Source organism: Azolla caroliniana, unplaced genomic scaffold (assembly GCF_043228905.1).
Source record: "Azolla caroliniana isolate FFs.n. ecotype wild unplaced genomic scaffold, voAzoCaro1.0.p SCAF_2, whole genome shotgun sequence".
Lineage (NCBI taxonomy): Eukaryota > Viridiplantae > Streptophyta > Polypodiopsida > Salviniales > Salviniaceae > Azolla > Azolla caroliniana.
Window position 1 is genome coordinate 24,681,202 of NW_028230437.1, and position 52,750 is coordinate 24,733,951.

Genomic DNA, 52,750 nt, shown 5'->3' on the forward strand with positions numbered 1-52,750 from the left:
GAACATATCACATGAGCTCAACAAAGGGTGTTTTTGTTTAAATTCGTCCCTTTCCGTACATTATTTACTTGAGAAAACTTATACAAGTTATGTATTCGATGAAGGGGGGGGGGGGGGGTTATACACAAATTGTAAAAGCAAAAGGTTGCATTTTCTTTCGGAAAAAGTCCACAATAGGAGATTTGTTTTTAAATTGCCCTTGTGTGCATCATCTAGATTGAGGACACAAAGAGTGTGCCAATGATCCTCTTAGATATATATATATATATATAGGTCCTTTTAGTCGCATGCGCAAATGAAAATGCCTCCTTCTTGACATTGTTGTTGGTGTCTACTATTATACAATGACAGCTCCATGTTACAACTTGACATTACCCATTACCTACGTAGCACAAGGTGTTGTACAACATCTTTTTCAAAAACTTTAATTATACTATAAAGAGTTGTGAAGAATTTTTAACATGTAAATAAAGGTAATGCAAAAATATATATATTTCGAAGCATATTATGGTAACATTGTGACTCTTCAGACTAGCCTTCCCTAAGGTGCTACAATGCATCTTTCAAAAGACAATGCTAAATATATATTTCTAAGATTTGTGAGGAGGAAGAGTGTGAAGTATGATATATCTCTCATCATCAATCCATATCCATACCTTAAGGTTTACACTCAATAAATTTACCTAGGGAAGGGTTGATGAGAGTTTCTCTTGCTCAACAAGTCAAGGGTCTTTTCATTAACCATGATGGATGCTACGAAGAAATGTTTTGATGGGATTCTCCTCCGACATAATGTACATTATGCATAATTTATGACGCCGATAATGATTATTTGTGTGAGACATTTGACGTGATGTAAGGGCGCATCCTAGTTTATTGTCTCTTGAAACTTGCTCATTATGTTTTTGCATACATAAATACCCTTTTTCCTATAATGTGCTCTCAAAATTCTTGACATATAGAATTAAGGCAGTAGTTTAGGTCAAATACCTTTATCTCATCATTGCTTCAATGTGATGTTGATTGAGTCTTGACTCTCTAGGATCTACTATCTAGTCTATATTGTATACCTTACAATCCTAAACAATATTGTCCCCATTTGAAATTCATATTTCTACATCTCTCCAAACATGTATATATTTTTGCACGGTTATCCTGATTTTCACTAGTAGGCTAATGTACTCATGTTTGAGCCTCTCTCGAAGCAAGACATTGTTTTTACTTTCATAGTTTGGTGATTGGCTTTTTGAAAAGTTTGTAGTATAGTTTATTAAGTGTTAACTTAATTGAAGTTTTAATCTACAATGGCAAAGTGATATGCATAAAAGAAATTCAAAACTATACCTTTCGAGAGCAAGGATATTACTTTGTTGTTTGTATCATTTTATTTTAGGCAATGTTATTTTTACCTTTTACTCCAATGTTGTCCAACGAAGCACTTTCTCAAGGAAGGCTTTAGAGGTCGCAAAAGGTAAAATATGTAGAGGTTGCAAAAAAAATCACTATCCATATTGCCTTCATTCTTCAAAGGCTTAATATAGCCTTGAAGTTCAATTACATGGAGACATGTCATTGGCACTAATAGATCGATCCATGGATCAACTTCATGACCAAAAAGCCTCGACTTATTTCCAAAAATGTAATTCATGTATTTGATAGTGTGATGATACGATTACCACTATTGACCGCTTGTGAGTCAATATTGAGTATAATTGCCTAGATTCTTATTGCTTATGTCACAATATCAAGTATTATAGAGGACTACACAAGCCTTTATTGTTAGGACATATATATATATATATATATATATATTATATTAGGACCACAACAATATATAGTATTAAAAATGGGGGGACATCCAATGGACCTCATCTATAAGTTACAGTCTATGAAAAAAAAGCTCGTTACTATAAGCTTGAGGAAGGGTATTTAGGGTATGAACGGATAACTAGGTTTATATATGTGATGACATTTCGTAGCAATGTTTAACTTAACTATCAAAATTCAACCATGATGATAGAACAAACAACATGTTGGACATCATAGCCTACCCAAGACTTGACATTCAATAGATTGATTTATGAATGCTTTCAAGTGGTTGTACTCTTTCGTTGAATGTTCAATCCTCAATGTTGAATCATGAACCCCGACTCATTAGACTTTGTAAATCCCTCAAAATCTAGACGTTTTTGGCAAAGGCATGCAATCATTTCGAAAGTGTCATCAATTAGGAATGGAATTAGCCATAGACTAGCACAAACGATGTTACAAATTAGAAGCTCCAACTTCTCGTATGAATTCACTACAACTAACTACTTTTTGGTGAATACAACCAAAGTGAAGCTTGGATCATAAGAGATCATACAATTTTGAGATTGATACATTCGCTCATGTTTTTTAATGACCTAATAGCCCCAAATCTTTGTTTGTAGATTCAACCTTTCACAACATATATTGAAGTTTATTTTATAGGTATATTTTATAGACGGCGTTTTGATAAGGTGGCGTGGTTCTACTCAACACCAAAGTGTTTATTTAAGCCGATGGTTAGAATTTATCATGTATGTTTAGCCTTATGGCGTTTTCTAATACTAATGTAGTATCTTTTTTTGGGAAAAAAAAACATATATTGAAGTTTCAAATAATCCTAATACACCAAGTTTTCTTTTCTACATTTAAATGTCTTGCTGATCATTGTGCATTTAATGGTCTTGCCATTTGGTAATGGATATGATCAATCATCTTCTTCCATCCCAATATATGCATTGCAACTTTTCACGAAAAAAAAGCCATTATAGATAGCATTTTAAGGTCAATGTAAGTTAGTCAAGTTTTCTTTTGCATCTGTTTAGTTTGATGAATTGAGTTCTTGGCATGAAAGAAGAATACTCATTAATTTAGTTCTTTAAATGATGATGTCAAAATGTACTATATTTGTAAACGTATTTGATTAATTTAGTTCTTTGATTGATAATCTCTAAATGTACCATATTTGTAGACGTATTCATATTACTAAGTCCCTATCAGTGGGAGCATGGCAACGTGGGAACCTTAGCTCTCCTAATTGTGTAGAGTGCCCAAATGCAGTAGAATCAATACGACACGCTCTGTGGGATTGCCCAACGTCCCATCGAATATGGCAGGGGATTGCTTGCTTGTTGCAATTATGCCAGGTGCAAGGCTCAATCAAGTGGGGAAATATATGTTGGTTATCATGGCAGACCCCAGTTGGCAGATATGAGCATCAGGAGAAGGGGATGACTTTGGTGATAAAAGCACAAGAGGTTTTTTTCTCCACCAATGGCAATGTTCACTCAACTCCTCTTAATGACAAATCTCAAGTTGTGTTGGAATTGGTCAACCCAATAACTCTTTGGATTCTATGGAAACAACGGTGTAGACAGGTCTTCTCCAACCAAACCGCGCATCCAACAAGGTTACTGCAAGATATATGGAGTGAAATTGTAACCACTCTAAAGAGCCAATATGATGGCCTCATGGGCGGCTCCGATGGAGTTGAAAGACAACGAATAGCCTTCATCCAACAATGGTCGTCCTCTCCCTTTCTTGAGTCAGTGGGCATCCACATAAGATGGAACTATCGCGTCCCTACATGAATTTGTAAATAATCGTCTCATTTGTAAAATTTTATGACTAATGGAAGGAGTTTTTTTTGGATAAAAAAAAAACAAACCATCCCGAAACCTTTCAATGCCCAAGTAATGTAAAGTGATTTGTAAAGCCAAGATTGAATCGTGTTTAACTACAACAAACATACGATTCATACCCTTGGAAAGTAGCATTGTACCCAAGTTTTGAGATTGAACTCACAATCTTAGTTTGTAAAGTGCACCTACACAATTTTGTCCAATCAATGATATCGTTGGATCAATTTCAGGGGTAAGCATTCATGGAAAATCATTTAAGTCTAATGATGGTTTTTAATGATTACCAATATATTATAGTTTGTAATCACAAACAATTTGTTTCTTTTTTTCCAACACATGGTGTATTCCAACACTTTTTACAAAGTTTTGTGAGAGTAACTTTTTCTTATATTAAAGTTTCTTACTTCACATATAAAGCATCTTGTGGTGCATGTTTCAATTGTCTTTTCATACATTATGAAATGAAATGTTTGTCTTTTTTAACTAGTTCAACTTTGCTATAATAAGCTCTTTCATTTGTTGCGGGATCCTTTCATGGATCAACCTTCCTAAGTTTGTGCATGAAAATTGTTAATTCTTGCTTGTTTCTGTAATGAATCAAATATATGTATATGTGTACATAGATTGACACATACTAAGTGTATGTTGGTTGTGGAAAGCTTATCTTCTATACAAAAAACACAAATATGCAAAACAAATGCAAATCCTACATGAAATTGTCTCCATCATATGGACACCCACATACACACTTGTTTTTGCAAAGCACTATATTTTGGTGAAAATCAAAGTTCACGAAGAATATCTCCAAAATGTTAGAAAGCAAATATGCATTAAAAAATTGGCCATAAATTTGTCCTTTAATATTATGAGATGCATAACAAACACAATAAAAAGAAAACATGTAATTGATATAGATCATAAGTTCATGGCTCAAAATTTTGTTGAGAGTGAGCACTTGATATTGGTCACAATGCCTATATATTATGTTCATGCGAAAACCCGAGAAAAAGCGGCAATGGGCTCAAGATCTTGAGGTAAAAAGACAAAGTGCCATAAGAACTTTTGTCACTGATGAATAACTTTAACTGGTGGGTAATTGGCACAAGAAAGTGTTAAGGAGCAATGAATTCATCCACAACCCTTAACTCATAGTTACTTTGACCACCAAACCAATGACTTTTACACATGTCACACATTATTACAAAAAAGGCATCAAGAAATGGTTCAAGCTCCATTCCTCCATACACACCTTTTTGGCAATAGAGAGTTGGTTAACCCCTTTTTTGTTGGGAAATAGTTTAATGAAGCAAAGCAAATTTGAAAGAAATATAGTGTGTTGATAAACTCCCATTACTTTCTCTTATTTTCACATAATGTCCTTGTAATTCCATGCATGAAAAAGGAAATTGGGACGATAATAAATAAAGTTTTATCAAAACATTGCATATATCTCTCTCTTCAAACATGCACTCAAACACATATGCTCATACATGCGTATAAATATTCACGGAAACTCACAACAAATCATAACCCCTAGCCGGAAAACTCCTATAAGTTTCGAGTATTTCCACAATGTCCTAGACATTCCCTGCACACAAAGGAAACAAGACCCAAAAGTAAAGAAAGCATCACACACACACACACACACATAATATGTACATGCATGCGCAAAAATATCCACAAACATACACACAAAACAAACACGGTACTCCAAGAAATGTTTTCCTAGCCAGAAACTCCTATGAGTTTCGTGTATTTCCGCATAGTGTCTTTGATATTCCGTGTAGGAAAAAGAAAAAGGATCCAATATTAGAGAAATGTTTTCCGAACACTTCAAGCATGCCTCCTTTCGGGCATTCACTCACAGATACATAGACACATGCATGCACACAATCATACACACACAAATGCACACTCACGCATACAAATGAAAGACAACACGGTGCTCTAGGGGGTTGTTGCATTGGTCCAACAAAATTGAATGTGAAAATAAAAACACTTCGAAGTTATTGTGAAGGATTGATGGACCATTACACATACATATATGGTGGTCGATGGTAGTTAATTCGTAAATTGTAATGGAATTGGGGAAATCTTCCTAATTTAGAGGATTTAAAGAGATTTGTAATGAATGACACTCTTGTGCATTTTTTTTAATAGTTTGTTTAATCATTACGTGCATGTTTCAAAAGGATTAAAAAATCGGACAAATACGAATGTGTTTGTATGTGTTTGTTGGGAGGGTGGTGCTAATAGAAAGCAAACATATCACACAACAATTCGTTTTTTCTTGTTTTTCTAGAGTCTAGTGCCTCTTGCTCTCTCTCTCTCTCTCCCTCTCTCCCTCTCCACCTCACTTGGCCTTCTTGTGTCATCATCGTCATTATGATTATTTATTATTGCTCTTCTTAGTTAAAAGCATTTGAGTTTATATTAGAGGATACCCCCCCAAAAGACAAAATATCCCTTGGCATTTTGCAATTTGCTACATCGACAACAACCAAAGACCAAAGACCAACGAGTCGAGAGCAAGGCCAATGAACAAACTAGATCAAGCACTCTTTGATATTGTATCAATATACATGTACTTGTTAGCCAATAAGCTACCTCCCCCCCCCACCCCATCCACCCATAGGTAAATATTTACCAATCACCATTTATCACATGGCACCTAACACCATAGAGATATGGTTGGTTTGATGTTGTTGACAAGTTGTCACAAGAAACATGCTGAAAACATCTGGGCTTTGGTATTTGAAACTCTGACCAGCCACATCTTTGTTAAAAAACAACAATGTAAATGCTAGTAAACTCCCTGAGATAAAATAACAATGACTGTCACAACCACCAATGTAGAGCTCAATGACATTCTATTACAATTCCCATGAAACCAATATCCAGTTCATTAAATGTGTCTGCCATTAGAGACACGTGACACGTCAACAAAGAAAGATGTACGCACTTACGTGTGAAAGCACAAATTTACCAACCTCGTGATTTATGTACAATGAGCATGTATATGGTTGTTCTTAGTTAGTTCAATGTCCAAACAAAAGAAGATACTACGTGAATGAGATAGAAGAACATGGAAGAACTTAAGGATGTCCCTTTGTGGTTAAAATTGTGATCTCATAATGTAGAAATGACAAAGATAAATTCGACAAATATGGAATCGAGATAACATATACATCTTAGTGAAAGCATCAAAGTAACAATGGCAAGATGATCTTTTGAAATGTCAATTCAATGGCATCATGCAGAGTATTCTTGACATATCATAACTCCAACTCTATGAGATCGTATAGGTGTTCTTGACCTATCATTTCACACTACCAATGCAATTGGGATGTTAGTTTAAATAAGATAATTAGGTAATCATATAATGTGGCTATATTTTCTTGATTAGAAACAAATAACACATTACATAATAAGATACACATCTCCAACATTTTATATTAAGCATTAATGAAATGTATACATTTACGCACATATGATGATATGATGGTACATCATATGCAATAATACAACATTAAGGTTGCCTATTCACATCTAAATCATTTTCGTTCATGTCTTTGTTATATGAGACCATCCACAACTTAAACATTGTGATCAAGGGCAACATTAATAATAACAAGAGAATACGACTAGAATGTGAAAAAATGCTTTAAATATAATCATATAAGAGACATTAAACATTGCCACATTATAGTTTATAAATTTATAGATTCACCACGATAGCTTATTAAAAATTTGTAATCTATTATGGTTGCAAGTCTTAATTTGTAATCATTTTGAAAACTTTTTTAGAAGTGAATAAGAGGTTATTTCCCTTTGAAAGGTGAAATTTATAATTCGACGGATAAAACTCGAAAGCAATTGTTCAAATTCGAGGGACATTGTCTTAGTTTGAATGTGCACGCATATGAAAGAAAAGCTTCAACAATCATAGTTTAGTTTGATATTGACATTATGTTCACAACACCAAAGAGTGAAAATGATAACATTGTCCTTTTAAAAAGGCAGTGCCGATGATAAATCCAAACCCATCGAACTTGAAATGTCTAATCAGAATACCTCAAATGACCTAGTAATCTTGAGAAAGCATGTCTTCAAGGCATAAGAGGAAGACAACGACAACAAACTATTCAATAGACATAGATTCACAATCATAGGGCTCGGTAGGACTTCTCAATCACATAGTTATTAGTTACACGATGGTTTTTTCAAGATATTGATCACATCTCAAGCATCAAGAATTGATGTAAAAAACATTGTGCACAAGAGATATCAGGATTCGCATGGATTTGGATTTTGACGCCTTGAAATTGCATGGATAACAAACAGGGTAGATGACAAGTTACGATAAATGATAATAATAATAGAAAGGGAGTAGTAAATATCAAATTCTAGAGATGTGTACAGAAAGTATGGCATTTGTGTGAAGGGAAAGTAGATAAAAATGTGTAAGTTGAGACATTGTACTGCTATTGATGCAATGCTATACATGTTGGACACTATTCATGTTATTTGTCATAGAGCGGTCCGAATCGTGAATGTGTAAAAACTTCTTTTTACATTTTGCATTCAATTATGTGTGTATATAATTGAATGCATACTGCAAGTAAAACCAAAGATATCATGTGTTTCTATGAGTATGAATTGCACATCCATCAATGTGACCGTTATATAGCCTTTATCTGGCATCTAGATCTCTAAAACTAGGCATAGAATCGGTGTCTTTGGAAGGTTTGTATTTTACTACCTATTCATTGTCCATTCTAAACAAGACCTCAAAGAAAACCTTTTCCGCAACCAATATAAAAGCCAATGTCAATTCCCCTTGTTATTGTTAAATCTAGGTTGGTCCTCATATGTGAGACCTCTCCCTATGAGTATTTCAGGGGAAATTGCTTTTATCTATTCTCTTGAGCCAAAGAATTTTAAGTTTTAGTTAAGTTAGAAGTATGTAAATGTAGTGTAAATACATGCATGTCTGTATGTATGATACATACATACATATAAATAGAGTTATCCATATTTATTTATAAGATTATAAACATGCATATGTGAACATCTTTGTAAAATTTATAGCCACCAACAAAATAAGGGAAACTCAAAAATATTTGAGCATTTAAAAATGTCGTGGATTTCATTCATAATGCCAAAATTTCATCTATTTAGCCAATTTATGCAATTACGTTGTTCCTTCGTGAGCACCACATCTTAATGTCTTTACATTTTGCATAATAGTGATGATGCTTACATTTTAAACCACAACTTCATTAATATAGTGCCACGTACAATCATTGGGTTCACAACCTCGACATTTAGTAGAAGTTATGCTCATACATTTTTGTGTGGAACTCATGTTTTTACATGGTTGAAGCTTGGGAAATGTTTTTGTGATAAATCTATAGATTGGTGTGTCTAAGTAACCTCCATTCATTTTGTTTTAATGAAGGTGCACGTGTTAAGAATAAGTAAGATAGATATGAGAACTATGTACATATTTTGAGGAGATCTCGTGATCATGTTTAAGGCAATTAGCACATTTCAACATCGTGCCTCTCAAATAAGGCACATGCTCATTTGTATATGATAATAAAACAACATGGGAGTTTCAAAACATAACAATACATTATAATATGTGAAATGATTTTGAGAATTATAGTAGCTCCAACATGACAATCATGCATGTATATTTAGGCATAGGGTCAATGTATAGCTCACATCCATGTAGCCTAGGAATAATACTAGGGGCATGGGGGATGATTATAGATGGGATGGTTGAGAGAAGAGTACACTGTCATGTTGTGGTGGTGTAGTGTAAAATCATCATTGTGGTATCAGAGCAATTTTGTTTTTTGTTTTTTGGAGAACTAGAGTTCATTTAGGGGAAAAAAGAGCATTGCTCTTTTTGTTTTATTGTGCTCAACTATGCTAAACATGGGTTTTCTCCACTGATTTCTACTGCTATTATAAATGTAATAGTTTGAGAACATTTATATATATATCATAGATAAGCCCTAATAGAAATAAATGTTATTCTAGTTCTTGATCATGATCTACCAATACAAGCATCATATTCAAAAGATTAGGTTTGGCAAGCATCAAGTTATCACTGATGAGAAGGCCATTAATGACATAATAGTTCAAGAGTGTTGTTTACTAATATCTATGATCCGAGTTGAAGGAACTAGTTCATTCAACCATCACATGGATATGATTGATAGTGAGAAAAGGCCAAAAAGGTAATTTCTCACTATTAGTGCATAGGTATATAAGTCAATAGAAACGAGGGTTTTGTGTGCCCCCCAAAAACCCCAAAAAGTTGTTTTTGTCTTTTCTTCTTCTCTGTGTGTGCTGTCTTCTATGTGTGTGTTGTTCAACGTTTTTCTGCAGGGAAAACAACAGCTCGTCCGCTTCCATTACTCCTCTCCAACAGTGGTATCAGAGCGCAGGACTTCATGAAGACAGTGTGTGGCAGAAAGCATCCGACTTCCCTGTTTTTTACCCCTCTACGCAAGCTATTTTTCAGGAACTCGTCGACAGAGGCAATATACAGTACTTGCTTCTGTTGGAAATCTTTTTTTGTGCCTATTTTTGGGGGAAATAGACCTTTTTTGAAATGTATCTTTGCTTCTCTAAACCTAGAAACAGAGAGGACTCACTGTTTCTAGTATACAAAAGAGAGGATTTACACATGAAATACTTGCATTTGGTTTTTTAATGCTTGCTCACTTGATGTGAGATTGTGATGTTGGAAGTTGCGTCTTAGTTGCATTCCATTTGCCTTGGCTGATATAAGAGTGAGGTGTTGTTCTTAGGCGAACACACATACCTACCCTAGAACACAGTGATAGTTGTACTTGAGACCAGGTAGTGAGTAGCGTCTCAACTATCATTAGGTGCTTAGATTTGGAATCGACTAAGCTTACTTACTACCCAATGGCCTTTGAAATGTCTGCGGTTTCAACTACCTCACGCGGTGGTTCCTTTAATTCCCATAGAAATGACTCTATGAGTGGAAAAGACCACCTTGAGATCCGTAAATTTGACGGATCCAACTTTGCCTTGTGGAAGAATCAGATGAGAGATGTTCTGATTCAAAAAAGGCAATTAAGACCATTAAGTGGTGAAGCCAAGAGACCTGAGGGCATGACCAAGGACGATGGGAAGAGCTCGATCTCTTGGCAATGTCTACCATAAGATTGCACCTAGCTGACAACGTGTATTTCATGGTCTTGGACTGTGACTCAGCTGAAATGCTATGGACTAAACTATGCAATGCATACGAAAAAGAGACCACATCAAACAAAGTTTATCTAATGAGAAAACTTTGAAGAGGAAAACTTTATGATCTTCAAATGAAGGACAATGATAGTGTCGCCTCTCATTTGAATGATTTTGATGCATTATGGTCACAACACCGGGTCATTTGAAACAGGTAATATGTCGCATTCTCTTTTTCATATCTTAGTGAGATGTTAAAAAATGCCTTATTTAAGCAGAATTTCAACAAGGCACGACGCATGTGTATGTGGTTTATGAAAACATAGCGAAAAAAAGAACTAACTAATATCACGTCAACAAAATCATCCGATGTATATTCTATCTACCATGTTTTTGTCCAAATCTTAGACAGGGGTGTATTTGTCAACACAAGTATAATAGTAACACGGGTCCTTGTGCATATTCTAAAAAGCATGCCCCATTGAATAAGTGACTTCTTCTAATTATGTGTGTATATTTAAATATAATACATCTTAAAGCAAATTATGAACCTTGCAATTAAGAGATACTACTATGTCAAGAGAAAATTCCCATTGACATGTGATACATGACACTGTCAACGTATAAATAAACTAGTCTACAATAACATTCCAATCATACGAGTAAATGATAGAGTATAAACTTATCTCCGATATACCCCAAATGATAAAGGAGAGTTTAGATAACATGTACACATACAAGTATACTTAATTTCTAAGTTCAATGATTGTTACACGAAAATTATAAGTAAGCTCAACTTATATATTACGTCAAAATTTAACAATTCATATTGTTCAAAATTTACAATAAGCCATAACCATTCAATCGAATAATAAGTCTGGTAAAGCCGTCTACTCAGGATTAGCTCTTTCATCAGGATTGTCCTCATTGGCTTCGTCAGTACGCTAAGTTGAATTGTTAGTATGTTCAGACTCTGAAACTTCTTCTAATTCAACAAGTTGCCCTGCGTCTTCATCTATAGTTCCACAAGTTTTCTAAAAGTCATCTGGAACATCTAAGTTTTATTGATATGCTTTGCCCCAACTTCTTGGTCTTGATCAGGACAACCCCAGATACCTTGGATCCTCATTTTGATGACATTAATTGCTCAAGGTCCTTCTCTAATGCAACAGAGTTCCTGATAATCTTTAAGGCGTATGTTTTAGTAGTACATGACAGTAGAATGAAATTGCACAGGTAACATCAAACTGAAGAATAGAATATAACGTTAATCTAAATTGATGTAAGTTTTATATTATATACCTGTGTCAGAAAACTAATCTAAAACCCATTGAAAATTTGAAACAATAAAATTTGAAAAAATAAAAAATCTTGGATTTTTAATTGGAATCCAATGCGATGCACTAGATTTCAGTTGAAAATCCAAGTTTTTTTTTTTTTTTTGTAATTTTAAAATTTTTTTCCATTAAAAAATAAAAAATGGATTTTCAGCTAAAATACTATGCACTACATTATATTTTAGTATATATAGCTAGAATCTAATGCAATGCGTTGGATTAGAGTCGAAAATCCTTTTTTCTTTTTTCTTTTTCCAATGTTATTTATTTATTTATTTTCCATATAAAAAAATAATAAACGGCTTTTCAACTGAAATCCGATACACTACATCAGATCGTAGTCTATACAGCTAGACATTGATGCATTGCATCAGATTTTAGCTAGCAATCCTCTTTCTTTTCAATTGTTTTTCATTTTTTCAAAAAATAAATAAAAATATATTAAAAAAGTGGATTTCCAATTGAAATCTAATGCACTACATCGAATTTCAATTAAAAATCCAAATTTCTTTTAGGTTTTTCATAAAACAATGAGATAATAAAAAAATATTACATTTTCAACAAAATATGAACCATTTAGTCGGATTTCAATTGCAAATTAATGTTTTATGAAAAAACATAAGAAAAATATTGGACTTTCAACGGAAATCCGATGCACTACATCGGATTTCTGTTGAAACTTAGTGATTTTGAACGGAAATCCGATGCAGTGCATCGGATTTCCATTGAAAATCTTGTTGAAAATGATCTGTTTTCAACGGGAATCCGATGCACTGCATCGGATTCCCGTTGAAAACACATCATTTTAAATGGAGAAAATCACAATTTGTTTATTTTTAACACTTTTTTAGAGAAAAATATAAACAAATAAGAAAATTTGTAAACAAACAAGAAAAAGTGGACTTTCAATGGAAATCCGATGCAGTGCATCGGATTTCCGTTGAAAATCCATTTTTTTCAATTCCTATATATTTATTTATGATAAAAACAAAAACAATTCAAAACAAATGCAAAAACAAATTCAAAATATCTGAAAAATTGGAAACAAATAAGACAAAATGGATTTTCAATAGAAATCCGATGTAGTGCATCGGATTTCTGTTGAAAACCCATTTTTTGCAATTTTTATTTATTTATTTATGGGAAAAAATGAAAACAAATTTAAAAAATACAAAAAATATTTTAAAATATGAAAATTTGGTAACAAATAGCAAAAAGTGGACTTTCAATAGAAATCCGATGCAATGCATCGGATTTCCTTTGAAAATTCATTTTTTCAATTTCTATATAGTTATTTATGAGAAAATAGACAAACAAAATACCAAAACAATTCTAAAAAATATGAAAATTTGGATTGAAAATCTATTTTTTCAATATTTATTTATTTTTTATAGAAAAAATTCAAAAAAATTCAAAATTTTTTTAAAAAAAAGCAAATTTGGAAAAAAATACGTAAAAGTGGACTTTCAACCAAAATCCGATGCAGTGCATCGGATTTCCTTTGAAAATCCATTTTTTCAATATTTATTTATTTTTTTATGGGAAAAATTCAAAAAAATTCAAAAAAATTCAAAAAAAAAAAAAAGAAAATTTGGAAAAACATACGTAAAAGTGGACTTTCAACCAAAATCCGATGCAGTGCATCGGATTTCCGTTGAAAATCCATTTTTTCAATTTTTATTTATTTTTTTATGGGAAAAATAAAAACAAATTCAAAAACAATTCAAAAAATAAGAAAATTTTCAAAAAAATAAGAGAAATTGGATTTTCAATTGAATCTGATGCACGGAATTGGATTTCCATTGAAATCTAATTTTTCAATTTTTATTTATTTATTTACGAGTAAAATAAAAAATGTTTATTTATTTATTTATGGGAAAATGTTTTATTTTTTCAATTTGTATTTATTTATGTATTTTCGGGAAATCCATGCAATGTATCATATTTTAGTCTATGTAGCTAGAATTCAATGCAATGCATTAAAATGGAAGAGTATTTTTTTAATGGAAATTTTTTAAAAAATTCCAAGACTTACAGGAATCTGATGCATTATATCCAATTCTAGATGTATAGAGTAAAAGTCGACATGTTGCGTCAAATCTAGATGGAATGAATCGGATTTCTGTACGACATCAAAGGCTTACTATGAGAATCTAAGAAAAATGGAAAACATCTTTAAGACATTTTTTAGATTCTAATGATTTTGGTAGAAAGCTTCTCTCACATAATCTAATCTTGTAAATGGAAAGTACATAATGAAATATCATAACCAAAAAGTGAGGAGGAAAGATGCATCAAGCACATCTACTCTTACATTGGATAATGTTTATATATTAGTGTATGACTTATCTTTGACCAAAACAAGTTATTTGTGATAGACCACAATGAAGATACTAAAAGAGGATCTGGAATGTGGCTTCAGACACAACACAAAGACAAACAAGAAGGATGACTCATAAACTCGATGAGGTTGGATTGCAATTGGATCAACACAATGCATTAGTTGCCATTGATGATGAGGATGAGACCTCATAAACTCGTACTAGTTCATCTAATGGGTATGAAGATGATGACATAAACTTGAAAAATGATTGTCCTGATACGTTAACTATAAATATTGTATTGCACATCAAGATTTGGATTCAGAATTTCTATAAATATTGGGGTTAGTCATTTTGGACATTCATTTGTAAGTTTGGCATGTCCATTATTTAGGCATTTTTTTGAACACCTAAATTTCCGTACATGTTAAAAATCAATATATTTTTGGGTCATTTTTAAAATTCCTTTACGCATGCGGCACCCCTTTTTGTGAATCACCCTAATTTGTGTCATTTTTTGATGGAAAGTTCTCAAAATGCGACATATTACCTGTTTCAAATGTCCCGGTGTTTCACAATTACAGGCTCAGAAAATGATTATGGATGATGAGTTGAAATGTGTATTTTTGTTATGCACTTTGCCTAGCTCATGGGACACCTTTTGCATCGCTATTAGTGCTAGTGCACCAAATGGGAAATTAGTCTATAATGACATATGTGGAGCACTTTTGGGTGAAAAAATTTGTAGGAAATCTGTGATTGCATCACATAATGGAGATGCATATAATGTTTCTGATGTTGATCCTCGCAAGAACCAACACCGTGGTAGGAGCCAAACAAGAAATAGTAGTGGAAACGAACATCTTGGTCTTAGATGATGTTAGCACACATGTTGGGGTGAACACGGTCTTTTCTCCATCGCATACGTGGTTGTTGGACTCCGGTGCATCATTTCATGTGACTCCACATAGAGAGTGGTTCACATGTTATGAAGCCAAGTCACTTGGGAAAGTTAGAATTGGAGACTCACATCAGTGTGATGTGATTGGCATTGGAGATATCTCAATGCATTTTAGTGATGGTTCTCATCTCACCATTAAAGATGTACGCCATGTTCCTCAACTAACTCGTAGTTTGATTTCCGTTGGTCAGCGTGATGACAACGGATATAAGGTGATATTTGCTTCTCAATCCTTTCGTATAACGAAAGGAAATATGATTGTTGCAAAAGGGAACAAAGTTGGTTCCCTCTACCCTTTATTTGTTCATAAAAAAGAATACTTGTTGGCTGTCACAAACCTGCCAATGACGAGCATTTGGCATGGTCGTTTAGGCCACATGTCAAGAAATGGCATGTAAATCCTATCTCGTTATGGCCACTTACCTAAGTGGTCATTCTCTGATTTTGCTTTATGTGAACATTGTCAACATGGTAAGCAAACCAGAAGTGCACATAAGACCAGTGTTAACTCATCCACTAAACCATTGGATCTTGTCCACACGGATGTTTGTGGACCTATGCCCACAAGATCTTTGGGTGGTGCACTATATTTTGTTACCTTCATTGATGATGCCACTAGGAATGTTTGGGCTTATCCGATTAAGGGAAAGGATGATGTATACCCTACTTTCAAAAAATGGCTTAGTTCGATTGAGCTGGAAAAAGACATAAAGCTTAAGGCTTTATGTTTCGACAATGGAGGTGAGTATACCTCTCACGAATTTGGTGACTTTTGTAAGTCTAGAGGCATTCGGAGAGAGTTTACAACCCCTTACACCCCCGGCCAAAATGGTGTGGCTGAGAGGATGAATAGAACCATCTAGGACAGAGTTGTCTCGATGCTACACCATGCAAACCTCTCACAAGGTTTTTGGGCAAAAGCTGTTTTAACAGCAGTCCATGTGATTAATCTATCACCAAACACAACCATAGGTCTAAAAGTGGCACAAGAGTTGTGGACATGCAAGACAACTCATTATGCTCATCTTAGAGTTTTTGGATGCGAAGCATATGTACACATTCCAAAAACTTTAAGAAAGAAATTGGACTATAAATGTAGAAAATGTATATTCCTTGGTTACGGAATTGATGGGCAGTTTGGATATCTCTTATGGGACCTTCACATATGTATTGTGGTCAGAAGTAGAGATGTTGTTTTTGATGAGGAAAAAATGAAGTGAGAAAGGTTGCGTTTAAAGATATTACGTCTTCTGCTGATGTAAAACATAAAAATCTTTTTGATGTAGATGCTTCTACATGTGGGCAGTCACGAAAAACTGTTACTAGTCAGAATGATGATGCTCAGCACAATGATGTGCAAAATAATGATTTTCAGCAAGAATATGCTCAGAATGATGTTTCTCATGCACAACCTGAGGGTATTCAGGTTCATGAATCATTGAGGAGATCCACGCGTGTCTCCAAAGCACCTAGTAAGTTTGCTGATTATGTAACGCTAATAGATGCCAATGAGCTTTCATGTTACAATGAAGCCATATCTATTCATGATCATGCTAAATGGAAACAAGCGATGCAAAATGAGTTGGACAATATCCATAAGAATGGAACTTGGGATTTAGTGCCTTTGCCAAAAGGTAGGAAAACACTATCGTGTAAATGGGTGTATAAATACAAATACACATATGATAGTGTTCATCCCAAGTATAAAGCTCGCATTGTGGCAAAAGGTTTTAAACAAGAACAAAGAGTCGATTTTGTTGAAATCTTCTCTCCGGTAGTCAAGATGACTACATTACGCATGATGCTTGCATTGGTTGCCAAGAATGATCTTGATTTATTTCAAATGGATGTAAAAACTGCTTTTTTGCATGGAGATCTCAATGAAGAGATCTATATGGAGCAACCAAAGGGCTTTCAAGTTTATGGGAAAATGCCTTTGGTATGTAAACTTAAGAAAAGTTTATATGGTCTTAAGCAATCACCGCGAAAATGGTATAAAAAATTCGATGCTTTTATGAGGTCCCAAAGTTATGCTAGGAGTAATGAAGATTCATGCTTATACACGAAGAAATGTATAGATGACTCATATGTGATTTTGATACTCTATGTAGATGACATGCTCATTGCCGGTAAGAACAAGGATGAGTTGTCCAAACTAAAGAAAAATCTGAGTCAAACCTTCGATATGAAAGATTTGGGAAATGCTAAACACATCCTTGGAATGCGTATTACTCGGTATAGGAGTAATGGATGTATTTATTTGTCTCAATCTGAGTATGTATGCAAAATACTCAAGAGGTTTAATATGGAGAATGCAAAGCCTTTGAGCACTCCATTATCTATGCATGTTAAACTAAGTAAAGATGAATGCCCAAAATTTGATCATGAAAAGGAGTTCATGAGTAAAATTCCTTACCAATCAACTATTGGTAGTCTTATGTACGCTATGATAGCGACCGTGCTAGACATTGCTTTTGAAGTGGGAGCTGTGAGCAGATTTTTGTCAAATCCTGGTAAGAAACATTGGGAGGCAGTTAAACTGATATAAAGATATCTGTGTGGCACTAAGAATAGGTGTCTATGTTTAGGTGGCGGAAATGTATCCATCATTAGATATACAGACTTTGATTATGTTGGCTGTTTTGACAGCAGAAAATCCACTTCAGGGTACATTTTTCAGTTTATGGGAGGTGCCATATCTTGGAGATCTCGTCTCCAAGAATGTAATGCTCTGTCCACTACAGAAGTAGAGTATGTTGCACCTAGTGAAGCATGTAAGGAAGCCGTATGGCTCTCCAGATTAGCTAGTGACATGGGTGTGAATGTTAATGTGCGGAAGCATCAGACAGAACTGGCTCAGCCGGATAGCAACAGAAAATGAGATGAAGGTTTAATGGAAAAGCTTCAAACACAGAGGAGACAGAGAGAGCAGAACATAAAACTATATTAAAAAATTAACTCTAAAACTCTGTTCATACAACTTGCTAAACAACACTATTTATATAAGTCCATAAAGGACTGAGAGAAGTACTGACAGGTACTTCAATGCTCACACGTGCGACTGACACTAACTATGAGACAATGATTACCTAGTAGTCTAGGCTACTACTAGGCTTCCGGTTCCCGCTCGAATTCGGCTCTCCGATCCAGCTGATTGTTTCTGGATACCGATCTGGCTCATCCTTCCGGATGCCGATCCGGCTCAGGCTTATTTAGCCGATTCGGATCCGGTTGAGCTTGCTCGCTCAACACTCCCCCTCAAGCTCAACTTGAGGTCGGATCGTGGTGTTAGTGTCTGCGGTAGTCGGTTCTTCTACTCGGCTCCTTCTGGCGTTGCTCCACCTTGCTGGCGTTCCTCGTCCGGTTCGGTCTTGTTTGCCGCGACCCTTCTGGTTCTGCGCACCTCGACCTCCTCGGTTGGCTTGTCTGATCAACAGGCCCATTTTAGCTCCCTCGCTGCTGCGACTCCGACGCTTGTCGACCAGTCGGTTCCTTCGTGTCCGCTTGGCCTTTAGTTGATCCAGCTTCTTCGAATCTTGAACTGAATCGGTTTCCTTCGATTCATTCCAGCTCTTGTCCGAGTCGGTGTTCTCCAACTCGTCTTCCGGTTTCAAGCCCTTCACCACACTGGACCACGTCCGGGTCTTGGCCGTTTTCTTCCGGTCAGTCGGCTCGACTTCCTTTTTCCTCTTGTCTCCCCCTTTGTTGGTTCTTTCTTCCTCTCCGGCTCCTTGTCTGGTGCATTCTGTTCACTTTCCTTTTCTCCCCCTCAAGTGCGGCACGTTGAGATGCTGAACACCAAGCATTTCGGTGAAGTGTTGCAACTTCTCTGATCCGAGCGGTTTGGTGAAGATATCGACAATTTGCCGATCCGTCTGAACATACCGAAGTTCTACTTCACCGCTCAAAACCTACTCACGCACGAATTGATAGTGGACTTCTATGTGCTTCGTCCGAGCATGGAACACGGGGTTCTTGGCGAGCTAAATGTTGCTCATGTTGTCACAGTAGATCAGGATCGGGGTCAGTACCTCAATCCGTAGGTCTCGCAGCTATCGCCGAAGCCAGATGGCTTCACAGGTGGCATTGGTAGCACCCCGGTATTCAGCCTCAGTGCTCGACAGAGCCATTGTTGGCTGCTATTTGCTGCTCCATGCAACAACCGCGCTACCCAGAGAAAACATGTAACCAGAGGTGGATCGGCAATCTGATGCATCACCAGCCCAGTCGGCATCAGTATATCCGACTAGCTTCCCGGCTATATCATGTCGGTATAACAGTTCTCGGTCCTTTGTGCTGCTCACATACTGGAGTATCCGGTGTGCACACTGAAGGTGCTCGACGGGCAGCTTTTGCATGAACTGGCTGATCACTCCGACCGGGTAACTGAGGTCGGGTCGAGTGATTTTCAAGTATATTAGGCTTCTGACGATTTGTCGGAACCGTTTCTCATCGCAAGCCGGGCCGGAGTTGGGACAGAGCTTTTGGTTTTGGTCCAAGGGTGTGGAGACAGGTCGACACTTTGTCATACCGAACTTGTACAACATATTCAACACATAGTGTCATTATGAGAGCAATATGCCGTCGGGGGTTTGGATCACCTCGATCCCAAGAAAATAATGAAGGTCCCCCAAGTTCTTCATTTCAAATGCGTCCGACAGTTGGGACTTGGCTGATTTCATTGAGTCCGGCTCCGGTGATGACTAAATCATCAACATAAAGTAGGATGCAAACCAGACCAGATGAACAACAACGAATTGGATTTAGAGGTCACAAACCCCATCTTACGCAACCGGTGTGTGATCTTCGCATTCCAAGCTCGGGGGGCTTGTTTCAGACCATAAAGCAAGTTCTTGAGCCGGCACACCACCGACTTGTTCATCTCCGACTGAAAATCGGGAGGTTGGATCATATAGACCCGTTCTTCAAGGTCACCTTGAAGAAACACATTCTTCACATCCATTTGGTGAAGATGCCACCCCCTTGCCGCAACAACCGCCAGTACCACATGAATCGTTGTCATCTTCGTTACCGGGGTGAAGGTCTCGTCATAATTGATTCCTTGGGTTTGTGCGTATCCTTTCGCCACTAACCGGGCCTTGTACCGGTGAACCGAACTATCAACATTGTACTTTACCTTGTACACCCATTTGCAACCGATTGGTTTACAGTGTCATGGAGGGTCAACGAGGTCCCATGTGTCGTTGGCATCTAGTGCCCACATTTCTTCCTCCATAGCGGCACGCCAATTTGCGTCCTTTGTCGCTTCTGCGTAGCTCTTCGGCTCACGCACTTCCGCCACCTTAGTCATGAACGCATAATGATGCGCCATGTACTCATTGTACCCGTACCATGTAACGAGGTTCTTCAGGCGGGAAGACCGACGTAACTTGGTATTACCCGGTTTGGGGCCCTTCTTGGCCAGGTCGGACTTCATTCCCGAAGATCCGCCTTCATCCTTTCAAGAGTCGGATTCGCTCCGATCCGACTCAATGTTGCCGGTTTCGTATTCCGGCATCTTCTTCTTCCCCGTCTCTTTGCGTGTGAACCGTCTCCTCGATTCCTTGCGCGGGGAGAGCACGGTTCCTCATCCGACTGGTCATCCCGACTTAGCAGCTCATTCGGTCCACTTAGCCGGAATGAGATCAGACTGTCTTCTAGAGTGCCGAAGTCTTCATCTTCTACCTGGACTTCCTCGGGCTCACTAGCCTCATCTTCCGGAATTGGGTCTTCGTCGGGAGTTGGAGTCAGTAAGGAGTACTATGATGCCGTTGCATCAAACTCGACATCTCGGCTTACTCGGACCTGCTTAGTCCGGGGGTTATAACACTTATACCCCTTTTGCTCATGCGAGTAACCGACTAGAATGCTCTTCTCTGACTTCGGATCCAGCTTCCTCCACTTCTCATCTGGTACATGCACATATGCTATGCTACCGAATATCCGAAGGTGTCTCAAATTCGGCTTTCGCCCGAAATACAGCTCATGTGTTGACACCTTGTCACCGATCCGGTTTTGGATGTAGATGGTCGTCCGGACCGCCTTAGCCTAGTAGAAATGGGGCATGCTCTTCTCCTCCAGCATTGCCCTTGCCGCGTCGACAATCGACCGGTTCTTCCTTTCGGCCACACCGTTTTGCTCCGGTGTGTACCTGCAGTTGAATTCTCTCCGAATTCCGTTCTACTGCAGATAATTGTTGAATTGGCCGTAAAAGTATTCTTTCCCGCCATCCGACCGCAGGCACATGATCTCTTCCTCTCCGTTTCCCATTCAACCAAGCTTTGAAGGTTCCGGAAACACTCGAAGACTTCGCTCTTCCTCTCGATGAGGTAGATCCACGTGTGCCGATTGTAGTCGTCGATGAAGGAGACGAAATACCGACTCCCGCCAAGACTAACGTTTTGTGCTGGTCCCCATACATCCGAATGTATTAAATCGAGCTTGTTATGGCTCCGGTTTCGATCGGTGGGAAATGGAAGCCGGTGTTGCTTCCCGAGTTGGCAGGCTTCACAAATTTCGGCCTTCCGAACGCTAAATTTCGGCAAACCGAAAATGACTTGTTTCGATTGCAAGTCTTGAAGCCTCTTATAATTGACATGGCTGATCCGCTTGTGCCACAGGTCGATGTCCGATTTGACCTTCTGACCTTTCGCAAACATAGCGGTGCCGACATCATTAATGTTGAGGATGAACATTCTCCCGTCTCTACGCCCTTGCACAATTATCCGACCCTCTTCCTCGATGAAGCACCCTAGGTGTGTAAACCGCACCTGCATCCCTTGGTCGACAATTTATCCAACTGATACCGGGTTCTTTGTGATAGTCGGAACGTGTAGTACGTTCATCAGCTTCCCCTTTTGTCCAACATGGCATAAATGGACTTCTCCAACATGCACAATCGGGTGAGGGGTGTCGTCTCCGGTTTCGACAATCCCCGGTTGTTTCGGTTTCTCCAAAAAAGAGAACCACTCTTCATGGCTTGTCATGTGGTTGGACACTCCGGAATCAACGTACCATACTTCCTCCGATCCAGAAGTAGTCTTCTTCATCGAGTTAGCCTTGTGCTTCATCACGAAGGCTGGTCCTTTACCAGTTTTCCCGGTTTCGGATCCTTCTGATCCTTCCGCGTAGTGCGAGCTTTGTCGGTTCTCCCTGTTGGGAGACAGGTCCCTCCGGATGGGGAGGGAGAAGAACAGTGCCGACGAACAAACTCGGCCGAGGCCGAAACGGTATGAGGAGTACCCGGCTATGGAGAGCTGGATGGTGCAGGCCTGGTACGAACCGGATGAGGAGTACCCAGCTACGGAGAGCCGGATGGTGCAGGCCCGGTACGAACCGGATGAGGAGTACCCGGCTACGGAGAGCCGGATGGTGCAGGCCCGGTACGAACCGGATGAGGAGTACCCGGCTACGGAGAGCCGGATGGTGCAGACCCGGTATGAACCGGAGGAAGAGACATATTCGTAAATATGTTTCTGAGAGCCCATCGTGGCTATATTTGTAAATAGCCGAAAAGTCATATTAGTATAAATATGATTTAGGGCAAACTTTTAGTAGGTTGTTGTTATTTTTTTTTTCTCTTGTTGGTGCAAGAAGAAGAGAGAGTGCGTAACTGTACAGAGAGAGAGAGAGACGAGGTCGTTGCCTCTGTTATAACCGCCGCCTGTGGCGAAGATCGTGAGCACAAGGTTGTTGCCTCCGCGAACTCACTGTTTTGTACATTCTTACATAGTGACAGTTGTGGCCGAGCGTTGCGCATAAGGAACGTTGGATTTCCGTCAAGTGGTATCAAAGCGAAATCGACACAGAAAATGGACGAATCATTTGGCGGCATGTTCAAGCTCACCGGCTCCAACTATTCAGTATGGAAGTCGAAGATGAGGGACATGCTCGTTGTTAAAGACCTCTGGCTACCGGTTCAGTTCGGGGACAAGAGACCGAACAAAATCGACGCCGCGATATGGGAGGTGATGCACATGAAGACAACGGCGTACATACGGTGCTTCATCGACATGAGCCTGTACAACAACTTCAATGAAGAGAGCAAGGCTCATGAGCTCTGGGAGAAGATCGGCATAATGTTCCAAAACAAAAATGCTGTTAACCAGGTTTCGGTATCATGGAAGCTAGTAAGACTCCGGTACCAAGATGGCTCCAGCATGGCGGAGCATATGAATGCCTTCCAGGGGCTGATACACCAGGCAACGTCGTTGGAAGTACCTCTTGCCGATGAGGTACTAGCGCTACTCCTGCTTGGTTCCCTCCCGGATAGTTGGGAGACGTTGGTTGTCACTTTGGGCAACGCCGGGCCGGAAGGAAAACGGTTATCCCTAGCAAGAGTAAAGTCGAGCTTGCTAGATGAGGAGGCGCGTCGGAAAGACAAAGGTATGAGCTCCGACTCCAAAGCGCTCCTTACCGAATCGGAACGCGGAAGACATAGAAACCGTAGTCCCCAGAACCGGGAGAAGTCGGGGACACGATCAAAGTCAAGGGGTAGGCCTACTTGCTTCTATTGCGGCAAGCCGGGTCACTTCCAAAAGAACTGTCAGCATTTCCGTAAAGACAAGGAAATCGACGGTACCGATTCAAAGCAAACCCCTTGATGTGTGTTAAGTAGACACGAAGTCACATGCCGGAGCGCAGTACTTCGTGACGTTCATAGATGACCACAGCCGGAAGCTGTGGGCCACACCGTTGAAGACAAAGGATCAGGTGTTATCCGTCTTCAAAGAGCTCCACGCGAGAGTGGAAAGAGAAACCGGCCGGAAGCTGAAGGCGGTTCGAGCAGATAACGGAGGAGAGTACCGGGGGCAGTTCGAGGAGTACTACCGTTCGAAGGGAATCCGGCTTGAATTTACCGTGCCGAAGACGCTGGAACTAAACGGACTGGCCGAGAGGATGAACCAGACCATAATGGAGAGGGTCCGGAGTATGCTAGCGCATGCAAAACTACACAAGAAGTTTTGGGCTGAGGCACTGTTGATGGCGACATACGTGATAAATAGATCACCCTCAGTACCCTTGGACGGAGACACGCCACAGAGAGTGTGGACTGGTAAGGAAGTATCCTACCGGCATCTGAAGGTGTTCGGGTGTCTCGCGTACGTTGTCGAGGTATTCCTTGCGGATGCGTGGAACGAGGCGGGACCTCGGGGGTCTTGTACCGAAGAGCAAGAGAGAAAAGGAGAGGGGAAGAGACCCACAAGGTGCGAACGTAGATTCACAGGGACACGACCCTTCGACACAGAGACGCGAGTGCGACAGCGACACAGAGAGACACGAATGTATGTAAAATTATATAAACAAGACAAACAACAAGAAGCACGAAGTCGGTTACAACCGAACAGGCCGGCGAACAGATGCCGATGCCTGTTCGTAAACGCACAGAAAGGAAAGAGTAGGTTGGAGGTGCTGCCGGAAGCACTCGAGCATTCCTCAGAGCAACGCGAGCCTCCCGAAACCTACACAGAAAGGAGCTACAGAGTATGGAAGAGAGAGAAGCCTTCGGCCCGCAATCCGACAGCACTTCGTCCTCTCTATCCGCGATCCTTTCGCCGCTCCTCGTCTCCCTCCTTTTATAGGCAAGGAAGGAGCCGTTTCCCCTTTACTTCCTACCTACCGAATCTACCTGCCTAGGATCTCCTATGTACAACATAAGGCGCACGTGCATGAAGAGCCGGTTCTTATGCTCCGGCGCACTGATTCCGCTTGTGGACGGTTTTCTTCACGACATCTGCCCCCACCTAACCGCGCATCCACCGGCATGCGCCAAATTGAGTTGGGACGGAGAAAACCGGTCCAGCCTTCAATCCCCGCCCGTCGGTTCTTCCTCGGTTTCGGAACGTTCGTCGTTCCGGTCCAGGTTAACCGGATCCGGCTCGTCGTTGTGACGCTTCTTGAACGCTTTGATCCGCTTCCCAGCTACCGATATCGCCATTCTCGTGCCGTCGAGTTCCGCCAGATGGTACGTCCCGTTGTCGTTGGCGCTTTGTACCACGTAAGGCCCGAACCACCTTCTTGCGAACTTCCATGTTGCTCGGTGCTGGTTGTCGAGGCTGATGTCATAGACTAGCACCCAGTCGCCTTCCTCGATTTTCTTCGGTCGGAGCTGGTGCGTTCGGTCGAACCGGGCTTTGTTCCTTATCCTTGCTTCCCGAAGCTTTCCCGCAGCTTGCTCTACGTCCTCTGGTCTTCGCTCGAGCTGCCGTATGCGCGCCGCCAACAGTTCCTCCCGGCTCATCTCGTCTCTCCAGTCCACGGTTGCGCATGAGGAGATCGTACGTTCCATCGGCATGATCGGCTTCTGCCCAAACATGAGCTCTGCCGGCATGAATCCGGTTACCGAACTGTGCGTAGTTCGGTCCGCCCACAACGCGTAAGGCAACAGCCGCGGCCAGTTCCCGACTTGACCTCCGCATGCCCGAACTAACGCCTTGACGATCGGTCCGTGTCCGCGTTCCACCTTCCCATTCGCCTCCGGATTGTACGCAGTGGTAAGCGAGAGCTTGACTCCTAGCCGGTCGAACAGCTCCTCGGCCTCTTCGGCATCCAACTCCCCGCGATCAGCCACGATCTTCCCGACGCACCCGTACCGGCATATCACGTCCTCAATCAGGAACTGACATACGGCCGCGGTCGTTTTGTTCTGAAGGGCTCGACCTTCCACCTGGTTCGTCAGATCTTCCCGAGCCAGGACCAGATACCGCATCTGTCCTACTCCCATCGGCATCGTCACCAGGTCTACCATCCATTTGAAGTGGATGGTCGGAGGGTACGTAGGGTGAAGCTCGTCCCGGTGTCGGACTATGGAGTGCATCTGACAGCTCTCGCAAGTTGTCACGAACCGACGCACGTCCCGGTACAGTCCCGACCACCAGTACGTCCCCTTTATCTTCTCGAACGTGGCCCACGTTCCACGGTGTCCGGCCCAAGGGCTGTCGTGGTAGGCCGTCAGCAGCTCCTCCTGTTCTTCCTTCATCACCACCACCCGGAGCGGGACGCCGTTCCTCTTCTTCGGGTGCTTCCATAAGTATCCGTCCCGGAGAAAGAATTGGTAAGCTTTCTTCCGGATCCGATTGGCCTCGTCCTTCGTCCATGAAGCATCCGGCGTCATTGTCCTAAAAAATCCACCGATCTGGAGCCACTCGCCGTCGTACTTGCTCTCGTCGAAGTCGTTAAGTGCCGGAGTGCTCGTCCCATCGGTCGTCACGTACGCCGCCTCGAAGAAGTCCACGCCGACTTCTTCGTCCTCCGAAACCATGCCGCCCTCGTCATCAAACCTCGCCCTCGAAAGCATGTCGGCCATGGCGTTGTCCTTTCCGGAAATGTGCCGTATTTCCGGGTCCAGGGACTTGATGTACGCTATCCACCTGAGCATTGCCAGGTCCGGTGTCGCGCATCCGGAAACCATGCCGAGAATTGGCAGGCAATCCGTCTCGATAACTACTTCTGTCCCGATCAGGTAGTCCTTGTCGGCCTTTACTGCCGAAACGATACCCCAGAGTTCGCGCTTAACCTGGGCGTACCCTCGTTGTCGCTCACTGAGGACCTTCGCGCCGAATCGGATCGGGAACCGAATGCCGTCCTTGTCTTCTTGGTTGACGACCCATCCGATCCCGGTCGGGCTCGTATCCACCGTTATGTATACTGGGGTACCCTTCTCGTAGACAGCCTTCCGGAGCGCCGGTGCTGCCGCAAGAGCTTCCTTCAGCTTCCGGACCGACTCCGTGTGCTCGTCTCGCCACTCGAATTTCCGCCCCTTCTTCAGCAACCCATATAGCGGCTCCGCAACGTGGGCGTAATGCGGGATCCATATGTGGTAGAATGCGCATGCCCCCAAGAACCTCCGAACTTCCGTAACCGAGCTACAGTCAGTCTTCATCGCGGAGATGGCTTCTACTTTTGCCGGAGACGGCTTCTGGCCATACGGTCCACATAGGTGTCCGACCACCAGGATTTTTGATTGCCCGAAGGCCGATTTCTCCCCGGAGAAGGTGAGCCTCGCATCCTCTAGCCTTTGTAGCACCTTCTCGCAGTCGTCGATGTGTGCTGCCACGAATCGCCGGCATCCATCCGGTCCGAGTGTTGCGTCCTTCTCTCCCACCGGGCACCCCTTGATCGGGATGTCGTTTAGAAATGGCATGGTGATGTCCGGAATGCAATCCCTCAGTACCTTGTTCATTGCATTCACCATGTGGGCCACCGAGTTGGTCCCTCCTTGTGGCAGGGTACACATTCGCACTAGGCCGAGGGGAGTTCGCATCGTCGTAATGTCTCTGCTCTCCAACGCTAGCTGGAACTGGTCGTACCCCGAGTATAGATCACCGACCGAGTAAATCGACCTTCCGGCGAAGGCCTCCGCGAACTTGTCTACGGTCGGTCTGATTCCTGCGTTCCGAATGGTCACTCTGTTGACCGGCTGCAGGTCTTGAATGAAGCACATCTTTCCGTTTTTCTTTGGTACGGTAAACCATCGGTTCGAGTATGGGGCACTCGACGGTTCGAGAATGCCCATATCTACTTTCTGCCTCAATAGCTCCATCAACTTCGGGATGTGAGCTCTCGGTACCGGAATCGGCTTGAGATTCCACGGCACATGCAGTACCGTGAATATCACCATCGGCTCCACGATCGTCAGGTCTACGCACCCGATCTCTTCCGGTGAGAATGCGAAGGCTTTCCCGTGCCTTCCGAGCATTCTCCGAAACCGGTCTTCCTCCGCCGGCAGTAGGAACCCGCCCCCACCGATCTTGAGCTCCCGGAGCGTCCCGTTGGTGAAGGTGTGTCCTATGCAGACCAGATCTCATAAATTGGGGTCCGACGCCACCCCTCTGATTCGGGACTCGTTGCCCTCCGGTAAGGGTGCCGCGACCGGCCTTACCTTCCGGTCCACAGTCTTGTACTTCGTGCTAACTCGGGCCATCCGATCCGACTCGAGCCCCTGACTGAAGTCCGCGATGACTTCGTACATCTCTTCGGAACATACCGATATCGTCTGGTCTTCGTTAAGGTCTTCTCCGGCTACCTTCCTCAGCATCCCCAAGGTGTCGTCGAAGGAGACCGCCTCCACGGCTCCGCTGATTTCCTCGTCCGGGCCGAGAACTCCGCACGCTCGAAGTTGCTCCTCCGCCCTTGCCCTTTCTCGGCCAACGATGCCGACTATCATACATCCTCCGTCGTCGGAGAAGCAAATATTCCTGCCTATCGTACAAGGTTTCTTCGGTTTCGGTTCTATCGTACAGCTGTGGGGTCTTTCCCGAGTGTCCGGACAGTCTCGGCCCCACGCCTTGGCAGCCCTCTCTCAAAATCCTCCCGGTTCTCGCCACCGAGGGATTCGCGGTTTTGCTCGTGGTTCGGTCGCACCGTCAGAAATTGGACCGAATGGCGCCCGTCCTGGCTTTTGACCCTCGCGTAGGCTGAACCGTTGTCCGCGCCGCCGTGATGTATGGTTCCCCTAATATGACCGGGTGCGAGGACGTCTCCTGTACGAAGAAGTGCCGGTCAATCTCGACGTCGCCGATCTTGACTTGCACGTTCGGGCAGGCCCCATGCAGTTCCTCGGTGGCGCGCGTCGCCGCCCGTATCTTCCACCCGTGCTTGGTGTTGATCGGCCATTTTCCCTTCTTATAGAAGTCCATGGACATCAGGTTTATTTCCGAACCGTGGTCCACCAGTGCCACCACCGGTTCCTGAACATCTCCGATCTTTACCGGGGTCTCCGTGGTCGCTCGGGCCCAGTGTGGCCTCGAATAGTGGCTCTCCGCCCACTCATCTTCCAGCGCCATGTCGTCGATGTGCGTCGTCCGCACCTCCACCGGTCTTTCCAGTTCCGTCTCCGTCGAGAGCCTCTTTCGTTTCACCAAGTCCACAATGGAGTCGTGGAACTCCTTCTTGGCGATCCCTAGCACCTCCTGCAATGACAGCTCCACTTTGCTGTCGAGGATCCATTCTTCTAGGACCTTTCGTAGGTCCGTAGTCCTTTCTATTTCCGTCCCCAGTCGGTATCCGCCCTTCCTGGGGTTATCTTGTGAGCTGGGCCCACTGGCATCGTTCCGTCGTTGCCCGAATCGGGTCTCGTACCGTTGTGAGGGCCCGGCCGCTCCGGCTTTCCCCACTCGTTTGTCTTCTACCAGAGCCTCGTAGTTCCGGCAGGCGGCTTCTACGAAGCCCGTCTTCTCCTCGACCGGGTCGCTCCACCCGGTTACTTCCCGGACCCGTCTCTCGGCGCGGTCCGCTTCGTCTTTCCTCAACCGTGCGCCGGCGAGGCCTTCCAGCATTGCCGACCAGAATCCGTCTTTGCTCTCCTTTCGGGCCTTGCTGTCCCCGACCCGAATGCCGGCGTCGGGCCGTTGCCTCTTCCATCAGTCTCTTCATACCTCCTCGCCCGTCGTTTCGGTTTAGGGCCCTTCTGGTGTCGCCGACGTGCACCCGGCCTTCCCACAGGTACACCACCCGGTTCCTCAACGCCTCTGCGAAATCGCCGCAGTCCTTCTGAATGTGGCCGACCTCGTCGCACCACATGCACATGTTCCCTGCTGCCAGCCATCGGTCACGAGCCGGTTCGCCGCCTTCCCTTCGAGTTTGGGCGATCTGGAGATCCTTTATCGCCCGCGTCAACTCCTCCAGCGTTGCTCCTCCGGACGAGCCATTGACCATGCCGGTCAAAGCCGGACCGGTTTCGAGCCATTCCAAGGTTTCTTCCCTTTGCCCTTGCGGTGCCGGTTCAAGCCTCCTTGCTGTGACAGAGCCCGCACCGGCCGCCCCGTTGTCAGCCCATTCCCGCCGTTTGTCGAAACAGCCACAGACTCTCTTAAACGCAGCCCAATCGGTCGTCAGCCCGTCTTCGGTTTCCAGCAAGGAGCCGACTTGATCCCGGTCCTGCTCGTCCACCGACTTGACGAACAGTAGGACCCGACTCGTATCCAGAACGGTTCGGTCAAGCGCCGAAAGGCGCGCAAAGCGTTCTTCGAACTCCCGGAGGAGTGCCGATGCGTTTCTTCCCTTGCCGGGGGACTCCACCCATTCCATGAAGTCTCGTTTCGAAAGCCGGAGCGCGTTGTCCAGCCCGTATTTTTCTAGGAGTCGGCCTTCGAACTCCTCCCAGGTACGGCTCTCCACCCGCACCTCGAGCACCTCCGCATGGATGCTCGGCATCGCCACTCGAGGAAACCCGGCAAGACGCCTCTCTTCCGGAATGTCCCGCATCAGCATTTCTGCCCTGTAGGATGCCAAATACTTCGTGGCATCCTTTCCGCTGTACCGGCCGATCGTACTGACGACTGCCTCAATGGCTTTGTCGAGGGCGCCGGTGCCCTCGCGTGTACTCAATATCCGATCCACGGCCGAAGCCATGGCCTCTGCAAGATCCGACCCCTTCATCTTCTGCTCTTCTGCCGCCTCCTTCACGTCGGGTTCACCAAGATGTCGAGGTATTCCTCGCGGATGGGTGGAACGAGGCGGGACCTCGGGGGTCTTGTACCGAAGAGCAAGAGAGAAAAGGAGAGGGGAAGAGACCCACAAGGTGCGAACGTAGATTCCCAGGGACACGACCCTTCGACACAGAGACGCGAGTGCGATAGCGACACAGAGAGACACGAATGTATGTAAAATTATATAAACAAGACAAACAACAAGAAGCACGAAGTCGGTTACAACCGAACAGGCCGGCGAACAGATGCCGATGCCTGTTCGTAAACGCACAGAAAGGAAAGAGTAGGTTGGAGGTGCTGCCGGAAGCACTCGGGCATTCCTCAGAGCAGCGTGAGCCTCCCGAAACCTGCACAGAAAGGAGCTACAGAGTATGGAAGAGAGAGAAGCCTTCGGCCCGCAATCCGACAGCACTTCGTCCTCTCTATCCGCGATCCTTTCGCCGCTCCTCGTCTCCCTCCTTTTATAGGCAAGGAAGGAGCCGTTTCCCCTTTACTTCCTACCTACCGAATCTACCTGCCTAGGATCTCCTATGTACAACATAAGGCGCACGTGCATGAAGAGCCGGTTCTTATGCTACGGCGCACCGATTCCGCTTGTGGACGGTTTTCTTCACGACAACGTGCATGTAGCTAAGGACCGGAGAGGAAAGCTAGATCCAAAGACCCGACCATGCATATTCCTCGGTTACGGTGACGATGAGTTCGGCTACCGAGTGTGGGACCCGGTCGACAAGAAGGTATTCCGGAGTCGAGATATTATCTTCATGGAGGACAAGACGCTCGCCGACTGGGAGTCGGAGAAGAAGATAATGAACTCTGAGTCGACCGGTAAGGATAGACTCTACGATGAGCAGACCCAACCGGCAAGAGACCGGTTAGCACTCGAGGAACCAGCCGGTTACGGTGAGGATACCGAACCGGCAGAAGAAGAAGTAGAGGAAGCTGAGACCGGAACCGGCCAAGACCCCGAATCGGATTCGGATGAAGAGCAAATGGAGGAGCCGGTTACCGAAGCCCGAAGACGAAGATATCCTCTCAGAGAAAGAAGGCCCCCCCGGAGATTTCCGGATGCAAAGCATGTTATGCTGACCGATGAGGGGGAGCCGGAAAGCTTCGAAGAAGTGAAGGAAGACACCCACAGCCGAAGATGGTTAAGTGCCATGCAGGACGAGATGGATTCCCTGCATGAGAACCATACATACGAATTGGTGGAGTTGCCGAAAGGAAAGCAGGCACTCCGAAACAAGTGGGTGTACAAGTTGAAACCGAGACATGCCGGCAACCCCCCGAGATACAAAGCCAGGATCGTGGTGAAGGGGTTCCAGCAGAAGAAGGGCGTGGACTTCGACGAGATATTTGCCCCGGTAGTAAAGATGACCTCCATCCGGACAGTGCTGAGTATAGCAGCAAGCATGGACCTCGAGGTAGAGCAGCTGGACGTGAAGACGACATTCCGTCACGGCGACCTCGAAGAGGAGATCTACATGCAGCAACCGGAAGGATTTGTGGAGAAAGGGAAGGAGCACCTGGTATGCCGGTTGAAGAAGAGCCTGTACGGACTGAAGCAGGCTCCCCGGCAATGGTACCGGAAGTTCAACTCCTTCATGACCGATCAAGGGTACCACAAGACGCAGGCCGATCACTGCGTGTTTGTGAAGAAATTCGAAGGAGGGGACTTCCTGATACTCCTCCTGTACTTGGATGACATGTTGATCGTCGGTCGAGACCAAGTAAAAATACGGATGCTGAAGAAGGCTCTCAACCGGACCTTCTCAATGAAAGACTTGGGTCCGGCAAGACAGATGCTGGGGATGCACATCATCCGTAACCGGAAAGCGAAGCAATTATGGCTGTCACAGGAGAAGTACGTGACAAAGGTGCTTCACCGGTTCAACATGTCAGATGCAAAACCGGTCGGATCGACACTTCTGGCAAACTGCAAGCTATCCAGCAAGCAAAGCCCGAAGACGAAAGGAGAGAAGGCAAATATGATGAAGATTCCATATGCCTCTGCCGTCGGGAGCTTGATGTACGCAATGGTTTGTACCCGACCAGATATTGGATACGTAGTCGGAGTGGTGAGCCGGTTCATGAGTAATCCCGGCAAGGAGCACTGGAACGCAGTCAAATGGATACTGCGGTATATGAAGGGCACTTCAAATATGTGTCTCCGATTCGGCTCCCGAAAACCTCAACTGGACAGTTTCACCGATTCAGACATGTCGGCTGATGTGGATACTAGCCGGTCTACATCCGGGTATGTGATGACATATGCAGGGGGAGCTGTTTCGTGGCAGTTGAGGCTGCAAAAGACGGTTGCATTGTCAACCACAGAGGCGGAGTACATGCCGGCTGTGGAAGCCGGCAAGGAAATATTATGGATGAAGGACTTCATTGGAGAGCTCGGTATCCGGCAAGAGGAATACCGACTCTACTGCGACAGTCAAAGTGTCATCCACCTTGCTAAGAATGCAGCCTACCATTCCCGGACGAAGCATATCCAGCGGAGGTATCACTGGATCCGGGAAAGAGTAGATGACCAGGAGTTCGCACTGACGAAGATCCACACGGCCGAGAACGGGTCAGATATGCTGACCAAAGTGCTGACACCCGACAAGCTGGACGCATGCCGGAAGAGGATCGGACTGGTAAGACACCCCATGCCGGAGTGAAGGGGGAGTTTGTTGGGAGACAGGTCCCTCCGGATGGGAAGGGAGAAGAACAGTGCCGACGAACAAACTCCCGACTACGGAGAGCCGGATGGTGCAGGCCCGGTACGAACCGGATGAGGAGTACCCGGCTACAGAGAGCTGGATGGTGCAGACCCGGTATGAACCGGAGGAAGAGACATATTCGTAAATATGTTTCTGAGAGCCCATCGTGGCTATATTTGTAAATAGCCGAAAAGTCATATTAGTATAAATATGATTTAGGGCAAACTTTTAGTAGGTTGTTGTTATTTTTTTTTTCTCTTGTTGGTGCAAGAAGAAGAGAGAGTGCGTAACTGTACAGAGAGAGAGAGAGACGAGGTCGTTGCCTCTGTTATAACCGCCGCCTGTGGCGAAGATCGTGAGCACGAGGTTGTTGCCTCCGCGAACTCACTGTTTTGTACATTCTTACATAGTGACAGTTTGCAGCCCGTGGGCTGCCGTGGTTTTTCCCCTAGTTTGGGGTTTTCCACGTAAACCTCCTGTGTATCTTTCTCCTCTTTTTGTCGTGTTCTATTTCCCGTTTTCTGTGTATGAAAAGAATCTCGGTTGTGGCCGAGCGTTGCGCATAAGGAACGTTGGATTTCCGTCACTCCCGACCGATTTTGCCGGATCCGGATTTGTCCGAATCGGCGCGCTTCTTCCAACACTCGCTTTCCCTATGGCCCTTTTTGCCACAGTACCAACATTCCGTGTCGGCTTTTCCTTGCCGGTTCCCGGCGCCCCTTTGACTCCCCCTGCTTGTGGAGGGTCCGGAACTGCTGTCGGCACCATCTCTATGCCTCCAATCCTGCTCTTGTTGGCCGCCTCCATTGCGTGCCGACCCACCTCGTCCAACACGTCCATGGGGCTGATCTGTCTCTGTGTACAACATCCGGCCATCTGATTGAGTGGTCCTTGACCCACTCGCGTGGTTTTCTTCGAGCATCAACATCGATTGCAAGTCGAAGAAGGACATTGGTTTCTCCCGGGTGCAGATCGCTGTCCAGATTGGCCCGTACCTTTGCGCTAGACCACCGAGGAAGATTTGTATCATCTCGTCTTCGTCTATCGTGACGTTGATGGACCTGAGTGCGTCACAAATCTCCTTTATCTTGGTGGTGTAGTTAGTAACTGACATGTCTCTTTGCCGGATGTTGTTCAGCTCTTGCCGGAGCTGCAACTTACGAGCTGTGGTACTTGCGGCGAAAATATTCTGTTGATTTTCCCAGGCCTCCTTCGGCGTCTTTGAATCCTTGATGTAGCTCAGCATTTGATCATGCACACCGGACACGAGACAGTACAGTACCCGACTCGCTCCTTGCTCCCATATCGAGAAGTCTTTGTGGGACGGCTCCGGTGCTACTTAATTTGTTCCTTCCATGAAGCTCCAATATCCATGCCCCAACAGGTATTGGTGCATTTTATATGACCAGGACGCATAGTTGCTCCGGCCAAGCTTCTCTGTTGGAAGTGAACTCGCCATTCCTCTATCCATATCTTCTCTCTATTTGTTGTTACTGGGTTCTAGGGTTTGTCTACGGAAGTAAATGTCGGCTGCAGAGGTTCTCAACCCTCGCGCTCTGATACCATGTGAATGCTAATGTGTGGAAGCGTTAGATAGAACTGGCTCAGCCGAATAGCAACAGAAAATGAGATGAAGGTTTAATGGAAAAGCTTCAAACACAGAGGAGAGAGAGAGAGCAGTGTTAGGAAATAGGTCCCTCCGGATGGGAAGTGAGAAAAATAGTGTTGATGAGAAACTCATCCCATGCCGGAGTGAAGGGGGAGTTTGTTAGGAAACAGGTCCCTCCGGATAGGAAACCGGATGTGGAGTATCCGACTACGGAAGACCCAGTGAGAACCGGATGAAGGAGTACCCGGCTACGGAAGACCTGGTGAGAACCGGAAGAGGAGTACCTGGCTACGGAAGACCCGGTGAGAACCAGATGAGGAGTACCCGGCAAGAGCCGGATGGTGAAGGCCCGGTGAGAAGTGCTCACCGGATGAAGGGACATATTCGTAAATATGTTTTCTGAGAGGCCATCGGGGCTATATTTGTAAATAACCGAAAAGTCATATTACTATAAATATGACTTAGGGCAAACTTAATAATAGTTGTCATTCTTGTTGGTGCAAGACTGCAGAGTGCGTAACAGTGTACAGAGAGAGAGAGAGAGAGAGGAAGAGGTCGTTGCCTCTGTTGTAACCGCCGCCTGTGGCGAAGATAGCAAGCTCGAGGTTGTTGCCTCGGTGCTTTACTGTTGTACATTCTGATATAGTGATAGTTTGCAGTCTGTGGGCTACCGTGGTTTTTTCCCTAGTTTGGGTTTTTCCACGTTAACATCCTGTGTACTCTTCTCTTCACTGTGTCGTGCGTTCATTACCCGTTTTCTGTGTTTGATTTTAGACTCGGTTGTGGCCGAGTGTTGTGCAAAGGGAGCGTGCATTCCTATCAAAGAAGCAGAACATAAAACTATATTCAAAAATTAACTCTAAAACTCTGTTCATACAACGTGCTAAACAACACTATTTATACAAGTCCATAAAGGACTAACAGAAGTAGTGACAGGTACTTCAATGCTCACACATGCGACTAACACTAACTATGAGACAATGATTACCTAGTAGTCTAGGTTGCTACTAGGCTTCCAGTTCCCGCTTGAATACGGCTCTCCGATCTGGCTCCCCGATCCGGCTGGTTGTTTCCGGATACCGATCCGACTCAAGCTTATTCAGCCAATCCGGATCCGGTTGAGCTTGCTCGCTCAACAATGGGCATACCTAAACTTGTACCCATACTGTTTTGTGATAGTAAGAGTGCCATTGCATTGGTTAAAAACCCAATATACCATGCAAAGACCAAGCACATTGGAGTGTGATATCACTTCATTTGAGAATGCGTAGCTGCTGGCTACATCAGCCTTGAGAAAGTTGTCTCTCAAGAAAATGTCGCAGATACATTGACCAAAGCTCTACCGCATGATGCACTAGAGCATTGTTGTCACTTGATGGGAATTACACATTGTTTTTGTATATTGTGTAACATACTCATCAAGTAGGATGTGTAGGTCTTGTTCAATCTTCCCATCGGCTTTGCGGATCCCTTTTTTGGCCTTTAGTGGGAGATTGATAGTGAGAAAAGGCCAAAAAGGTAATTTGTCACTATTAGTGCATAGGAATATAAGTCAATAGAAACGAGGGTTATCTGTGCCCCCCCAAAAAGTTGTTTTTGTCTTTTTTTCTTCTATGTGTGTGTTGTTCAACGTTTTTCTGCAGGGAAAACAGCAGCTCGTCTGCTTCCATTGCTCCTCCCCAACAATGATCCATATACATGAGACGATTTTTTGTGTGTATCATGCCATTTAAGCATAAAACATTCTTGACATGTGTAACCCTGTGCACTATCATAGCACCTTGCATTATGGAGATCACGCATATTTGAAATGATGGAGATCACCCTGGGCTTTATTTGAAATGCACAATAACTTTTAAGAATATTTATGAGTTGCCTCATAATCCATGAAAGTATGCTAACATGACAATTGATTCCATGAATAGTATGGCATCAAGGTATATTGATCCTTGGAAGTCAAATTGTAGTTTGATATGTTCTAAGGTAAACACTATTTGCAAATCAAACCTTAGAAAACTTCCCTTCCCATCAAGACTCATTCACCACTTTTATATACAATTTCCGTTCCGAAGATAAAATAGGTTCATGGGTAACACCCCCTCTTATGTACCTAGGTTGTCAATGTTAAGCAAAATGTTATTTGTAATTATGTTTAGCCATGATTGAATTAGCACATTGTCTTAGAATGGAATAGTGCTTATGCACTCAAAATAAATGTTGAAAGCTTGAGATCAAGATTAGGAGGGACATAAAATAAGAGGGACATAGAGAGAAGGAAAAGTGCATAAGAAGAATAGAATGTAATAGATGTTTTATCATCCATTATGAGGCCAATTTTGGCCAATGGGGCCAAATCAAGATTTCATCTTGTATGTGACTACATAAGGAGAGGAGTTATTACTCTATAAAACCTCTCTATGTGATAATGATGCATGCACACATGAGCTCACCATTCTTGGTGAACATTTGTGTATGACAATTACATTATCATGCCCACCTAACGAGTCATCTTATTCTTGCGAGTTACCTTATATGCTAACTTCTAAGCATGCAATAAGATAGTGATATTCTGTGCCACTACTACATCTGGAAGACAGACCCGGATGTTGCTAAGCTGGAACCCCATTGGAGGTTAAGGGTATACGGTTGTCGCCCCCTTGTCGATCTGGATTGGGACCCTGGGGATTTCAGATGGAAACATGACGATAGACTCCACCACTTCTTCGATTACACCACTAAATTGGGTCGGACTTTGCAGCTGCAGCCATGCGGCCCCCTTCGCAATGGCTGGCGAACATTGGGCATCCCCGATGAGGCGCTCACTGCCTTTTGGAAGGGTCTTTGGCGTCTCCACATGCCTGAAAAGATTAAGCTCTTTTGGTGGCAGATCGTTCATAATGTGGTGCCCGTTGGCGAATGGTTAGATAAACGTGGCGGCCCGTTAGGCTGCCCACTGTGCTCTCTACCTATTGAGTCTCTGAGACATTGTTTGTGGGATTGCCCTCAAGCTCAAAAGGTATGGGATAGAGTGACTCGCCTCCTTGAGGCATGTGAAGTTGAAGGAACAGCCTCGTGGAGCGCTACGGCATGGATTGATCACTCGGTCGAAGGGTGGACGGACGCCGTCAATGCGGATAGTTGGTGCTATGTATGCACGAGAGGCAAAATCGTCAAGATCCGTTTTGAAAGAGGCTTGCAACCCGCATCCCCTAGGTTTCCGGAAATCTAGATGTTGATCGCAGGTTTCACCTTGTGGTATATATGGAAAGCGCGTTGCCTCAAGGTCTTCCAAGGTACGGTACGGCCCCCGGAGGAAATGATCATGGACATATGGTTCGCGCTTATCAGCTGCCTACGAGGGCAACTGGAAGAGGTTTGCAGCCACTCCAACGACGTGACCACTGCCCGTTTGCGCTTTTGGCAGAAATGGCGGAACACACCTATGGTGATGCAAGGCGGGAGTGGCCCGAGGTGGAACTACCAGCCCCCACATTGGTTGTTTCCTACTCACCTGCCACCCTCTCTTCGGTGTAGGCCCCAAGAGCCGACTCGTACTAGGCAACATTGAAGGGCATCGCCTTGGATACAGGTAGCTTCTTACATTAAGTTAGGCCGCAAGGCAATGTAAGTGGCTCATCTTCTTTGGCTTGATCGGAGGAAGTCTCCCCGATGTGTGTATAAGTCTCCTTATAGACTCTATGTAATAATCCTTCCTAACTAATGGGAAAGTAGCTTTACTTTGAAAAAAGAAAAAGAAAAAGATAGTGATATTCATCCTCCACTAGGTTTTCATTGCATATCTTCATATTTGGGTGATGATGGCATGATGGCACCTCAACACCTAGCTTGTGTGAGCGAGTCAATCAGTTTGACGAAGTGTTAAGTCTCGTCAAGAACCAAGGCTCATGGGGATAAAGAGATGCAATTGGATAAGTTCTAGCATTTTTATCTTGTATTGGGGCCAACATTGGTGGTTAATATTTGCAATGTAATAGTACAATTTTGACATCTTAGCATCTTCCCATTTCATCCTTCGTGCCTCCAGTAATTTATTCTCACTTATCACATACTTCACACCATCACCGAGACTTCCAATAGATTTTTTATTCCCCATCTCTTAAACCATTTAATAAAGCACACGCCCAATTAGATGAGAGGACTTTTCACTTATTAGTTTTTTCCCGTTTTTTGTACCTTGCATCCTATGTTTCAATCTTGTTTTTGCAATATATGATCATGCATATTCTTGAGTTTTGTGACATACTTGTATCCTCTTTTCATGGCTAGTAACTCTATGGGTTGAGCACCTTTTTCTAATTATAGCATGATAGTATAGGATGTTGAGGACTTTACCTCCAAATTTCTACATCATAACAAATTTAAAATTTTCTCTATTTCATTCCATGCACTTAGTGAGATATTGTAACCCAAACTTCCACTACTTAAAGCAACAGTTGGACCACCATAGCATTGAATAGCATCAACCTCATTTCCCATCCTCAAGTATCACTTTGGTTGCATTGATTCTCAAACATATAATAACCATTCCAACCCTCTTGAATCTAGACTCAGAGATTAATACTGGGATATTTGAAGCTTTCCACTACTTGTATTTGTTCTCCCTTGTGTAATAGTGGGGTACTGCCTTGGTTGTATTGCCTTTATTTCCAACATTCCTATTTTGTCCAAATTAATGGTTAGCCCATTGATTTGAAAGAATGTGTCCAATACATCAAGTGTTGCATATCATCCAAAGTATATGAGAAAAAAAAACATCATCGACATATAGGAGTACAAAAATAAGCTCATGCATGATCTTCTGGCCATCCAATCCTTCTTCTTTTGTAACCATGTTTACAATTTCTTCAAATTGATCAATGCATAGACCAAATTGTATTACCCCTTGAGCCGAACCCCAAAGGACTGTGGATTCGGCATCGCGTTATCCTAGGCCGGTAACAACCCCCAAAGACATTTGGTAATGTACTCACCATCTTTGTGGTTTGCACTTAATTTTAAAAAGATTATGATATTCATTGTATTTAGGTTTGTAAACATGTATATTCAACATACATAAAGACACATGTCTTGAAGCATGTTGTAGAACTTGATGAAAAGCTGAGAACTTTGTAGAGACAATTATTGAAGATGATTTAACTCAATTGAAAAGAAAGAAATGTGTTAAGGTTCCTAGCGAGTTAACCCTTATTGACTTGTCTATGAATTGTAAGAGCTTATATACGCAATGAAATTCTGAAAAATGGTTTCTTATGGTTCTCTTTCACATAGGCCTTCTTACAATTAATGTTATGTGTATAGGGCTTAAGAAATACTCAAACGGAAGGGAAAGGAAGCACACACATAGATAAGTGATATGTCTAATTAAGCATTGCAACATGCAAGTAGCCTATGGTTTGAGTATTTATTGGATCAAACTTTTACGCAAAGATGGAGTGCAGATAATGAAACCACTATTAGAGAATCATGGTTTGGTCACTTATTGAAAACTATTTGGATGTATGATGGAATCCAACATAAGTGCATGTGTTAAACATGTTGAGAGTGCTTATAGACAATCAAACTTTGAAAAACACCATAACATCATTGATCACCTTGTCACACTTATGAGAGTTAATACCCATGTTATTAATGAGGTAAGGTTGAATATGATCAATAGGCCTTCTTGCCTTATATAGAACCCAACGTTCATGATTGATATTTGCAATTTAATATTTTGATTTTGTCCTTTAAGCATCTTTCCACTTCTTCCTTAGTGGGTCCATTAAGCTTTCCTCAATAACTATATATTTCGTTGCATCACTTGAAAGCTCTTCCACATACCATATCTGAACCATTTTTTGATGTCAAATACCCAACTAGATGGTAGAATTTAGCCCTCGTGATTCTTTTGTTGTTTACATCCAACATTCCAAGCAAGATGTTGTTGATTTGACATATTCTTGACTTTGTAATGTATCTATATACTCTCTATAGTGCCAATATCTTTATAGGTCAAACACCTATTTCCAAGAGCATAATTTGATAAGAGATGGTGTATTTAACTCCCAATTGTCTCCTTAAAAACATCTTTTGAATCTTCTAAATCTCATTCCATGCATTAAGAGAGGCAGTGTCTCCCCATACTTCTACTCCATAAAGCAAAACTTCACATCCATTAAATAACCGTAATTTCACTTCACATCCATGTGTATCACTTTGGTTGCATTTATTTTCCAACATATAATAAATTTTCCAACCAGCTTGAAGTCTAGACTCAAAGCATAGGCCACCCTCTCTCCAAACACCCCCTCCCCCCTCCCCCTAAATAAATAAATAAATAAATAAATTACAAAATAAAAAAAGAAAAAAAAGAAAAAAAAGAAAAAAATTATATTTCAAAAAAATTAAAAAGTAAAAAATATATATTTAAATTTAAATTAAAAAAGAACAAAAAACGACTATTCCCCCCTCCCCAATCATATATATAAGAGAACCCTTTTTAAAACATTAGAAGATTGCCTGAAGCATGGAAGAACCGGACATCGCCACGATTGAACACACACCTCTCATAGGCCCCTCGTTTGATAAAGAGAAAATGCAAGATAAATACGACCCAGGCAGTCAGAGTGTTGTTGAGATTATTTTCACTAGAGAAGAAATGTTACTATTGGAGCAACATATAGATCGTCTTGAGCAAATAACAGTCATATGTCGCGTGGTGGGCTCCTGCCCAAATAGAGGCTTACTACCATTCAGAAGTAGGTGGAATAAAGGAACACTCGTTAGGATGGGTTTTCCAAGTAATTGGATACGAGGAGTTTCAACATTATATCGTAATGCAAGTAGTTCTCTATTATTTGCAGGGGACATTGGTAGGCGTTTTTTTATTTCAAGATCTGTACGCCAGGGATGTCACCTTGCTCCTTTCCTGTTTTTGTTAGTATCTGAAGCATTCTCTGTACATTTAAATTCTCCATATGTAAATATTAAAGGTTTAGCACTACCAGTAGCAAACGCAAATGTGGATTGTGAATTCGCTGATGATACAGCTTTATATGTTCAGGCCTCACATGGTAATTTGTTTCATGTGCAAAAGGCTGTGGATGATTTCTCAGATACATCGGGTGCATTGATAAATTGGGATAAGTCATCAGGTTTTTGGGTCGCTTCGGGAGATCCGCCAGTTAATGTACCCTCTTTAGGATTCACATGGATACCTCAAGGTCAGTCCATTAGGTATTTAGGTTGTCGAGTGGGTGTGGGATTAAAGTCAGAAGATATGATTGCACCCTTATTGTTAAGATTAAGAAATAAATTAGTATATTGGAATAAAGAAAAATTATCTTTAGCAGGACGTGTAGTTGTAGCTAATGCGGTGTTGTTGTCCTCGATTTGGTATATAGCATCTACATGGCTGTTTTCTAGGTCAATAATGTTGAAAGTTCAACGTTTAGTACGGAATTTTATTTGGGGGAACAATAGGTCAGTCAATCCTGTAGCAAAGGTAGCTTGGTCTATTCTGATACAACCTAAACAAAACGGTGGTTTAGGTTTGATTGATCCATTTATGCAAAGCAAAGCTTTACTGACTAAACATGTTGTTAGGAGTTTATTGCCAGGACAGGAGTTATGGAAAAAGCTATGGATGCAACATCTATATAAGGTCAAGCCTTCGGTAGGTGGTCAATGGAAGGATAGTCTTAGATGGTTCTTTAATGCAGATTTCCAGCTACCTAAGTCCAATGATGGATCATTGCGTTTCTTCAATGGAATTTTTAGGGCATGGGAAACTCTTCGGCAAGCGCTTGTTTTCTTGCCACCAAAAAGCTATCATCAATTTATGCGTCAACCATTGATATGGAAGCCTTTATTTACTGATGACGCTGCATGTGTTTTGGGTTTACGCCCTAGGTTATCATGGGCTGCAATGGATAGTGGACCAGCTTGTACGGTTGCGGATTGGATAAGGTTTATGCAGTCCTCTACGCTAGAGCAAAGTAATAGGTTATCTAACTTAAGAGGGGCTAAGATCATGTTATCACAATTATCCAGGGTGTATCAGGTCACAGTGCCTACATTGCAATTCAATCATTTTCAGAATTGGTACGGTATGTTCTCGACACTCAATATACTTATAGGAGCTCGGTTATATGATCTAAATGGTAGCATTTATTTTTATGAAGTGTTGGACAATGGTAGGTTGATACTAGTGGATGAGGAGTCTCAAATCATGTTGACTGCGAAGCAATTGCCAGTGCGAGTAATTGCTAGATTAGATAAAAATATATATATCGATCCTAGTCCACTAATAGTTAATTTTTCATCTCATATTTCGGTGTTAGACTCTAAACCTATTGATGACCTGCAGTGGGATCCAGCGGATTATGGTTGGAAATAATCCATATCTGACTCTTCGACTAAGCTCCTTCCTTTTTTCAAATATTCAGTAGTGTTTGGCAGGAATTTTATGTTGAGGCAGACCTAGCCGATACCTGCTGGAAAAAAGTATTGGGAGGAAGGTAATGTTTCATCTACTCATATGGTTATGTTTTGGAAACAGTTTTGGTCTATTAAATGCATGAATAAGATATTGCATTTTCAGTGGTTGATGATTCATTATGCATTGCCAATAGGTCATTTATTGAGGGGATCGGTGAGTAATCGGTCATGTATTATGTGTGGGTTTGTGGATGAGACATTGCATCATGCATTTTGGGAATGTGTTTCCGCAAAAAGTTTTTGGTGTCGAATTCTTAGGCTTCTAGGTCGTAAGTATAGGTCTGCTATTTTTACGTGCGGTGCAGTCTTTTGGGGAATGTTGGATCAACAAAGGGCTTTTTATCATTATAATCATTCTTCATTGTCTTTATATGTAAGAAGTTTTCAGGTATATTCTACTTCAAGATCCTTGCAAGGAGTCAAGTTCTTCTCGCGGAGTTATGTTTGGCAGATTGTCTCCTCGTTGTCTCTATGGGTTCTTTGGAAAGCTAGGTGCTCCAAGTTATACAATGATGAAGACATTCACGTTGCGGATCAGGTAAAGTCTTTTTGGAATTTATTAGTACATTCGGTTAAAGGTGAGTATGACAGGTATAAAGGCTATGGAAACACAACCATTCGAAAAAGAAAGAGATTACGACGAGTTTGGTCAACTATTCCTATAATGTTAGATGCAGGCACGAAGGTTAGGTGGAATTATGTGCCACCTCGTTGGTTGTTCCTGCCACCAGTACCATTCTTATGGCGAACAACATGAGATAACAGGGAGGAGACGGTGGTGGCATGTAGGAAGCTTATTTTAATGTAGGTAAGATATACATATGCTAGAAGAAGATATGAGGAAATGGGATGATGTTCTGGATGCTGAATCAGACTAGTATAAGAAGATTTTAGTGGTATGAGGCAGATTTCGTGTGATAATCAGAGACATCGACATGGTGAATGTGGACAGGTTGAAATAGGTTTAAGTTGTTTTGTGATTAGGATGACTGATGTTGGTGGGGGTTGTCGAAGATTACTAGGAGAAGGTGAGGATTTCTGTTTGTTTTCTACTCGTTTGTTGGTTGTTAGTGTAACAGGATTGTCGAATCGGAGATAGCGAATGGTAGATGGGGACATGACGAAGCCGTTTTTCTGTTTTTTGTGGTTAGGATGAGTGATGTTGGAGTGGGGGCTGAAGTAGATTATTATGAGAAGGCGAGGAATGGTTTTCGCTCATTTTTTGTTGTGATTACAGGGCCGCGTTAATCGGTGAGATGGAATAGGGGAAGCAAGATACCCCAGATATGGGCTGACTTAAGACAGATATTATGGTTCTTATAGGTTGCGGGATGATGGCAGTGGGATTTGAAGCAACTTTGTCATGTTGTGAGGATGAGTGGTGTTGGTGCGAGGGCTGAAGCAGATCAGGAGGGGAGAGGAATCATTGTTCACTTATTTTGTTGTTAATTGCACAGGATATTGGCGGTACTCGGCGAGATGGTGGATGTGGATTGATTGAAGCAATTTGTTTGTTTTTAGGAGTGATGATGGTGGGGGGGACAGAATCAAATCATGAGGGGATGAGGAACCATTATTCACTTGTTTTTGTTGTTATTTGTATAGGTCAGAGGTGGTATTCGGCGAGATGGCGGATGTGGTTTGATTGAAGCAATTTCTCTGTTTTTAGGAGTGACGATGGTGCGGGGGAACGAAGCAAATCATGAGGGAATGAGGAACAATTTCTCATTTTTGTTATCAATTCATTGCACAGGACATTGGTGGTATTCGGCGAGATGGTGGATGTGGACTAAAGGAAGCAATGTGTCTTTTTTAGGAGTGATGATGGTGGGGGGGATCGAAGCAGCTCATGAGGGGATGAGGAATTTTTTTACTTATTTTTTTGTTAATTCCACAGGACATTGGTGGCATTCGGCGAGATGGTGGAGGTGGATTGAATGAAGCAATTTGGTTGTTTTTAGGAGTGATGATGGTGAGGGGGCCGAAGCACATCATGAATGGAGAGTGAATAAGTTGTGGGGATCGAAGCAAATGGCGTGAGAGGTAGAGATTAGTATAGTACATTTCATTTTCATGGTCAGTTTTTTTCTCCCCAACAATTTTTACAAATGCTGGAATCAGTTCAGATCTCTTTGCAACTGTTTCTGTTGGGATGGTGAATCTTCTTACAGCTCCACACCTGACACATATGATTGGAAAGACGGAGGACATGGAATATCATGGGAAATATAAGTTTTCTATGGAGTTCTGTTCTAAGAGCCTGAAATTTTGTTTTCTGTAGCAGATCACTGCAATCAATGCTGTGTTTTATGGCTGTTTTTTCTCGGACCCAACAGTTTTTACAAATGCTAGAATCAGTTCAGATATACTGGTGGAGATGAAACAATATTATGTACTATTTGTATACTGCCTCCGGGCTTTTTATTAATACCAATGGAGCATATGTTTTATGGTAAAATAAATAAATAAATAAAGGAAGTCCAAATGCTTGGTAAAGGTTTCTATCAAATCGTCCTTGAGGACAAGGATGTTGCAGCGAAACTCATAGCAATGTCTCCTTGCCAGATTTGAAACACATGGTTGTTCATGCGTAAATGGACACATGGTTTTAACCCAGAGAAGGCTGCGCAACACGACTACTCCATGAAAAAGGTAACAATGTTGTTTCCTGGTTTATCCTTAGAATACAACATGTTACTTCCTACTATTGGAAACTCCTTTGGTATGATGTTGGACGAGGACCTAACACTAGTAGACAGGCTAAAGAAGCAACTAGGCCCTCCCTCTATACGCCATTTGGTGCCGGACATTGACAAATTTCCTTCCAAGGTCCTCATTCCTGGAAAAAAAGGAATGTGGATTGAACAACGCATAGAAGTGATTGGTGCACCGGTTTAGGGTTTGTTTTGCTTGCAAAAAATTTGGGCATTTAAAAAAGAACTGCCCCATGAGAGGCACTAAAGATCTAGCCAAGGAGACCCGAGAAGGTCATGACACCATAGGCCATGAGAAGCCCCCCCCACCACGACCCATTAAGGCTGTGATGGAATGGCGAGTGGTGGGGAAAACCCATGTCCTATGTAAAATTGCACAGTCACAACATCCTTCATCGCCAGCAAGCCCGAATTGCTTTAATCTACTACGAGAGCTCCTCCCCATAGATGAACACTCCCCTAGTTCTTTCTTAAGCCCCAAGGAAAGGCCCAAGGTGACTCCAAACACACAAGAGAAAATCCTCGTTAAAGCTTACAAAATAGGGAAGCGGCGAAGGATAAGTTATGTTAAGACCCTAATGCGGAGCTTTAACGGAACTGCACCCAATGGAGAAACAACAAACCAAGGCAGTAATTTGAACATCACGCCTCAGAACATAGCCTTCCCAGACATAAATGAGTGTGATACATCTAGCCAGGACCTTGAAGCACACCTACAAAATGCCCTGAAATGGCTAGAGATAGGTCATACGATAGTGGACAAACTAAGGGTACATGTATTGGCGGTTCACAAGAATGGAGTACCGACGACCTCAAATTCTTTTCCAGTCTTGCTTCCGGCACAAGAGGACTGGTCCAAGTCCAAGATCAAAGATACCCTATGCAGTCAAGCAGCCTGTTTTGTAACTAACATAAGAGATGACACCCTCATGAATGAACTAAAGAAGCATTGGAATAACACAGAATTCTAGTGCACCATAGATGAAGAGGAACCTCATCTCTGCCACATCCACCTGCGGACTATCATAGACACCCGACTAACTCCAGGCTTCTTTTATTTCTATGAGAAGCAGGAAGGGACAATTGAAGCTCATCGGATAGCCCACAAACTCCACTCTTGGATTTGGACCAACATTCCATCCCTGGAAATGACTGGATGTCTAAATGGTGAGTGCTCCCCACTCACGACCTGTTGTGCAAAGCACCAGGAACAACTGGCAATCTCCCACCCCATTCCATGAGTATGAAGATTGTAACATGGAACGTGCAAGGACTTAGAAGTCGACTAGACTAGAAAAACAGATGGAAACTGAGAAGGGACCTTGAGGAATATTTATTAGGGAGTGTTGTAGGAACACCACCTCAATAGCACACAGTCCAAGGAAGTAGGAGACCTTCTACCAGGATCATGGCGAAAAATTTGGGAGCCAACAATAGGGGAGGATGGAAATCATGGTGGTATTTGTTGAAAAACAGTGCTCGGCCACAACCGAGGAATAGGTTCAACTTTCAGAAAACAGGAAGTACAAAATGCACGAAGTACAATAGAGAGAAGAGTACACGGGATGTTTTACGTGGAAAACCCTAAATGGGGAAAAACCACGGGAGTCCTCAAACTCCAACTATCACTATAAACAGAGATGTACAATGGTGAAGCTACAAGGCAACAACCTTGAGCTCACTGTCTTCGCCACAGGCGGCGGTAATACACAGAGGCAACGACCTCTTCGTCTTTCTCACTCTCTCTCTCTCTCTCTCTCTCTCTCTCGGCTGCTCTCTTCACTCTCTCTAAGTGGAAAACAGAAAAAATGAGCAACAACAACAAAACTGTTTGCCCTAAGTCATATTTATACACATATGACTTTCGGGCTATTTACAAATATAGCCTCAAGGGCCCTTGGCAAACATATTCACAAATATGTCCCCGCATCCGGATCTCTCTCCGGGTACATTCATCATCCGGCTCCGTAGCCGGGGTCTTCGTCATCCGGCTCCGTAACCGGGGTCTTCATCATCCGGCTCCGTAACCGGGGTCTTCATCATCCGGCTCCGTAGCCGGGTCTTCGTCATCCGGCTCCGTAACCGGGGTCTTCATCATCCGGCTCCGTAACCGCAACCAGGCCTGCCGTCATTCATCTCCGGACATCCCATCCGGAGGGACCGAAAATCCCAACAAACTCCCCCTTCACTTCGGCATGGGATGTCTCTCCAATCTGATCCTCTTCCGGCATGCTTCCAGCTTGTCGGGTGTAAGTACCTTGGTCATCATATCAGACCCGTTCTCGTCCGTGTGGATCTTCGTCAGCACGAACTCCTTGTCTTCTATCCTTTCCCGGATCCAGTGGTATCTACGCTGGATGTGCTTCTTCCGGGAGTGATAGGCCACATTCTTCGCAAGGTGGATGACACTCTGACTGTCGCAGTAGAGTCGGTACTCCTCCTGCCGGATACCGAGCTCTCTAATGAAGTCCTTCATCCATATTATTTCCTTGCCGGCTTCAACAGCCGCCATGTACTCCGCCTCCGTGGTTGACAACGCAACCGTCTTCTGCAGCCTCGACTGCCACGAAACAGCTCCCCCTGCATACGTCATCACATACCCGGATGTGGACCGGCTGGTATCTGCATCAGCCGACATATCCGAATCGGTAAAGCCGTCGAGTTCGGGCTTACCGGAGCCGAATCGGAGGCATACGTTTGCCGTGCCCTTTAGGTATCGGAGTATCCACTTGGCCGCGTTCCAATGCTCTTTGCCGGGATTGCTCATGTACCGGCTCACCACTCCGACTGCATATCCTATGTCCGGTCTTGTACACACCATTGCGTACATCAAGCTTCCGACGGCAGAGGCATATGGTACTTTCATCATGTCCTCTTTCTCATCCTTTGTCTTGGGGCTTTGCTTGCTGGACAGCTTGCAGTTTGCCGGGAGGGTTGATCCGACCGGTCTTGCTTCCGACATGTTGAACCGGTGAAGCACCTTTGTTACGTACTTCTCCTGTGACAGCCACAACTGCTTCTTGCTCCGGTCCCGGATGATGTGCATCCCTAGTATTTGTCTCGCCGGACCCAAGTCCTTCATTGAGAAGGTTCGGTGAAGAGCCTTCTTCAGCATCCGTATCTTGACCTGGTCCCGTCCGACGATCAACATGTCGTCCACGTACAGGAGGAGTATTAGAAAGTCTCCTCCTTCGAACTTCTTCACAAACACGCAGTGGTCGGACTGCGTTTTGCGGTACCCTTCGTCGGTCATGAAAGAGTCGAACTTCCGGTACCATTGCCGGGGAGCCTGCTTCAGTCCGTAAAGGCTCTTCTTCAACCGGCATACCAGGTGCTCCTTCCCTTTCTTCTCGAATCCTTCCGGTTGCTGCATGTAGATCTCTTCTTCGAGGTCACCGTGAAGGAATGCCGTCTTCACGTCCATCTGTTCTACCTCGAGGTCCATGCTTGTCGCTATGCTCAGCACCGTTCGGATGGAGGTCATCTTCACTACCGGGGCAAATATCTCGTCGAAGTCGACGCCCTTCTTCTGCTGAAACCCCTTCACCACGATCCTGGCTTTGTATCTCGGGGGGTTTCCGGCATCTCCCGGTTTCAGCTTGAACACCCACTTGTTTCGTAGTGCCCGCTTTCCTTTCGGCAACACCACAAGTTCATATGTGTGGTTCTCATGCAGGGAATCCATCTCGTCCTGCATGGCACTCAACCACCTGCGGCTCTGGGTGTCATGCTTTGCTTCTTCAAAGCTCTCCGGCTCCCCCTCGTCGGTTAGCAACACGTGCTCTGGTTCCGGAAATCTCCGGGGGGCCCTTCTCTCTCTTAGAGGATATCTCCGTTCCAGAGCTTCGGTAACCGGTTCTTCCGATTCTTCTTCATCCGAATCCATTTCGGGATCGGGGCCGGTTCCGGTATCATTTTCATCTTCTTCGGCCGGTTCTGTTTCTTCACCGTCTTCGGCCGGATCCTCGAGTGCTAACCGGTCCCTTGCCGGTCGGGACTGCTCCTCGTAGAGTTGATTCTCACCGGTCGACTTGGAGCTCTTCATCTTCTTCTCCGACTCCCAGTCGGCGAGTGTCTTGTCCTCCATGAAGATGATATCACGACTCCTGAATATCTTCTTGTCGACCGGGTCCCATACTCGGTAGCCGAACTCGTCGTCGCCGTAACCGAGGAATATGCATGGCCGGGTCTTTGGATCTAGCTTTCCTCTCCGGTCCTTTGCCACATGCACATATGCGAGACACCCGAACACCTTCAGATGCCGGTAGGACACTTCCTTACTGGTCCACACTTTTTGCGGCGTGTCTCCGTCCAAAGGTACTGAGGGTGATCTGTTTATCACGAATGTCGCCGTCGACATTGCCTCAGCCCAGAACCCCTTGGGTAATTTCGCATGCGCCAGCATACTCCGGACCCTCTCCATTATGGTCCGGTTCATCCTCTCGGCTAGCCCGTTCAGTTCCGGCGTCTTCGGCACAGTAAACTCGAGTCGGATTCCCTTCGAGCGACAGTACTCCTGGAACTGCCCCCGGTATTCCCCTCCGTTATCCGCTCGTATCGCTTTCAGCTTCTTGCCGGATTCCCTTTCCACTCTCGCGTGGAGTTCTTTGAAGACGCCCAACACTTGGTCCTTTGTCTTCAACGGTGCCGTCCACAGCTTCCGGCTGTGGTCATCAATGAATGTCACGAAGTACTGGGCTCCGCCATGTGACTTCGTTTCTACTTGACACACGTCAGTGTGCACCAGCTCCAATGGTGCACTACGTCTTGTCGGTGCCCTTGAGTGGAAGGAGGTCCGGTTTTACTTACCGGCCAGGCAGTCGGTGCACTTCTCCAGGTGCACATGCTTCACTGGAATAAGGTTGTCTTCTGCAAGCCTCTTCATCCCCTTCTCACTCATGTGGCACAGTCTCTTGTGCCACAGCTCACCGGCAGTGTCGGCTGCCACGTTCAGCTCCTCCGGACATAGCCGGGAATTCATCAGGTATAGTGTGTTGACCTTCCGGGCCCGAGCCACTATCAAGCTCCCCTTGCTGAACTTCATTACGCCGTTCCGGATGCTACCTGTGTAGCCTTCATCGTCTAGCCTCCCGGCCGAAATCAAGTTCAATCGAACCTCCGGAACGTGTCGAACATCCTTCAGCAGCATTTTGCATCCGGTTGATGTCATCAGCCACACGTCTCCTATGCCGGCAATCCGGCACGTACCTTCATTTCCCATCCGGACACAGCCATGCTCACCGGCTGTGTAGGATGAGAAGTATCTTCTCTCCGGGGTCAGGTGGAACGATGCTCCGGAATCGACCACCCAGGTCGTCTCATCGCCGGCAACGTTTAGTTCACCTTCTTCGGTGATGAGCATGATTTCTTCCTCACTTGCCGCGAGTGCCGTTGTTCCTTTCCGGTCCTGCCCTCGCCGATCCGAACCTCTCCGGTCCGTGGCTCCCCGGTATGCACCGTTTCTCTCCGGTGACTTCTTCGAATCGGTGTCGACGGCTCCGTTGTCTTTTCGGTAATGCCGACAATTCTTTCGGAAGTGCCCCGGTTTCCCACAGTGGAAGCATGTGGGCCTTCCTCTTGACTGCGACCGGGTCCCCGACTTCTCCCGTCTTTGCGGACTCCGGTTCCATTGTCTTCCCCGATCCGATTCGGTAAGCAGCGCCTTCGGGTCGGAGGCCGGTTCTTTATCTCTCCGACGCGCTTCTTCGTTCAAAATACTTGTCTTTACCGTTTGCAAGGACAAGTTATCTTCTGTGCAGGAGGTGCTGAGAGTCACCACCAAGTTCTCCCAGCTTTCCGGCAATGTACACATCAGGATGATGGCTTGCATTGCATCCTCCAACGGGAACTTGATCGCCGCAAGCTGATTCACGAATCCCATGAACGTGCTTACGTGTTCCACCATACTCTCGCCGTCCCGGTACTTGAGATTCACTATCTTCCTCATCAAGGAGGTCCGGTTCAACGCATTCTTCCTCTCATAGAGGCCCGACAGCTTCCGCCACATCTCATATGCGTTGGTGTCGTTCGCCACATGTTGTAGAACGCTCACGTCGACGTATTGCCGAATGGTTGCAACGGCTTTCCGGTTCAGAAGCCTCCATTCCGTCTCAAGTACCCCCTTGGGTATTTCCGACCTGTCGATCGGTTCATACAGGTCCCAAACAATGAGCAGGTCCTCCATCTTTATCTTCCAGTCGGCGTAGTTCTGCGCATTCAGCACCATCATCCCCGGCTGCCCGCTGCTGCCGCCTTCCATTTTCTGA

General features: G+C 43.8%; 1 protein-coding gene across 1 annotated transcript; it reads left to right on the top strand.

The window, feature by feature from the left end:
• The first annotated feature begins 16,077 nt into the window (after positions 1–16,077).
• On the top strand, positions 16,078–18,270 carry LOC147867752 (uncharacterized). Its single transcript, XM_087315744.1, has 4 exons — positions 16,078–16,261; positions 16,807–17,154; positions 17,632–18,033; positions 18,170–18,270. Exons 1-4 carry the CDS (start codon positions 16,078–16,080, stop codon positions 18,268–18,270), a joined length of 1,035 nt encoding a protein of 344 aa, XP_087171870.1.
• The last annotated feature ends 34,480 nt before the right edge of the window (positions 18,271–52,750 follow it).

Coding starts and splice junctions, on each gene's coding strand:
- LOC147867752 (XM_087315744.1), top strand. CDS start 16,078: ATGCCCACAAGATCTTTGGGTGGTGCACTATATTTTGTTACCTTCATT. Junction 16,262..16,806: donor TTTATGTTTCGACAATGGAG/GTGAGTATACCT, acceptor TTTTTGATGTAG/ATGCTTCTACATGTGGGCAG. Junction 18,034..18,169: donor CAGATTTTTGTCAAATCCTG/GTAAGAAACATT, acceptor CTGTTTTGACAG/CAGAAAATCCACTTCAGGGT.